The following is a 65,539-nucleotide window of genomic DNA, read 5'->3' on the forward strand; positions in this document are numbered from 1 at the left end:
CACGCATTACACTTGCCAAAAAGGTTTACCCTAAATCTGGTCATATGGCAGTAGGCAGATCCAAGTTATTGAATGTTCTAGAAAACAGCTGGCTGGTTCTTCAAAAGTGTCAATGTCATGAGAGATGGAAAGATCAAAGGCTAGAGGAGGTGAGTGAAGGGAACACTCCAGATTAAGGAACCCCAAAAGACATGATAACTTAGTGCAATGTTATCCTTGACAAGATCCTGGATCAAGGGGAAAAAAATAATAGCTTCAAAGAACAATAATGAGATAACTGGGAAATTTGAATTTGGACTACATTAGATAAAATGATTACATCAATTATTAAACTTTTGAGCATGATAATGGCATTGTGGTTATATAGAAGAATGTCCTCGTTCTTAGGAGGTGCAGGCTGAAGTATTTAGAGGTGAAGGGTCATGTCTGCAATCTGCTTTCCAGTAGTTTGGGGAAAAGTGAAAAATATGGCAAAAATACCAAATGCCAACAACTGGTGAGTCTAAATGAAGGAAGGGTGAGGATGCTTATTATTATAGTCATGAACTCTTTTACCTTTCCTATCGATTTGAAATGTTTCAAAATAAAAGTTGGGGAAAATGATGAATTAGGCATGGAAACCCAATAATAAAAATTACGTGTGGGTAAGGGAGTCCTCTTTCATCAGTAGGTGTGAACGTTGTAAGAATTACAACAGGTGAATTGTGAATGGCTCTGTTGTGAAAAACTGGTTACTCAGCAGTATCAGCGGAAACTGCCCTGTTATTTTGGGGATTGGCTAAGCAGGAAAGAAAACAATTTATAACCAAGTAATGCAGATGAATGAAACTCCAGCTGTCCCTACTCAGACAGAAAGTAAGAAGTAAGATCTTACTGATGTTTGATTTCTGCGGAGCCACTTGGCAGAACTTTTCAAACAAATAACGTCTGTGATTATTTGCACTCACCCTGGTTCTTGACACATACACGGAACACCCAAAACTTGCCAGAGCTGGCCCGGCTGCCAGGTGTGTCTTTAAGCTAAGCTAAAAGACCAAGGCCCATAACAGAGGGCACAGTTTGCTGTCATGTGTATATACAGACACAATTGTGTGCACCCAACATATTTCTGGAAGGAACTAAAACTAGTAACTGTTTTCCTCTAGGTAAAACAACCAAGTTGCTATGGTCTTGGGCTTACTTTTTATCATTTTGTTCCGTTTGAATTTTTCCCATGTGAGCATATTTAGAACTTTTCCAAAAAAATTGCTTATTTAATGGTGAGGAATGGATGGGTGCAGGATGAGTGGATGAGTGGGTGGGTAGGTGGAGGGTGGTGGATGGATGGATGGATGATAGATGGATGATGGATGGGTGGATGGATGGATGGATGATGGATGGGAGGACAGAAAAATGAATTTATGCACAACTCGCATTCCAGACATTTGCTCCACAATTCCTCCCCTCTTCCATGCTCCAGTTACAAGGATGGGCTCCCAGGCTAATCTCTCTGATTTGAGGATTGCTGGCTCTGTGCCATGTTTGGGTCTTTAGCTTATGAGACACACTTCTTTCAGTTCTGCATCTCTCTCCCCACCCCATACAGCCCTGAGACACTTTCTTCTAGCTCACTGCGGTTACATCCCTAGCCAAGAAGACTTCATATGTCAAATTCTAACACTCATCCACCTTATCTTCAAGGACAGAACAGAACTGCAGCAAATCTCATGGATAGGAATTGCTCAACCTCCAGCACAGAGCAGAATTCTGTTCACACCCCCTGAGAAGCCTTCTGATGGGTTGCCAAGTCCCATGCTTCCCTGGGGACTGCCTGGTGACATCCTTTTCTCTGTCTCTGTGGTAATGTGCTTTTTCCAGCAATTTCTCCCACATGAAGCAGTCCCCAGGATCTCACCTCTCTGGCCTCTGCAGGGGCAATGTTTCAGGCTGCTTTCATTTCCAGTGAAGGGAAGGAAGGACTGTGCAAAGGGCTGAGATGCCTTCTAATACTGCTGCCTGGTACTGCCAGGGCTGTAGAAACGAAGCCAAATCAATTCCAGGTAGAGCATACCACCCGGAGGGCTGAGTTGATCAGTACATGCCCATCACACAAGAATTTGCACAGAAACAGCAAGGACCACCATGCCTCAACCTTTTAGGAATGAAGAAGAGGTATAGAGGGGCCTGCTGATGTCCCCCTAGATCCCCTTACCAGGTGTGCACCCATCCTTTATGCACAAGTAAGCACTGGCTTCTAATAGTTCCTAGCTGCCCACTTCCCAGCGAACTGTCCTCTTCCACAAGGGAGCCCCACCTTCCCATCAGGAGGCAGCCTGGGGACAACAACTGCCTGACACAGGGTCACTAAAGCCACCCCCTTGCTTCAAGGTGGGACCACCCCTGTGCAAGTCACAGGTGCAATTCACAAAGACCCCACGGACCCACCTGCCAGGGGGATCAAGCTGAAGCTCAGTTCCAGCTGACCACAGCCTTGCTCCATCTACCCCCTAGTAAGAGACAGCATTCTGGTCGCCCCCAACACCATTGCTGTTTGTTGAGCTCCCACTATGTAGCTGACACCCTGCAAAAGCTGAGGAACTTTATCACAGCTGTCCTATGAGGCAGGGATAATTATTAACCACATCTCACAGATGATGGCACAAAATGTGAGACAGGTGTACTCACTGGCCCACAGGCATACAGCTCCACGGTGGCAGAACCCGCACAGCTGTAAGGGCTGGAAAGGGGATGGAGAGGCCTGGCTGCTCCTTTCGCATTTAGGGAAACTGAGAAGAGTAGAACAGACATCTGGCAGCCCCAGACTTGATGTGCAGACTCCCATTACAGCACGTCATCGGGTCATGCCTCTTAGCTTCTAGTCAAAATTACATCTTTAAGCATTCAGCAAAACACAAATCTTATGTTAACACACACACAACAAGTTGGATCTTTCATTTCAAACAACCCAAGACAAATACAAACCTATAGTCTATAATTCCTTTAATTTCCAAACAGATTCCATGAACCGGGATCCTGGGCCATGCCACACATGTTAATAACCCGATGACCATCCATTAACATTGCCTCATGTGGAGAGCAGGTCAACAGCCCTCCGGTTTTTAAGGGGGCCCAAGGGCTGGTGTTCCTGGGAGGAGGCCCAGCCTTTCAGGGAAGCAGAGTGAGACCCATAGGTGCAATGTCAGGGGCTAAGGGACCTCACCCTATCCCATTCCCCCTACTACCCTGCACCCCAACACCAACATCAATATTTTGCTGAAATTTTTAGATTGCTTCATGTATGCCAGGTCCTCTGCCATGTGTTTTACTTGCACCATCCCTTGTAATGCACCTGTGTGGTAGTTACAACCATTTGACAGGTCAGAAAATGGAGGCTCAGAAAAGTCAAGTCACCTGCCCAGGTTTGCACAGCTAGAGGACAGCAGAGCCAGTGCTGGCACCCTCAGCAGTCGGAATCCACAGCCCCCACCCTTGCATCCTAATTCGGGTGCCTGGGCCTTTCCTAGGCTGGCAGAGCCCCTCTCCAGGAAGCCAGCAAGATGGGGAGAGCAGATGGGACACCACAGGGTCCACACAGAAACGTGGAACTGAACTAAGGCTCCCAGCCTGCAAAGCGTGTGCCTTTGCATCCCCGTGGCAGAAACACAGAGAAGTAAACAGAGCTGAGCTGTTCACAAACCTGTCAGCTATTTCCATGTGAAGAGATGAGACTGAAGGGAACAAGCAATTTTTATCATTTTTTTCCTTTTTCTGGAAGGCCATTGGTGGATGCTTCTGCCCTTGCTGGCAATTAAGTGTTCCTTTAATTATCCATTTGGAGCTGAGACCAGAAAGCTCTGTTCTTCCACTATTGTCATAAGGAAATGAAAGGTGTCAGCCTCCCACGTGGCTCTCATGTGGGGCCACAGGTGGTCGCAGATGTGCTGTGTGTGCAGGAATGGGGCTGTGTGTTGTGATGGAGCCCGCTGCCGCGGCTGTCCACACCCAGAGAAGGTTACTCTCGTGTCTGTTACTATCCCGGAACATGGGGCCAGCCCCTTGGGTCGACTTTGTGCTTCCCCTTGCCTCCTCTGGACACTCATACCTCTTCAGAAAACCATGATAGGAAACAGACCAATGGGGGATTCATTTTTCACCTCTGATCTTCAGCTCAACTCCTGCATAATCCAGATGCCCCTGCCCCCTAAACTAGCCATCGCTGGCTGGAATCTAGACATTCCACTCAGGAAGACGTGGTCTTTCCCTCCCCTGCATCACCCCCAGAAACCTTCAGTGGCTTCCCATTGCCTTCTTGAAAGGGGCCACACTCCGCCACCAGACATTTAAGGCGACTGTGATCTAGGCTCTAGAGACACACAAGCGGTGATGAAGAGAGCTAAGCTGAGGACTGGAATCCTAGCTGTGTGACCTTGAATAAGTCTGTTCATGAGCCTCTCTGTTTCTGTATTAGTTGTATTGCTGCATTTAGAAATTACCCCAAAAGTTAACACACCTTTGTTTTCTCACAGCTTCTGGGTGAGGAGTCCCAGCATGGCTCCACTGGGTCCTCCCTTGGGGTCTCTCAACAGGCTGAAGTCAAGGTGTCCTCGCGGGCTGCAGTCTTACCTGAAGGTTCCGCTGGGGAAGGATCCACATCAAAGCTCAGTCCTGTGGTGCTGGCAGGATGCAGGTCCACAGGGGCCATTGGACTGAGGGCCTCACTTCCTTGCTGACAGCAGTCAGGAAGTACCCTCCATCCCTTGCCACGTGGGTCTCTCCTGCTTGCCTCATCCACAGGAGAGAAAGTGCCAGAAGAGTGCCATTTGCATGATTAGGTTATACGAAGAAATGTGTCTTTACAACCTGATCACGGGAGTGACCTCATGCCTTCTTCCGTATTCTATTTGCTATAAGCAAGGCTGGGCTCAGCCCACATCAAAGGGAGAGGCACGAACACCAGTGGGCAGGGAGCACCAGGGAGCACGCGACGAGGAATTGAAGGTGGGCTCAGTCCCACAGCCCACGAAGAACTGAGTCCTGCCCACAGCCACATGAGCGAGAGCAGAAGCAGATCCTTCCCCAAGGACACCCAGCTAAGCCCTGATTTCTGACCCACAGAAACCGTAAGGTAACAAACGTTTGCTGTTTTAAGCCATTACATTTCATCATTTGTTGTTACACAGCAACAGGTAATTAATAAAATCAGCTCCTTTAGAATATTTCCTGACACTACCAATTATCCACAGTTGCACACACAGGCAAGCACACACTCATTTAAGCACACATACATACACATACATGTATATCTACTCACATTTTCACACACATTCACATACTCTCTTATAACCATGAGTGCCTATGTCCCCACACACTTTCTAACATACACACACACTCACAAACACACACACCCGCGAGCCTGGGGCATCCTTTCTCTGTAACGACTTGATGAGTTGTATCACACTTTCCTGTCACTGTGTTTGTACTTCTCAGTCTTCCCCCACTGTGAGCCTTTGAAGTCAGGACCATGTCTTTGCCTGCCTATTTTTAGAGTCTGATTCTATAGGTATCAGCACATTTGCAGTAAGTTAGTGTTAATCATCCATCACTTCCCCTTGGAAGTGTTGTTGAGTTGGTTGTATCTCCTTTCCTCTTTCACACAAAGAGAAGGACTGTCTTTATAAGATTCTTTTTTCATAGCCCGTCCACTGATGACAGGAAACCACCTACCCTCTTTCCTGGAAAACAGCCTGCAGATCTGCTCACAGACAGTAGTGAGACAAAGACAGGAAACACTCACCTGCTGTGTGCCTGGAACACGAGGAAAGGAAAAGACACAGCATTCCTGAGCAGGGCACCAAGCTCGCTGTGCGCCAGAGACAGTGCCAGGTGGTTTATGCTGATGCAACAAAGGGAAGAGTTCAGACAGCCACGTGGTAAGAGCAGGAGACACAATGGTGCGAGTTTTGAGGTTCTGAAGTCTGACCGCTCAAGCTGTTCTGCTACTGGACAGCGTGGTCACTTGCGGCAAGTCCCTTCACCTCTCTGCCTGTTCCTTCCTCTGTAAAATGTAAGTTACCATAGTGTATGCCTTGCAGGGCTTTTGTAAGGATTGAAAAAAGGTAGTATATGTATGGCAACTGACAGAGGACTCAATCAATCGTAATTATTACTATCATTGTTAAATTCAGAAAAGGGAGAGATAAGAATGGTTGGGAGTAAGCAGGGGAGGCTTCCTGGAAGAAGTAGAACCAAAGTAGGAATAGCTGAATGAATGGGATCAACTGAGCAGAAACTGAAGGTAGAGGAAACAGCACAAGCTGAGTGGAAGGATGCCCATCAGGTTGCTAGATTCATGACTCAAGGAGGAGACTTTGCAAGAGGCATGGGTGATGGGGTTTGAGTGTTACTCTTGCAACACAGCCTTGGGACAGGCAAAGAAAGCTGAACCCCGCCCTTGGGGGCTGCATTTGTGCCTCTGGGCAGGTGGAAGTGGGAAGTGGTTCTGCCTGTGCCACCGGGAGTCACTGGGTGCAGCTAAAGCAATGGAAGACTAAGATCATGGGTGATCATAGACTTGGCAAATGAGACAAAACCCCGATCCAGTGACGTTAATCATATTAACCAAGACTCTCCTCAACTCGGCAGCCTCAGTTTGGTCAGTGTTTACCTTATAAACAGTCCCATGGGCGCACAGAGACCCGTTCAAAGACACTCACCGCAGCACTGCTTGTGAGACCTAACGGGGTGGAAGACAACAGAGCAGGATAAGAAGAACGTGGTGAGGAAAACAGTACGGAGAGCTCGTGACAAATTAAACACAGAACTGCCATATGACGCAGCGACCCCACTTCTAGGGGCATATCCCCAAAGAATTGAAAGCAGAAACTCAAAGAGATACTTGTACACCTGTGTTCATAGCAGCGGCATTCGCGGCTGCCAAAAGGTAAACGCAACCCGTGTCCATCAACAGATGAATGGATAAACAAAATGTGATATATGCACATGATAGAATATTATTCAGCCTTTGAAAAGAAGGAAATTCTGACACATGCTACCATATGGAGGAATCCTGAAGGCATTGTGCTAAGGAAATAAGCCAAGCACAAAAGGACAAATACTATATGACTCCCCTTGCATGAGGTCCCTTGAGCAGTTGACTCACAGAGACAGAGTGGTGGGTGCCAGGGGTCAGCAGGGGGCAGGGAGAGGAATGGGGGGCTATTGTTTAATATGTACGGGATTTCGGGGTGGGGAGGTAAAGAAGTTCTGGAGATGGATGGTGATGCAACAATAGGAATTTAATGTCACTGAACTGTACACTTAAGAGTGGCTAAAATGGCAAATTTTATGTAATATATCTTTTGCCTCCATAACAACAAAAAAAATGAAGTGGGTCTGTATGTATTAACACATAAACTTATGTTAGAGAAGCTAGAGGGGACTAGGTAGGATGTGAGGCCGTCTGGGTTATATATTGTAACTCACACACACACTTGTACATACAGCTAAAGGACCTGGGAACAAATACCCTTATCTGACAGCAGTTACCAGCTGGGGGGGCAGGGACTGTGCTGATGGGCAAGGTGGGGGAGGTGGACCAGTGAGCTGCACAGGCTTCCGTCCGGATGCAGATGCTGCCGAGGGACTTTCAGCCCTCTGTGTCTCTTGTCTCTTCATCTATAAAAAGGGAATATAGTAGACTTACCTCATGAGTTGCTAGGACTGTTAAATGAATTAAAATATATAAAGCCACAATGAGATACCACCTCACACCAGTTAGAATGGCCACTATCCAAAAGACAAGAAACAACAGATGCTGGTGAGGAGGCGGAGAAATAGGAACCCTGCTACACTATTGGTGGGAATGTAAATTGGTGCAGCCACTGTGGAAAGCAGTATGGAGGGTCCTCAAACCTGAAAAAAGAAATACCATTTGACCCAGAAATTCGACTCCTAGGGATTTACCCAAAGAAAACAAAATCCCTGATTTGAAAAGATATATACACTCCTATGTTTATCACTATTTGCAATAGCCAAGATATGGAAGCAACCAAAGTGTGCATCAATAGATGAATGGATAAAGTAGATGTGGTACATATACACAATGGAATATTACTCAGCCATAAAAAGAAAAGAAATCCTGCCCTTTGCAACAACATGGATGGATCTACAGGGTATTATGCTCAGTGAAATAAGCCAGCAGAGAAAGACAAATACCATATGATTGCACTTATTTGTGGAGTATAAATACAAAGCAGAACAGAAGGAACAAAACCGAAGTAGGCTCATAGACACTGAGAAGTGACTAGTGGTTACCAAGGGGAGGGGTTGGGGAAGGTGTGGCGGGGAGGGGGAGGGGGATAAAGGGGCACAATAATTCGCAGTCACAATGTAAGTTGATCACAGGGACTATCGAACCACTATGTTGTACATTTGAAACTCATAAGATTGTATATTAATGATACTTTAATTAAAAAATAAATACTGTAACAAACTAAACAATAGAAACATAAATAATGCTAAAAAAACATAAAAAGCCCTTAAAATAGTGTCAGGCACATAAGCCCTTAATAAATATTAGCTATCATTATTATTATTATTAGTCTTGAGTTCTGGGTAGTTGGAAGAACAGAGAGATGATTCAGGAGATGGGCTTTGCTAGGAACAGAGGCAGGTAACGCAGGTCCCCGATGCTGGGACTGCACAGTGATGCATGCAGGAAGCCCAGGTGGGTGCTGACTTGTGACTCACCTTGCAGACCAGTCCCACGGTGGGTGGTCTTCCTCTCCAGCCTCGTTATTTGTTCTCATCTCGCTGTCACGTCACCCCCCTCAAGGCCTCTAACAGTGCTTAGCTGTGTTTGCCTTGCTCCCCAGCCATTTGTCTGCAAGGCCCCTTGTCTCCATGAACATTTAAACAAACCCCAGGAGTCCAGATGCACTAAGCCAGTCTCTGAAGCTTGGGACCCAGAAAGAGAGCCCCCAGTGGGGCTAAATCAACACAATCACAGAGGCTGGTGGAGCAAAGAGCGCTTTGTGGCCTCCCCCTACCCAGAGGTGCCATCTGGGGTAGGACTCGGCATGCCTCCCGGCTCAGTCTCAGGAACCTGTCACTAACCCTGCGTACTCTATAGAATCGTCCCGCTGTTAGGACAAGTCTGTGAATGTGGCCTGGAAAGAGCCAGGAAAGTGGCACATAACCTCACAGGCTGACCCTGTGTGGTGGCAAAGATGCTTGGCTCTAGCTCAGACCCGAGGTTCAAGCCCTGACTGGGCCCCATGCAAACCACGTCTGTCACCTTGTTGGGTCACCTCACCCCTGCAGGCTGCCACCTTGCCCTCAAGGACCTAGAACCAGGCCCAGCCAGAGTGAGCACTCCACAAACCACAGCTGCCACTGTCGCTAAACTCAGTCACGTCAGTAAACCAGATACATAGGTGGGGTGTCGCGACCCTTCAGGGACCAAAGCAACACGCCCAAGGTCTTGATTCATCTCTAGGCTTTATTGTCTAATCTCTCACGGCGGTTACAGCAGTTGTCGGGAAGCTTTTTCTCCCTCCTGGCAGGGTCCCTTATATTCAGTCACCCAACCAATCCGGGACAGTATCATACGTGACCTTTAAGCGGATAGGTGTCACGCACCACTCTAAGCGGGCAGCACGAGCTGTGCACGGGTACGGAAGTCTGCTGGGCCAATCCCCAACAGGGAAGCAGGCGCCATCTTTAGGGCATTGTCCAGCTGGAGTGGGGCTCAGCCTCGGCCGTAGGCCGGGCCCCCACATCTCCCCCTTTATTGTTTTATAACCAAAGGGCTGTCGGGATCATGCCTGTCTTAGGTCGTCTTACCCGTCCTTGACTACTGATCCAGCATAAGCCATACTCTAGGGGAGATGCCTTCCTCTAGCGCTGCCATGGTCTGCGCTGGGGAGGGCTGCTTTTCATTTCTAAGCTATTCAATATAGAGTTGCTTACTCAGTAATGTACCTTGGGGTGGGCATCAGGCCAGGATGTCAACAGTGTCAAACTAGGGGCCACGTGCTGAATGTGGCCCTTCCATGAGGTTTCACAGAAACACTCCAGGTTTCCGGCTTCTCTTGGAAAAATGAGGCTCTGGCAACACTGGGCTGTATTCTCTTGTGTCAACACCCGGCTAAGCCCCTTCTCCCCACCAGGGCCACACCCTCTGTAGCTAACCATAGCTCTCTATTGTATCTCAGCCAGACCCTTGCCCACTAACATGGCTGGTCTTTTCTCTGTTGTCATTCTGATTCAACACCCCTGTAATCACGCAAGATACCCAGAAATGAATCACAAGTGCTTCCTGAGCCCAAGAAGCTTGGGACTAGCTGGAGAGACACTCAGAGGTACGCAAATGATAACAGCACAGTGTAGCAGGTGACGAGATTGATCAAAAGCAGTAAACAGACAAGGAGTCCCGGGGTCTTCCTGTAGGAGGTGCCTATTAAGTTCATGCTGGAAGGACGCAGATAACATCGATAGAGGAGTGTCTGAGAGGAAGGAATGACAAAAACAAAGGCTAAAAACAGAAAATGAGGCTGTGTGCAGAGAATAGCATGCATGTTCAATCAGCAGCCAGATGCAAAAGAGAGGAGGGGTCAAGGTTAGGGATGTAGGGTTAGAATATCATAGGGAACCTGGAATGCTAAACTGAGTTCAGACTGTTTTCAAAAGGAAATACAGAGCAGCCGAGCTGAGAGGCAGTTCAGGGAGAAGGATCTGCCTGCATCGCGGGGAATGCATGTGCGTCAGGATGGAGGCGGCATCAGGGAAGCAATTGCAATCACCCAGGAACAGGTTCAGGGTGTCTGAACGTTGGGGGAGCCATACTAACAAAGAGATAAACCCCGCAATCCCATGGATGTCTTTTCTACCCAGGCGGTGTGCCAAAACTCAGCCAACAATGCACAGGGAACCCAAGTGTTCATCCTTGTTCTCTGAAGGAGACGTTGCCCCCTGGCCCTGACTTCACCGGGGAATGACCTTTCGAAGGTTAAAGCATTCTGAAATCCAACTTTGTAGCTATCTCCGCCTTGAAGAAACAGCTGCCCCACTGCTGGAGGACTGCTCCCGCGCAGCTCTGGCCTAGACAGCTCTGGGCTCCCGCGCAGCTCTGGCCTAGACAGCTCTGGGCTCCCGCGTAGCTCTGGCCTAGACAGCTCTGGGCTCCTCCACAGCTCTGGCCTAGACAGCTCTGGGTTCCCGCGCAGCTCTGGCCTAGACAGCTCTGGGCGTGAACTCTTCCCACAGAACTTCCCCAGGCTCCCGTTGAGCAGAGGGAAGATTCTTTCCCTCATAGTAACCAACACGTTTCTACTAAATAACCATGAAGCAAAGTCATATTTTCTGCTATGTTCAAGGTGCGCTGGCCCTAAGCTGCTACCTGCCCATACTGGCTGGGAGTTCAAGGCCCCCCTCCACATTCTTTTTTTTTTTATTGTGGTAAAATACACATAACATAAAATTCACCTTCTTAGCTGTTTTTAGGGACACAGTTAAGGAGCATTAAGGATGTTTGCCTTGCTATCAGGCCGTCTCCTGGCCTCTTCTCATTTTGGAACTTGGAAACTCTGTGCCCATTCAACCAGTCCCCATTCCTCCCTTCTGCAGCCCTGGAAACCACCACTCCATTTTCCATCCTTACGAATTTGACTACTGGAGGGAACTCCTACAGGTGGAATCTACAGTATTTAGCTTTTTATGATTGGCTTATTTCACTTAGTATAATGCCTTCAGGGTTTGTCCATGTTGTAGCATATGTTAGAATTTCTTTCCTTTTTAAGGCTGAATAATAGTCCATTATGTAGATAAACAACATCCATCATTTAATGAGGTTTTTTGTTGTTACATTATAAAGGTTACTTATATATTCTGGCTATTAACCCCTTATGAGATATATGATTTGCAAATATCTTCTCCCATTCCATAGGGTGCCTGGCCCCACTACCCCCAAGTGGTTTATATCAATCCTTAAATCCCACCTATCTCCAAAGCTGCTCTTTCCCTGAATATTCATCAGAGATTCAGCTCACGACCTCATTTCTCAGCTCTCCTCCTAGGACAATGACAGTGTCTATTCCCTTCCAAAAATCATACTACTGCCCACCATGGCTTCAACTGAGAATCACAAAATAATCCAAAGTCAAGATACTTCCTGAAAGCTGAGTGACTCAGGTTGAGATTTATTCAAGGGCAACTCATTATACCTACATTCTGGAAATGCTAGTGTGTGTGTTGGACAGTGGGAGGTGAATTTTTTGTCAATAATTGGAAAAGCATTGAAATTTTGTACTAAATTTTGCAGGATATGGCAGCGTTAAGAGTTTTCCAGAACAAGAAAGAGAAAACAGTTTATAATTCTGGACATAAATAGGCTGGTTCAGTAACACTGATTTTTCAGAAGGATTCATAACCTGCAAAAGTTAAGTAAATGTGAATGCTGAATGCAGAGTAAATTATTGTTGAAAGGTATTATTGGATTCCTACAATCATGGTGAAATATCTGGGGGATTATGACAGAGAAATGTTTCATAAACTTAATAAGGGGAAAACATTGTTAACCAGAAAACCACACTATATTTCACAGTAATTTTCCTCCAAGTATGATGAACGGCTGAGGAATAATGAGGTATAATAATCATATTATTTTTGTCTAACTTCTATGTCAAGATCCACTGCAGCATTTATGAATCTTGGGCGGTTTTAAACTTAAAAATTTTTTTACTAAGTATGATTATTCTCTTCAGTGTTTGGCTAAGTGCAGTCTAGGTACAACTGTGGTGTGCAAGATGATTTTAGGTAACACACAAATGAATACTCTGTTTTAAATCAGTAAAATAGAGAGTTTTTTATTGCATTTATATTTTGGCTTTTTTTAATGCCAAGTGATGCTGGTTTTCCATTTACCATAATGATATAAAGGTTTTTTAAAAAATAAATCTATTTAACCAAAAAGAGTAAATTAGTTTAAAGAAAAATTTGGGGTCAATAATAGTACAGGTAATGTATTATTGTGAAGAAAACTAAAGTTTGAAAAATACTGCTCTTCATATAAGGGAATCTGATGGGATCTAACAGATAACTTCTTGGGTATTATTTCCCTCTAATCATATTCTTTTTAAATAATTTTTTATGATTTTCAATATCTTAGCTTGGCAGGCTTTAATATGTATTTGTTAGTTAATTGAGTGAACACTAAATCAATACAAAAAACTGTAAGACCCTGAATATCATCCCTGATTAATTTGATTCATAGGAACAGTCATAAAAACATCTATAATACATTGAATATTTACTATATGCCAGGCACTTAGCAAAAGGCCTGGAGGTGGGTTCATTCAGTGGCTCACAAAGATCAGGCAACTCTGTGATTGTCCTGACTTACCTCATGGTCATAAAATGGCTGTCACAGCCCCCCACATCACATCCTTAGATGTGTTCTCCAAGCAGGGAAGCTATAGGGACTGACACCAGTCAACTCTCCATTCCAGGACACCTCTCCCAGTAATTTCTTTTCCAAAAGTCCCCAGGACCTTTCCCCTTACATCTCATTGGCCAGAACTGTGTCACATGGCAATCTCTAGCTGCAAGGGAAGCTGGGACAGCCAGTATCTAGCATGGGGGTGTGGGCATGACTGGGTTAGACCAGTCACAGTTCATCTCTGTGGCTTTTGAAAGACTAAGCTTTTTGAAGGCTGAGGTACCTTAGAAGATAATGAGAATGGGGAGAGAAGCTACATCCAGAACAACATGAAGGGAAAAGCAAAGAGGTCCCCAGACTCTAAAGTTGTCAGAGGTCAGAAGACTGGGAAGATAGAGACTTGTGTATCTCTAAAGGCAGCATCTCTCAGTCCCAGCCCTATTGATATTTAAGGCAGGATAATTCTCTGTTTAGGGCTGGGGCTGCCCTGGGCACTGCAGGAAATTCAGCAGCAAGCACCTCACCACCCCCAGGTGAGGACCACTGCCCTGGGATGATGCAGTGGGATGCCCACCCTCAGTGAAGATACCTGTGCCCCAAATATGGGACAGAAACAAGGGCATTCCCACTGCCTTGACCCTGCCAGGACCTTGGCATGCTCCTGGCATTTGTGCAGGAAGACAGAGGGCCCATTAATGATTGAAATTGGATTTACTACCAGCCTGAAGTGAAGGAAAATAAAAAAATGTGTACTCCTTTTTTCCTGGCATACCCAATTATTATGGATGAAGATTTATACCTGCTACAAAGAGACCCCTGGGTAGTAAAGTGAGACATACACTGAATTCACTGGCCAGAAGGGGGCCCTACAATGTCCCATCAAATGACTCAAAGTTCCCCAACCAGGCTCCTGTTTGAGAAGCTGGTGAATCAATGCCTGGTGGGTCTGCCTGCCTGTGAGATTGGCCAGAGCAGGGCTTCTAGCTCAGATAACATGGACCAATGTCTGGGACCCAACGTATGAATCCAAGGGCAAGCAGCATGGTGGCACACAGGCCTGTGGGAGGACAGTCCCCTGTCACACAACAGCATCACATTTATAATAAGATAACTAATGTTGTGGGTGGCTGTTGGATGGGGGATGAAAGGGTGTTCTTCCTTTTTGTCAACGATTTCAAAAGCATTAGGATTTTGCAGAACAAGAAAGAAACAGTTTATAATTTTGGAATTAACAGGTAGGTTCAGTAACATCCATTTTTCAGGGAGTCTATAACCTGTAAAAGTTAAGTAAGTGTGAAAGTTGAATATAGAGTAGATTATTGTCAAAGGCGTTATTATCATTATTGCTCTAACTAATAATTAATGTAATCATTATTGCAGTTTCTCATGATGTTATGATGCCAGAGAAAGGAATGTGAGGCTCGTGACTGTGGAGTGTTGCCTGATCTCACCTGGGCACATTGGGGTTCTTGGCCTTGGGACCATTTTATGCAGATGTGGCTTTTTTTTTGTGGAGCTAAGTGCAGCCAGGAAGATTTTCAGGGTTCACATTAGGGTCACTCAGCAGATCTCAGAGTTTCCTTTGGATCTTTGAAGAAGTTAGGAGGCTGGCAAGGTGTTCAGAGGGAGCCTGGGAGCAAACAAGGTGCACCCAGCCATGCCTGAGTCTGCTGAGAGGCACAGACCAGTCAAGACCATCAAGCTGGGGCATGAATGCACAGCCAGTGGGTACCTGGTCAGAAGGGCTCTGCTCTTGGTTGAATACCCTGCTGTCACCATCTTAAAATTCTTAATATTTTCTGAACAAGGTCTCCACATTTTCATCTTGCACTGGATCCTGCAAACTATAGAGCCAGCCCAGAAGACCATCTACAATGGGGAGCAAGTCTCTGAGTGGCCAGGTCTGGGTCCCCAGCCTCCGGGTGAGGCCCGGAGTGCAATCTGCAGAGTTAGCTGCAGACAACCAGGCAGGTAAACATTTTGGCTTGGAAGGTAATTTGGCTGGGTTCATCTTGTCGCCTCTGCCCCTCGGTAGTTCTGAGCTGTAGGCCATTGCCTAACCTCTGTCCCTCAGTTTCCTCATCTGAGGAAGAACAATGATAATGGTATCACGTCATAGGGTTACTGTGAGGAATGCATGAGATGATGTGTAAAACCCAAAGCACCAGACCTAGCTTATACTAGGTATGCAATAATTGATAACACTTACTGGTATAACCAAGCTGCCAGATAGCATGTACTTCGTAAGTATAATTTTACCCTTTTGTATTATAAAAAAGACACAATTAATTGCTGAAGACATGATTCATCTTATTTTCCATGAAGCAGCTGAGACACAGAGCAGATCAAATGACTCAGAACTAAGTAAGTGGCAGAGCCCGGATTCAAACTTGGCACCACCAGGCTCCAAGGCAGGCAGCCTTCCTCATGGTGCGTGCCCTTGGGGCCCCTCTCAGCCCTCCCCACAACTCCCACTCCCCAAAACAACTGCAAAGAGCTGGGTCAGGCTGGGGTTGGAAACCAGCTGTGAGAATGAAAGGCAGCGGGCACAGTAACCGCCAGCAGGTCCAGCCAGATGTGGGCAGGTCCCTGGGAGGCCATGGCTGCCACAGATAAGCCATGGCCGTGTCTGTCCCAACCTTCAGGGGCTGCTCTGCATCCCAACTGTAACAACACACAGCACAACTCCGCGTATCGGTTTTCCAAATGCTCACACGCATATGTCTGCTTGCAGTTTCCTTTATTGAAGGTATATGTTATCAGATTCAACTTTCCAGCAAGAGAAAATTAATGTTTTCCAAGGACCAGTGAGGCACCCAGTGTGGTGCTGGGCATCTAACTGAGCAGTAATGGCTGGGAAACAAGGAAATAGGAAATTTGTAGTCCTGCCTCAAATTGCTCATCTTCTTCCTGGAAATTCTGATACATTCACTCATCCATTCATTCAACACAAATGTTACTGAACAATTCACAAAAAAGAAACACAAGTGTCTGTTAACCATACAAAAAATGCTCAACCTCACTCCTAATAAAAAAAATGTGAGTTAAAACAACACTGGTAAACCACTTTTCCCCTATCAAATTGGCTAAAATCCAAAGATTTGAGAACAAATGCTTTTGACAAGGTTTGGGGGAAACCAGCTCTCTCATGTACTGTAGGTGGTGATGCAAAATGGTCTAACCCCTGTAAAGGATACTGGCAATATCTACAAAATATAATGCATTTACCCTGTGATTCAGCAATTCCACTTTTAGGAATCTACCTCAAAGATGTACAGGCAAGAATATGAGAAGACATGCCATATAGCAGTATTTGTATTTGCAAAAGACTAGAAACAACCCAATGTTTGTCAAAAGGAGAAAGATAAATAAAATAATGGCACTTCCACACAGTGGAATTCTATACAGCTATAAAAAGGAATGGGGACTATTTCAGTATACTGCTGTGGAGTGATCCCTAGAATATATGGTCAAATGAAAAAAGCATGAAAGAGAAGAGCATATATAGAACACTGTTAATCTAAGAAGGGGATACATATATATATGCATTTGGTAACATTTGTGTAGCTGATTATATATATGTGTGTGTGTGTGTATATATATACATACACATACATATGTATATTTGATTATATTTTTAAAAGATGGAGGGATAAGCCACAAATACACCTGAAAGTTTATAAGGGAAGAATGGAATAGGGTAGAGGTGTCAGGGCTAAACATAGACCTGATTTTTGGAACTGTATGAGTTTCCTAGTGCTGCTGTAACAAATTACTAAGAGTTTAGTGGCTTGAAACAACACAAATGTGTTCTTTACAGTTCTGGAGGTGAGAACTCCAAAACGGGCCTCACTGGGCTAAAATCAAGGAGTTAGCAGGGCTGTGTTCCTTCTGGCAGCTGTAGGGGAGCTGTGTTCCCAGACTTCACCAGCTTCTAGAGGCACCTGCATATCTTGGCTTGTGGCTCTTATTTCCATCCTCAAACCCAGCAACATCACATCTTCACACCTCCCTGACCTCTGCTTCACACCTCCCTGACCTCTCCTTCCCAGATCTGATACTCCTGCCTCCTTCTTACAGGATTTCTAGGATTACTTGGGGCCCACCTGTATTATCAAAGATAATCTGCCCATTTCAAGATCCTTAATCACACCTTGCAAAGTCACTTTTGCCATGTAAAGTACGATATTCCTAGGCTCCGGGGTTTAGAATGTGGACATCTTTGGGGGCAGGGGTGGGGTTCAGGCACTCTTTAATCTGCCACAGGAACCATAGCAACATTTTACATGTTTATAAACAGTCTCTTACAAAGCAAACTTTGATAAATGAAAACAAACTGAACTGAAAGGCCTTGCATAACCAGTTGGTGGCATAACTGTGTAAAGAGGAGCTACACCAAGTGACTTTCAACATCAATGTTTTGAATTATATTATTCTAAGGACAAAAGGACTGCAGGTAAATCTTAAACTGTTTTTAGCAGCCACACTGTTAACAGTAATGTTGACCTTGCTCTTCTGACACAGTTGTGTGTGCAATGGCATAAAGAAGGTGAGCAATTATGTTTTGTTGAAAGGAGGAGATTTGGGGCATAAAGGAAAGAAACTGTGTAAAATTTTAATGAAGTCAAGTAAAAACCCTGTAGCTCTGAATTTTAAGTATGTAATCATGATTTATCATATATATATTTTTTAAAGTAATATTTCCTAACTCCATATTCTGAAAAGACCTAGCAACAGTGACCAACTTAGTAGCAACAAGCACCTGAGGGTGTGGGTTAAGGTCTCTGGATGTCATTCCTCAATAAAGGAACCAGAGATCCTTGGGGAAATGACTGATTCTAGGGCTGGGGCAGGGAACAGATGAGGTGAGTCTGGGATATCTTGTCATAACAGAAATCAAAGAAGCTATCAGAGATGACCAGTGGTCACCTGCCACGAAAGGCCTCTGAGGGGAGGTGACTTCAGAGCTGAGACATGAAGAATAGAGAAGAGGCAGCCATGGAAAGATCTGGGGGAACACAAAGGGCAAAAGCCATTCAGGATGAAGAGAGAAGCCCAGCGTGCTATCCTGGACAAGCAGAGAGTCATATGACATAAAGTGGGGAAGGGCGGCAGGGGCCCTGCCCGACACCCAGGAAGGAATCTGGATTTTTTTTTTAGCAGTGCAATGGGAAGGCACTGAGGAATTTAACCAGACAGAGATGTGATCTGAATTAGGTTTTCACAAGATCCCTCCAGCTTCCGGGAGGAGAATCAAGCAGATAACCTGTAAGAGGGCTGGAATGGCAGCAGGAAGCCCCCTGAAAGGACATCATGGTGACCTGGATGGGGAGGGGACGGTGGAGGGAGAAGCTGGATTCAGGATTTATTTTGAAGGGAAAGCCAGTATGACTGGTTGATGGACTGGATATGGGATGGCGGGGAGGGGAGAAATGAAGGATGACCCCAAGACTTTAGGCTGATAACATTCGGATGAGGCAGAGATGAAGACAACAGGACAGCATGACCTGGGGAAGGAGCAGGGATCGGTGGCACCTGGTGATACACAAGTGGAGTGTTGGAATAGTGGGTCAGGTAAATGAGTCTGGAAACCAAAAGAGAATCAATGCTGTAGACAAAAATTCAGGCTCCACCCAAACATAGGCAGTATTCTAAGACAGGCTCGAATATGAACACTAAGGGGAGAAGACATATAGATAGGGGAGAAGGTAGGGACAGAAGCTAAGCTGTGGTTTACTCCAATCTTCAGAAGCGAGAAGGTAGAAGAGGAGCAGTGAGGGAACCAGGTGGAAATCCCGGGGCATCCGAGGTCCCCAAAGCCAAGAAGGACATAATTTGAGGACAAGATCAACTGTGACAAATGCCGCTGAGAGTTGAAGAGGAGACCTGAGAATGGACCATGGGATTCAGCAAGACAGAGGCTGCTTGTGATTCTTTTGGGCAGACTGGGTGGAGTGTCCTAAAGACGATGGGCAGGGACAGAACTGGAAACATAGGCATGTACAACTCAAGGGGTGCCCCTGTCAAGAAAAGCATGAGACTGGGATGGCAATGAGAGGGGGAGGGGAGCAGGCAGAGGCTTTCCCTTCACTGGGGATGGGAGGCAGTGCAGGAGATGGGGAGGACCTCACCCTTCACCCAGGGGTGGGTGAGGGAGATGGAGACGGGAGGCCAGGGTGGGTGCCTGGCCGTAGGGGCGGCTGCGCTGATGGTCGGCAGAGCATCTCTTCTGGCTTCGGTCCTCTCAGGGAAATAAGCCACATCATCAGCTGAGAGCAAAGAGGGTGAGAATGTGTTGAAGACTGAGGAAGGCAGAGAGAATGCAGGTAGTGACCCGGAGCAGCAGCAAGATGAGCAGACTGAGGGAGGGGAGAGGGGCTGCCAGGCGGTGCTCCCGGTCCCCTGAAGGTCTGTGTGCATAAATTTAAAAAGACACCCTAGAAAGAGCTGTTTGCTTTTCTCCACGCATCGGCATCGTCCGGCTTGGGCACAGCGGGGGACAGCTGAGTTTAACCAGGGCTGGTGTTTTGCTGGAAAACTGCAGCAGAGGGACAGGAGAATGCGGGTGGCCACAACCATGGGGCCAGAATTGAAAATGCACCTGCTTTTCCCGGGGCTGTTATATCAGAAACCGCGCTTGATTCTCCATGGCTCATTTCAAAAACTCGCAGGGCCACACGCTTGATGTCAGTGCCCCCTGGTTAATCAACCTTGATCTTCATACTGGGTTGAATTGTGTTGTCCAGAAATATGTATCAAACCCTAATCCCTGGTACTGTGCATGTGACATGATCTGGAAACAGGGTCTTTACAGTTGTAAAGAAGTTAAGCTGAGGTTAGGGTTGGTGTCTTTGTAAGACGAAGGAGGGGGAAATGTGGGCAGAGATATGGACACAAGAGGGAAGAAGGCTGAGGATGGAGGCAGGCATCAGAGTGGTGTTGCCAGAGCCAAAGGATGCCCGAAGCAGCAGGAGCTGCAGAAAGGAGGAAGGATTCTCCCCTAGAGCCTTCGGCGGGAGCACAGCCCTGCTGACACCCTGGTTTCGGATTCCCAGCCTCCAGAACGACTAGAGAATTACACTTCTGTTGTTTGATGCCACCTGTTTTGCGGGACTTTGTTACTGCAGCCACGGGAAACTGAGCCACGAGAGCCTTCTAATAAAATTATTTGTTTCGCAAATGTAACAAAGGTTAGGAATCCAAAGGATTTTTTTTCCTGTATAGCATCTGTTCTGAAGTCAAGAAAAAAAAATCTCTCTAGTCATGTCTCTGGATATATTACTTAATACTTGTTACATTAACTTTCAAAATTGTTAAATAGGAAAATAAATTAGCCAGCATGAAGCATGCCATCATATCACCTTTTTAAAGAAGATATTTGGAAATGCCTTACCACTTATGTGATTAGGTGAAGATTGTCTCCCCTGCCCCGAGGCCCATCTGGAATATGGACTTTGTATGGGCAGAGACAGGTCTGGTCAATTTTATGTTCACAGTATCTGGCACACAGTAGATGACCAACATGTAATATGTAGACATTTATATATAAATAACCAATAATGACAGTGATTAACCCTCCAGAGTAATACACAGGGGAAGTATTTTCCACAACCTGCAAAACCTTCAGCCTACACCCTAAATCAGTAGTTCTCAACTAGGCACCATTTTGCTCTCTAGTAAATTTTTGTCATTATTTTTTATTGGAGCCCATTTTTGTTTGTCTTAACTCTTGGGGCAGGTGCTACTGGCATCTAGTGGGTAGAGGTCAGGGATGCTGGCAAACACCCTACAGTGAGCAGGACACTCCACAACTAGGAATGATCTTGACCCAATGTCAATAGTGCCCAGGTTGAGAAACTCCACCTAGAAACACAAAGTATTCACACGGGGAGAAATATGTCCAGTGGAAGTCCCTTATTTTACTAATGAGCAGACTGAGGCCCAGTAAAGGGAGCAATGTCTCCAAAGACCAGAATAAGGGAACAGCAGAGCGGGGACTAACACCCAGGTTTCTTTTGCCCAGGCTACAGTTCAGGCTGCTGCACCATGAGACCCCATGACTGGAAATAAGAATGGAGACGAGCTACCAAACAGAAAAAGAGGGCCTCTTCCCCCACTGCCAATAACAAACATGATTCTTGACTCATTATCAAGGCCAGAGACTGGCAGCAGGTAGTGGCTGCTGGCTGAGATCCGCCTCTAACCCTGGAGCTTGGTATGATGCATGGTACTCGGTGCTGAATGCCAAATCACGGCGATTAGCTGCGCTGTGCCCACCAGCTGATTGCATGCTGGGCTGGTGGCCCAGATTGCTAAAGAGACGTGCCCTGTGCAGCTAAGTGCCTTGGCAACCACAGGCAATGTTCTCTGCCTTCCCTGGGGCCACAGGGTGTCTCCTACCTGCTACCAAATGGCACATGAGTCCCCGAACAAAGAAAGGAGGGGTTAGAGTTTTTGCCTCACCCCTTCTACAGCTTTGCAGGATGCACGCAGCCTTGCCCACCACCCTGCCATCCTCCCTCACCCCCAGAGATGCTCCCTGCAGCTGGAGTGAGGGAAGAACAAGGGATGAGAACCAATCACTGCTTGAAGCATTTATGAAGCCAGAATCAAGACCTTGTCTATAGGCTCCCAGCAAAACCTGGGTATCTTGCATACTCATGGGTACCAGAATTTGTCACCTGCACCTGGAATCCTAAGAATTTTGTGGATTGTTCCACCAGAAACCAGTTTAAGTGAATCCGCTGGGCTGAAAACATCTATCATTTCCAGACGCTCCTGGTGACCAGTAACCCATTTTGCCCTGAAACTTGAAATTTCTGAGTCAACAATAGAAACTTGCTGGCGGCTGAGATTAAAACAACCAACTTTGTCCAAGACTCTGCCGTTCGCAAAGCACTTGCACATCCTGAGCCTCACGAAACCTTCACCACCATCCAGAGAGGGACACGCAGCAGGGATTTCTAGCTGCATTTGACAGATGCGTATCTGGGCTCAGACGGCACAGGGACTTCTGTCCAGTCACACACCCGGTGCGTGGGAGATCTGAAGTTCAAATTCAGGCCTTCTCACTCTCTGCCTTCTCTCTACCCCACGTGTACTAGGGGAGATATTGGTGGCCTAATGTCTAGCCCACTGGGTCATGTCTTGCTCACCGTGATGGCCCCAAAAATCCTTAGTAAAGCCCCAGGACTCCCAACAAGAGTATGAAGTCCACTCTCCTCCAGGTCACTTTCTCCACCCTTTACTTTGCCCTTGAAAGCTGGCATGTCCCTGCCCCCGTCTTCTGATTGGGCCTGGCCAATGGGGAGCCTCAGCAAGATCCGAGGGAGGGAGGGAAGTGGGTTGGCATCAGGCCACCCAGGTCCCTCCACTGAAGCTCACTGGTCCCTTCGGGACAGCTCCCTGTCTCCACAGTGTTCTCTGGATTCCAGTAGCTGCTCCCTCCCCTCACCCCTTCTGACCTAAGGGTAATAGTGACTTAAGAAAAATACACAGCATGTCAAATGAGGAGAAAAGGCTAAGAAGAAAAAGAAACTAGGATGGAGGGTGGAGCGGTAGAGCGCTGGGTGGGGTTGTCACCATTTTAAACAGTGACCAGGGAAGGCTTCACAGGAAGGTGACACGTGAGGCAGCTATCGTGGGGAGGAACTTTCCAGATGCTTGGTGTGTTGGAGCAAAGGCAAAGGCAGCTGGAGCAGATGCATGAGAACACGGATGACGGGGTGATGGGCTGGATTGTAGGGTGCAGGTGGGGCTACAAAGGCAGCAGTGCGAGCATGCCGATGGCTCAGAACTGCAAATCCCTTACTCGGGAAAAAGAACTCAAGGGACCCACGCCTTGCTTTCCCTCTCTTACTGATCGGTGTCTCACTGCAGGGGTCTTTGTCCGTTGCCTCTGTCCCTGGTGCTTAGAGGGAATAGAGACAGAGACCTTACCTGTCATGGCCAAAGCCTCATCCCCAAGATCCAGTAGAAGGCTTGGCATTCAGCAGGTGCTCAGTGTTTGTTTAAAGATGAATGAAGGACTGGATCAATGAACACACAAACTACGCCTGCTGCTAGCTCATTTCTTCTTAGCTCCAAAAGATTTGTCACCCCAGGCCAGTCTCGCCCCTGCAAAGAAAGCACTCAGAGTCCAAGAGCCAACAAAGAACTTGGCACACAGTAGGTACTTATAAATATTTACTGACGTGACCAGGGACATAATCTCAGTGCTGAGGAAAGCATTAGCCTGGGAGCCCCAACTCTGCCCCAAACCTGTCCCAGAGTTTCCAAAAGCCACAGTGAACTGTGAATTGATGCTTGTGGTGCCTTCTCCGCCCATCCTTCCCTACAAGACTCTGCCCTGGTAAGTCAGAGGGGTCCACAGTGTGTGGAAGTGAACTGAAATTGTTTCAGCAGAAATGAAAGGAGACATTGGTAAAGTTCCTTTTTTTTCCTTCAAAAGGAAGCTCTTGAAAATAAATGGGAGGCCCCAAGGGAAACAAGGCCATATATGTATGTCATCATACTGGTATGAAAAGAGAACAGAGAAATTGCCAGAGACCCCCATGCCCTGGGGTGGCTGGCGGAGACTCTTCTAGACAGGGACACTGTCCAGATACCTCATAGAAGTGGCTTCATACAGTATTTGTCTTTTGTGCTGGCTTATTTCACTTGGTATAATGTCTTCAAGGTTCAGGCACACTGTAGCATGTCAGAATTTCCTGCCTTTTTAAATCTGAATAATATTTGGAAACCCGAATCTTTTATAATGGACAGTAAATATGCCTGCCCTTTTCTGTAGAGAGACACTGTCTCTATCTTCCAAAGCCATTCACTACACAATCATCCTCTAAAATGCAGTCTAGAAGTTAGTGCCTCTGTTTGAAGACACAAATGCAACACACCTATGGAGAGCCATCTCCCAACAACTATCAATGCAAAAACACTTCACCCCTCCCCCACTCATCGATGATGGGTATGGAGAGGCTCTGAACACAGTGCTTCAGATAATAACTGGCTGTGCCCTCACACAGTTCACACTAGTCTTCACTCACACCTACAGGCAGACAATTTCAGCCCAGAGGGGTAGGATTATCATTGTAATTAAGGACATGGAGTTTTTCAGCCAGATTCAGCAAGTTCACTCCTTATAATTTGCCAAAAACGAGTGCCCATGTCCACAAAAAGACTTGTACAAGAATGCTCATAGCAGCTTTATTCATGCCACCCACAACTGGAAACAACCCCAGTGCCCATCAGCAGATGAACAGAGAAACACAACGTGCTGTGTGCATTCTCTGGAGCACTACTCAGCAATAAAAAAGGGAATGATGCACTGACACTTGCAACAATGTGGATGCTCAACAAGGAGCTTTATGCTGAGCAAAGGAAGGCAGACACAAAAGAGTGTACTCCGTATGATTCCACAGCCATGAAAGTCCAGAAGACGCAAAGCTCACCTATGGGGCAGGAAACTGGAACAGAAGCTGCCCTAGGATGGCAGAGCTGGGGAAGGAGGGCCTGCCTGGAAGGGGCACAAGGGAGCTTTCTCGGGTAATGGAAATGCCCTATATCTTGACAGCTGTATGAGTTACACAGGTGCGTGCATTTGTCAAAAATGATCAGACCATACACTTAAGATCTGTGCATTTCACTGTATGTAAATTATACAATAATTTTTAAGTAGCAGTTGAAGAACATGGACTTTGAAGTCAGGCAGACCAACTCCTAGATTTTTCAGCCAGGTGAAGCAGTGGACCCTCTTTTGTGTTTAAGCCAGTTTGAGAAGACTTCTGGCTAACCCCGGCTTCTTGTCTCTGCAGGTCCAGCACCTCGCACAGGTGTGACGCAGACCCAGAGCTTGGCAAATGGTGTCAAATGCACCAATAAAAGTGGGACTAAATGTATGGGCTTGAAGCATTTTTAGGAGTGGACTTTGTTTTCACAAATAGAATCTTATCTAAAGCAAATGAAAGTGATTCCACAGACATTTAAATTTTCATTGCTTACTGAAAACTGTTTCCTTGTTGAAGGATTATTTGAAGTTCCTGAAATCTACCTACTTGAAATCTAGGTTTATTCCTTCACTCCATATTTAGTTATGGAGCAGCAGCTGTGTGCCAGGTACTTGAGAGAGAGCATGAATAAAACAGGAACCCTGCCCCTGGGGAGCTTGCATTCTGGTGAGAGAGACAATAAAAATGTAAATTAAACTCTGATAGAGATCATATCAGAGCTCTGAGGACAGAAAATGGAGGATGAGAGAGAAGGCTGGAGGGAGGCAGCAGGGTAAGCCTCTCTGAGCTGAGATGGGAGGGGGGAGGAGCAGCCCCTCAAGGCCTGGAGGAAGAACTTTCCAGGTGGCTGATGCTAGGGAGGGGCTCCCTGGAGACTTGGCCTTTTGAGATTCCAAAGAGGCAGGCTGGTAAAGAGTACAACAGCTGAGACTGGACGCTGTCGGTTTCTCTGTGCCATTTATTTGCTGGGCAATCCCCACAGGTCTCTTGCCCTCTCTGGGCTTTGTTTCATTGAGTACTGAAAGGTCTGGCAGCACAATCTCTAGGAACTGTTCCAATAATGAAGATCCAGGGGCATTTGACAGACAGGACACGTGTAAAGCACAGACCACACTCTCTCAAGAGTTTGAGTCCAGAAGGACAGAGGACTGACAGGCAGAGTCAAGGCTGTGCTCTGTGGGGCAAAGGGGATAAAGCCGAGGTTCTAAGGTTCCAACAGCTTTGTCGCTGCAAAATGAAGATATTCCTCCATCTTCCTGTCTCCCATCCCTGTCTGCAGGAATAAAAACAAGGTGGCAAAAACCCAGAGTACTCCGCTTAGCTGTCAGCAGCCCTCCGACTGGCTGCAGTCTTGGAAATAAATGATCCCGTCAGCTGCCGAGGAGGGTGAGCTCAGGATTTCAGATGAAAATGAAATAAGAGGGAACGCAGCCCAGAAGCAATGCAAAGTAACGACAAGGGTACTAAAATCTTCCACTGCAGCAAGACAGATGCTCAGAGTGGTGCAGCAGGGTGCTGACCTCAAACGTGGGGACAGCGGGGATGAGCTCATGCCCAGGGGCTGGCTGGTGGGCCCTGCACTTCTGGGATCCACATCAGAGGGGACCAGCTGGGGGGCCCATGGGGCCACTGCTTCCTGGCTCCACTCCCACCCTGTCCTCCTCCTGCTAAAGCCTTATATTCCTGCATGTCTCCACAACAAATGGCTTACAGTGACAAGTCTGTGGGGCCACCCAACTTCAACTCTGTGCCAGGGAAGGAAAGCCTCCAACCTGTCGGACTCCCAGCAGGAGGGAGATAGGTTACAATCCCAGGAAATTAGATGACGCAGAAATGGTAACAAAAACCGTCTACAGGGGCCTCTAGTCCTGCCAAAATCAGTTCCAGGGGCATTCTGTCTGTGTCACAATCACCGCTTCTTATTTTCTGGCTGTGTAATCCTGAGCAATGTACTTCCCTGCGCCTCAGTTCCCTGGCCAGGGAAATAAGTGTCCTGACCACGTGGGCTGAGAATTAAACATAAAAATCTGAGAATGGTATCTGGCATCTGGCCCATGGTAAGTGCTCTCGATAAGTTAATTTTAATTTTTTTAATTTATTGTTTTATATTCATTTAAAATACATCTTCGTAAGTACCAGTAAAGCAAAATAGCACCAGCTGAGTTAAAACACCCATCTGAGCTCATTGGTACTAAGAGTCTTCAAACTGGATTCATAGAAAGCGCTCTCCTGACTTTCCCCTCCAGCATCTCTCAACAACCTTCAGCAATCATCTCAGCCTCCCTTTGAACCTTGCTAAGCATTTACCAGGGCGTAGCACTGGTGAGCTGTCTCTGCTCCTAAAGAAACAAAGTTGAAAGCAGGGGTTAAAATCTCAGATGCCTATGGAACCAGAAAGGTAAAATAAATGTGTAAAGGGAACCTGGTGTGAGACACTAAGGAGTAGTGGGGACTGTGGCAAATTGGAGAACCCATGTTCTAGCTAAAAGGAAAAGCTGCTACCAGCTCTAGCCAGTTTTTGCCAGGGAGGAATGCAGGGCCAGGGTTGGCACATCTTCTAAGTTTTCAAGGGAAGCAAAAAAATCCAGATTCTTATGTGAGATCTGTTAAGTTTCAAATATTGGTACATAATTCATTATTTTTAAAACACATAAGTTCTAGCAAGATATATCTATTTGCATCCTCTAAGTTGAGGGGACAGAGCCCTCCCAACTCTTAGTAACTACCAGGCTTGAGACCTCTCCCTGCAAAACCCAGAATATCCTGGCAAGGCTGGAGCAACAAGGGACTCTAGACTTAATTAAGCTCCAGGCAGAGCACCTACTAGTTGATAAAGGCTTTGAAGAAGAGTGAGAGAAAGAGTTCCCTGAGAGCTGGAGCAGTGGAGGAAAATGGAAAGAAGGAGATGGGCTTTGACATGGGCTCAGAGGGCTGTCAGGACTAGGAACAGGGAAGGGACGACCCACAACTGGGTGTTAGAAGGAGCTGAAAACTCTGATTCAGCGCTGCGCCCTAGCAAGTGTGAATCTAGAAGGCACACTGCAGCACTCTCTTGAGGGGATTCTACTTGGTAGGTGATCGTACACTGCTCTGGGCTGATGGCAGTTGGAGGCAGCACGGAGGACGCAGGATCCTCCTGGGAGAAAGCACAGCGCACCACTCTCTCCATGTGCCTTAACTTAGCTTGGAAGTCCTCTACCCCATGCAAACTTCTCTCAGTGCATGATATGCTCATGTGCAGCCTCCCTCACTAGACAGTGAGCTCTTCTAGGGCTGGAAATGTGTCATTTATATCCTGAGTGCTTGCTCAGTGGTTGGCACCTAGAAGGTCCTTACTGAATGTGTGCACATGATCAGTGAATGAAACTAGAGAAGAAGAAGCAACGTTATCAAAGAATACACTACATGAAACACTTGCAAAACAGAAAACTCCTCCAGAACAGGACAAGTGAGTGAAGGCATCAATGCTCACTGCATGCGGCAGCCATGGAGATTTGGTGTTTGCAGAGAAGGACACCTCACCTGGGGGTGGGGGGGGGTCAGGAAAAGGACAGTAACATCCCATTATAACCAGAGTCAGCAAGGTCTAAGACAACCCCACAGCTCCCAGGAGATGGACACAGTGAACAGCCTAGCAGACCTCTAGTGGGTGTTTTGAATCATTCCAGAACTAGAGTCAGATATAACCCCTTCCCTAGATAGATGGTGCAGCTGAGAGGCTCGGGGCTTGTGTCCAGTCACGTGGGTCATCTAGTGGCACAGTCTGGAGCAGAACCCAGGTCTCCTGACTCCGAGTCCAGTGCACCTTGGACAGAGGCAGGTAAGGCACTAGCCAGGAGGTTCAACATTTAAGGAGGTGCCAAATAGCTCAGTAATCAAGGTAAATAACATTTGATTCAATATTTTTTAAAAAAACATTAGTACAAAATAAATCCATGATGAGCAAAATACTTTTAAAATAAAGACTTAAATCAAGTTGTGCCCTTGCATGCCTCAACGTCACCGCTGCATCCTGATCCTGGCCCAGACAGACTAGGGTCCCCAGGTGGCAACTGACTGAGATCTGCAGGAACTGGTCATGTGGAAATCTACAGGAACATCGCTCCAGGCTGAAAAGACAGAGCTTGTTCAGGGCGTCTGAGGCATAGAAAGGAGGCCTGGGCAACAGTGACAGCAGGAGAGATGGCAGGTAGATGCCGCTCATCCTCAGCCCTACCCCAACTCACAAAGCAGCACTTTCCTACAACAAGATCCCCTGTCTGGAGAGCTAAGAGTGAAAATCCACCCCCACCCCCCCCACCAACCCACACACACACACACCCGACCCAGGCTTCCCTCCTAAATCTAACCACTTGTCTTGGAAATCTAAGCCTTTCATCTCCAGCGGGAAGATGGATTAAAAAAAGTTGGAGCAGCTCTGGATAACCCTTCATGCCAGAGAAAAACAACCCAGAACTTTATGGCTTACTGACAGCTGGTTATGAATGGAAGGAAAGCAAGTTCTTATGCCGCTGACAGTTAACTCCCTTTTAAGGTATTTCCTCAGGGCTGGGGACTGCCACATCCTCCTCCTGCCCCCAACACTAATTGCAGCTTGCTTTTAAGTGACAAATGTGGGCTTTTAGGTCACACAGGCCTCGGTTCAGATCCATCCTTGCCATTTACAGACCCTAGACAATTTGCCAAGAGGAGAGGTCAGCCACTCATGCTTCCAGGGACCAGGGCAGGTGGGGAGTAACTTAAATGACATGATGAGGGCTGGGGAGCAAACCACAGAATCTGGCACCAGCATACTGCTGGTATGAGGGGTTGTCAGCCAGACCTCCCAGTGTTTCAAATGGAAAAATTTCATGTGAAATCCCCAAATTTTAAAGGTTGACTAATTCAAACTTTTTTAAAATGCTGAACCCATTAGGACCACATAAAACAGGTCTGAGGGGCCAGAGCTCACCTACTGGCCCAGTTTGTGCCTCCAATGCCTACAAATCACCCAGCAATCCACCCAGCACTTAGTAGGTGCTCAGAAAGCATTGATCAAGCCCATCTTTTCAGAAACCTTCACAGGCATCATCAACATCCATTTCCACACAACAGCTTGAGCAAGAATGCTTCACAGGAGAGAAATGAAGATATGAAGAGAAGAGCTGAAAATCTGGAAGGCTCCAAATGGAGGGAGGAGCTGCAAAGAGGGAATTCCTTAAAAGGATTTAAAAGAATTTTATTGGACATAGTTTAGCACAAGTCAGGAATAAGATCAGGCAGTAATTTAACTCTTGGGCACAGTAAGTGAGTAGTAAGTCTGCGTCTGTGAGGTGGGGGGAGGACAGGACTATCCTTACTGATGGTCCCCACCTAGTGTTTGAGGGTCTTCTGTCCACAGGTCACCCCAACATTTGACTCAGGAGCACAGTGTTCTCATATGCCTGGTCCCCAGGGACAGCCCCTCTCCAGAGGTGCTCATACGGTGCAGCTGACTGGCCACAGTAGGAAGCAAGGCTTGAGTTCTCCAGTGGATCTGGTAGCTCATGTGGGCTTTAAGTCAGACCCAGCTGGGCTGAGGTTCAAGTCTTCAACATTAGCAGTTCTCAAAGTGTGATCCCCAGGCCAGAGCCTGGAGAGTGACGGCAGGAGGCATCCATCTGGGTTCTAACAAGCCTTCCAGAGGATTCTGATAACAATGAAGTTTGAGAACTGCTCTACATCTTCAACCTGTGGTCTTCGGCAAGTCCTGGGTGTCACTGGGAGCATCAAGTCTCTCCCGTGATATCGTCCTGAGTGTTACACCCACAATTATTTCAGAAGCTTGGTCTCTCTGCGCCTGGTATGTGGAAGATACCGGGGGATAGCAAGCAGTCCCGACCCTGATGGAGCTTGATGTCTAGTGGTGAGACAGACAACAGGCAAAGAAAAATGATAGAAAGGCCGATTTCCAGATGGGAGAGGAAGGCGGGGACCTGCCCCACTACATGGAGCTGTTTCTCAAAGTGCACTGCGCGGACCGCCTGACCCCCAAACCCGCACAGCCGGCTGGACCTCCTCCCCAGTGCCCCTCTCTGGCGTCCCTGAGGGTCCTCAGTCACACCTCCCTCTCCCTCCCATAGAAGGGCCATGGGCTTTGCCATTCCATCCACCTGCAAAGCTCTCTTCCCAGATCTTGCAAAGATGAGCTCCTCCTTGTTCAGGGCTCAGTGTCAACGTCACCTCCTCAGAGATCCCCCTGAAGTGGTCTTTCCCTTTGCTCTGTTCCCTGACCCTGCTGGACTTCCTTGCCCCTCTCACAGACTGCAGTCCTGCACAGTAGTGGTTTTCCTGGGTCTGCGGCTTCCCCAGCAGAAGGGGAGCTCTTGCGGCAGGTCCTTGACTGCGGCGGTCGCCTCCGTGTCACCAGTGAGCAACGTTTGCTGAAAGACTACGCAACGGTATTTCTCTTCATTAAGTCCCAGGAAGAGCGGCACTCACAACTCCAGAACCTGCTCCCCACCGGTAAGGAGAGGCCACAGGCCCGGCCGACTGCAGGGTTTCTTCAGGCCTTTCTTTATTTTCTGATGGTGGGAAAAGGTGGTAGAGCCTGGAAGGAAAAGAGGAAAGGAGGGCGCGAGGCAAGGGGCCCTAAGAGGCCAGTTCTGCTGACGCGGCCTCTGGGGATGAGCGCTCCAACCCAACCCCCAGCAAAAGCGCAACTCCTACCAATTGCGAGGCGACCCGTCGCTCCGGGCCGGCGGCCTGGGCAGCAGGTGCTGGAACCCGGACCCCAGGACCCGGTCCGAGTACCCGGCGCCGGCGGGGTGTGCGGGGCGGCTGGGCCACGCGGACTCCGGGCGGTGGCGTTCGCAGACCTGGAAGGAAAGGCACTTGGCGCGGCAAGTGTTGTCCCAACAGACTGACGCTGGAAAGTGCGTGCATGCCCTGGCCCGCACTGGCAGGAGCTGCCCAAGGGCAGCGCTGCACTTGGACTTCCCGGGAAAAGCACAAGACAAGGCGCGTGCGGCTTCCAGAACGTGGAAACGCGTGGGGCGCGCGGCCCCGGCGCAGCGCAGCGTGGGGACCTTACGTAGCACGTGTAGACCCTGGGGCAGTGGCGCGAGGGGTCCAGGAGCCGCGGGGCCCTGGGACCGCCAGGGAAGGGCAGTGGCTGGCGCGCGACCCCAGGAGGTTGGCTCGCGGCGGAGCGCGGGGGCCGAGACGGCCGGGGCGTGCGGGCGCAGGGGCAGCGGGGCGCCGGGGGAAAGGAAGAGAAGGCGGCGGCGGCGGGCGCTTCGCGCGTGCAGCCCGGGGCCAGAGCGCGGGGAGGTGTCACGCGGGGCGCTGGCCCTCCGAGGACCTGGGTCAGGAGCCGGGCCGCCGGGGAGCGCGGTCCCGCACGGCGCGGCCGGAGTTCGGCTGCGGGGGCGCCGCCCGCCCCTCTCCCCGCCCCGCGCTCAGCCCCTCCCTCCGGCCCGCCTCCTGCCCGGCTCCCTCCCTCCGCGGCTGCGGCGCGGCGCTCCCGGCGCACTCGGAGCCCGGCGGGGACCGGGAGGCAGAGGCGGGGCGGCCCTGGGTCCGAGTGCGGGAGCTGAGCCAGGCCCGGGGGCCGAAGTTTGCCCGCGCCTCCGGGGGACGGCGTGGGCGCCCAGGTCGTTCCCAGCCCGTTCTCGCGTCCTCGCCCGGGTCCTGCTGGCATCCCGGGGGACGGAAGCCGCGGCCCGGCCAACTCCGAGGCAGGGACGCCGTGCCGGGAACTTAAGGTGGGAACTTTGCGCGGGGCAGCCTGGCCGGGCGCCTGGGAACTCGGGCTCCGGGAGAGCTGCACGTGGCCGTGGCCCTGAGCTCCCCTGCGGGGACCCGGACCGCCGAGGCGGGGGCGACAGAGAACCCGGGAGCCGCTGTGGGGTCCGGCTTCAGTTCCTCAACGGGGTCTCGGGGTGCCAAGTGCTGGGGGTTCGCCCCCGAGGTGACGGGGCGGGAGGCGCATCCTGGCTGTGGCGGCCGCTTCTCGCGGGATCCGAGGAGGAGGAGGGAGTGTTGGGGAAGGTAGAACGGGGTGTCTGTCACCTGCTCGTTCACTCTACCTTTAAGCCCAGAATGGAGCATTCCCGGCAGTGGGCTTGAGTCATTCATTAACTAAATGAGCCTTTGTGGAGCGCCTGCTGTGTGCTAGGCGCTGGGGAGTCCCAAGACGGCTCTGTTCACTGGAGGCTCCTGCGTTCGGTAGGGAAAGTGGGTGGTCGCCTCCTCAATCTAAGGGGCTCCTGGGAGAGGCTCAGCCTGGATGGATTGGAGCTTTGGGTGAGGAAGGAAAAGAGGGAAGTTTATTCATTTGTGGATTGGACGAAGGTTAGTTGAGCACCTACTAGGTGCAGCTTACCTTGCCAAGTGCCCAACATTCATTATTTCCTCATTTAACGGTTATTGAGGCAGTTATGGGGAGAGAACACTGAAGGACAGGGGCAGGATGGGAACAGGATTGGAAGGAAGCAGCCTTGCAGTTTGGAGACAGAAGTACGGATTTAGACCCAGCCCCTCCCTTAAAGAGGCCCCAGCCTGCCGAATGCAGTACTGTAGCCCCTGTGTGTATCTGGACAGGTTGCAGAAAGGCCTTTCTTTGATTCATCTTCTGCATTCCTTCTCAAGGGTAGAGGGCGCCTAGGATAGGGTCTTGAATAGGAAGGGAAGGATGGTCAAGGGGAACCGATTGAGAAACACTGATAGCTTTAGTGATGAATGCAGGCTTCCACCATTATCAGGGGTTGCTTAGTTAAGTTGTCCATTCAGCAGGCATTTTCTTAAGCACCTGCTATGCTTAAGCCCTTAAAGGGTCTAAGCACCAAAGTCACCCAGTGAATGAGAGACCCAAAGACCCCCTTTGCCGACACCTTGAGAGAAGTGCAGGAGGAGGTGCAGGAAGGATCGAGAGCTGCTCTGATGAAGGGGAGGAGTTGCCCTGCTTCTGTGAATCTGAGCAGGGGTTTGCTCACCAGGGTGGGTTTGATACCCACACATGACCACAGTCTAAGTCCCTATGGGGAGCGTCATGGGAGCACATCTCCAAGGCGGGTTTGGCACTGCTGGAGACCCTTCTGGGGCAGGGGAGGGGCACGTGGCCAGAACATGCCCTCTCTCTCAAGTGGACTTGTCAGGCTCTGCCAGACCTGAGCTTGACCCCCGTGCCTTCTGTCTTGAAGCTCCTCAGATGCACCTGCTAAGTGGGGAGGGAAGGAAGGTATGTTTTAAAGACAGGTCGGAGATGGCCCCTGGGGCCTGACCTCATCAGTCGATCCCTAAAGCAGCCCATTCCAGTGGAAAGATGTCTGTCACGGGACACAGTCCAAGCCCATGGGGAACCGTAAGTGTGCTGGAAATAAGACAGTCTCCATCACTGTCCTGAGGCCTGAAAGCACAGGCTGGGGAGCCCTGGGAGCCAAGCTCCAGGCCCACTGCCACTTGGAATTCTCTGCACCAGACACACAGCCGAGCTCTGGCAAGAGTGAGGGAGATGCCCCAGGGAACAGAAGAGCAGAGAGCTCTGTCCTCAATGCATGGCTTAGATACTCAAACTGGGACTAAAGAATTAACCCCCTGGACCCCTAAAGGATGTCTTGACTGGGCCCGCCTTCCTCCACATCCCCTTTCCTAATATGTTGAAGAGTCAGCATTTCCAACTGCCAAAAATATAGAGGTCTGGAAATCCACTCTTGGTTGACTCATTAAACCCAGGAATGGGGCCCCTGGGTGGAAAATGGCAGCTGGAAAAGCCACTCTAAATAGAATTAATAAAAAGCAAGAGGCAAGAAAGTCTAGCTGCAAGCACTCAGTCACCCTTGGCCATCGTTACTATGTAGCAGACAGTATTCGATTAACACAATCAGAACATAAAGTGAATGCCCTACAGATAGGGTTGGAGTCGCCTCTCATCTCCCCCTGCTCTGGGGTGACTTTGCCTCACATCTGTGCCTCCCCAGGCAGGCAGGCAGGCACAGCCATGCCCTCCCTCTTTCCTCCCTCACTTCCCCGCCACAGCTCCCACAGACACTGCAGCCTGCACACTTACTCAGGGCAAACAACTGAGGGGCTGTGTCAGCAGGATCCCCTGCCCCTGCCCCAACATACCGCTCCCCTGAGCCTGCTCCTCTGCTACGTCTGTGTTCCCAGATTTCAGACTGCAAGGAGCAAATAGAAAAGGACCTTCTGGCTCTCGCCCTAGAACACCTCCTGGCAGAAGGCAAATGTGCATTTGGTGTTATTTTGCCAAAAGCAGAGTAAGGAGGCTCCAGAGCCCACCCTGTCTTTTTTATAAGGAGAGAGAGTGACATGCTTTCTCGTTCGGGGGCAGGTGGGGGATGGAAGGAAGAACCCAGCTCCCAGCAAATACCTACCCCACCCCATGACTTGGGCTCCAGGAAGCAGAACTGAGGTCCGGCATGGCTGGAGGGTGAAGGCAGATTCTCCTTAGGGGCGCAGCATCTCGAGGAGATCTAGCTTGCCGGGACCCGGGCCAGCCTAATGCTGGATCCATTTTGATTAACGTTTTAATTGGGGATTAATGCAACACGACCCGCCTCTGAGTCAGCCCAGCGAGCAGCGCCAGCCCTGACAGATGAAGCCGCATGGACAGGGGAAGGGCAGCGTGGAGAGATGGATGGGCTCCCTCTGCCCCTGCTCAGAGTGAGGGAGCGACACAGGTTGGGAGGCTGTGGTGTGAGAGGAAGAACCCAAAGCCGGAGGAGCTCAGGAAAGAGATGCTTGTCTCTTACAAAGTTGCCTTGGAGGTTGTGTCAGTTTCCTGCCGCCCCGTATGATCACCGATTTAATGGCTTAAAGCAACACAAATTTATTGCCTCACAGTTTTGGGGATCATAAGTCCAAAATAGGTCTCTTTGGGCTAAAATCAAGGGGTTAGCAGGGCTGTGTTCCTTCTGGGGGAGAATCCATTTCCTTGCCTTTTCCAGCTTCTAGATGCTGCCCACTTTCTGGGCTTGTGGCCCACATCCCCACAGCCTCTGCTTCTGTCACATTTCCTTCTCTGCCTCTGACCCTCCTGCCTCCCTCTCGTAAGGGCCCGGGATGACATGGGGCTGACCCAGACAACCCAGGATCATCTTCCTGTCCCAAAATCTTCAGTTTAAACAACCAGCAAAATGCCTTTGCCACATGAAGTAACATAGTCCCAGGTTCCAGGGATTAGGACATAGACGTCTCTGGGGGACCATTACTCTGCCTACCACGGGGGTGTGCCTCATCAGTTTATGTTACAGATAGGGAAACTGAGGCCTGGCCAAGGAGGTGACTTTGACTTCAGTACCAAATGAGAGGGAAAACCCATCCTGTGCTTCACATTCCTCCTCTAAGAAAGGAGATTCGAGGGTAGCAGGGGGAAGGTTACCAAGCTTGTTGCACAAAAGCCATTCTAGCAAACGCGGAGCCCTTACGCTACGCCAGCACAGTTTCAACGCTTGCGAGGCACATTGGGTGATTACCCCAGTTTAAGCTGGGGAGCCGCAGGCACAGAGAGGTGAAGTCATTTGTGTAAAGGTGAACAGCTAATAAATGGTGAGCCAGGCAGCCTGGCCCAGAGGCCACCCCCCTCGCCCGTGCCTGTCTCCACCATAGGAGAGCTCTTCTGTCCAGAGGTCAGAATGGCAATCCAGAATTTGACAAAACCAGGGGGTGTGTTTGATTTCTTACTCCACTCTTGTGCAAATATACAATAGGAATAATGATGTTTCCCCCAGCCATGGGCAATTGCATGCTTCTCCCTATCCCCAGAGACTTCCCAGAAGCTTGTACATAGAAAATGGAGACAAAAGACCCAGTCCCTCACTTGCTGCAGGTGGCAGAGACCCCCTAAACCCACATGCCAGGAACCAAGAATCCAAGGAGGCAGTAAAACACAGAGGTCAGAGAGTCTCACACACCTAGTTTGATACTGGCTTCATCACTTACCACAGTGTCATGAGTTTACACTTCTCCAGGCCTCAGTTTCCTCACCTGTAATATGGGGGTGATAATAGTAATGCCCTCCTCTTAGGGGAGATTGTGGGCTCACACAGTTAAGGCTCTGGTGCAGGCCCTAGCGCTTAGTGTGCTATCAGGGGAGGCTGGGACTGTGGCCCCTACGGCACTGTGCGTACTCAGCCCTCTCCGCATCCCCCCACCCCAGGAGAGGGACGGAGAGCTCCTTCCTTAGGTATGGGCATAGAGCTGGAAGGGCCGAGTCCCGAGAGGCCAGGGGTTTGTTGAAACCCTGGAAAGAAACGCAGATGGTAGGTAGCTCAGCAGCTGGCATCAACCCGCAGTCGTTTATGGGACCCTTTCCTGTCCTTGATGGGATGTGGCCCTGGGGGCTAGAGATCAGGTGACCCTGGTAATTCCTGCAGCGAACCTCCTTTCACAAGATCCTCCTAACAGCCCTGTGAGGCGGGCAGGGCAGTCTTACCCCCACCTCACAGGGAGGAAATAGGCTCAGAGAGGCGGGGGTCTCCGTGGCGCAGGGCGCTGTCTCAGGCCAAAGGCTGGTTAGCAGGAGCAGCATGAAAGTCCTGACTTGGACCTTCATTCCACCCCGCTCCCCACTCCAGCCCCCAGCAGGCCCTGCACCCCCACCCACAGTCAGACTCTCACCACAGAGTGGCCTCGTGCTGAGGCTGCCTCTCAGAACTTCTCAATTTTAATAACCACTCATTTATCTTTGGAAATGTGTACTCAGCCCTCAGACATACCTTGTGAACATCATCTTTCTCTCAAGAGGGAAGAAAAATTTGTATAGAGAATGTCGGCAGACCTTGGACTCACCGAGGGGAATTTAACTGAGGCGGCCTCTGTGCAGGTTTTGCTCTCAGACCTCAAGGGTTTCCACGTCTCCAGTGAAGCTCCCCAAAAGCAGGGCCCACAGAGCCTTCCAGAACCCCACAGAGAGTGGGAAGTTGGGCAGGGGGCTCCCTGTCAAAGCCCAGAGCAGCTCTTGTGCCCCAGCTGTTGGGAGTCTCCAGGCGTGTAGGGCACCTCCCCTTTTCCCTCTCTGGAACTTGAGTGAGAATCCCTAAGGGAGCCTGTCAGAATGCCAGTCCCCAGGCCTCCCCCTCAGGGGCTCTGACGGAAGATCTGGGGATGGTCCCAGGAGTCTGTGTCTCCGCTGAGCCCCCAGGGCACTTCGGAGCCTGGTGGCTTGGTCGTTCTTATGCTCTTCCGTTTTCTTTACATAGATTAAACCCAGAGCTGTGTTGACTGTTCTTTACTCCGCACCTCTCTTCATCGCAGGCCTCATTGTTCCCTTCATTTCAGCCCCCCGCTTTTCCCCCTTCCCCTGCCCTGCCAGGCCTTCTCCCCGAAGCTGAGATAGATCCTTACATGTGCTTGCGTCTTTGTTAAATATGTAACGTTGTGTGTGTCTTCATTTACATAAATAGCATAGTGCTATAAACTTCTGTTTCTTTTTCCACTCAACACCGTGTTTTTAAGATCTAAATGTGTTGCTAAACCTACATCTAGCTCATTGCCTCTGCTTCCTGTGCAGTCTCCAGGGGCCCACCATCTGCACCCACCGTGACTTATCGTCCACATCCCATGGCCAGGACAGGGGTAGGGAACTTCCTAGCCCCACAAGCCAACATGGACACACGGTATTGTACCTTGTTCCTCTCTCAGGTCTGACTTTCCAGAAGCAAATCCTGAGACGAGGATTTGAATGCAAGTGATTTATTACTGACAGTGCTGCCCACGACCCCTGTGTACCAGGTCTGGGAACTATAACCAGGAGTGGGATTCCTGGGTCATAGCCAACCAGCCTCTTCATTTCCCTCAGCATCCCTTATGGGTTTGCCGGAGGCCTGGCAGACCACACTCTCCCCAGCAGTGGGCTCTGGGGGTGAGACAGCGTGAGTTCAACTCCCACTGGTTCAGGTCCAGAAAGGAGTCACCCTTGGCCAGCAGAGGGGAGATGACAGAATCCCCCCTCATAGCTAGCAATAATACAGCGAGCATCCACTGTGTCAGGCACTGGTCCAAGTGCATCACCCATGCCCTCTGCTTTAGTCCTCACCATAACTCGAGGAGGTAGGAGCTATTCACATTCCCATTTTATGGATGAGGACACTGAGTCTCAGAGGTAGGACATGACCTGCCCAAAGTCACAGAGTGACTGGCCTTAAACCCAGGTCACCGATTTCCCAGCTAGTGGGCTCTCCTGTTTCCCCAGCTTGGCAGAGTCAGCAGTTGTCCTGCAGCTGGAGCAGGACCAGCTTTTCTCAACATCCCCTATATTAGTTTCCTATTGCTGTTGTCACCGATTAGCACAAACCAGGTGGCTTGAAACAACAAATTTACTGCCTCACATTTCTGGTGGGCAGTAGTCTCACATGGGCCTTACAGGCCGCATTCCTTTCTGGAGGATCTAAGGGAAAGTCGGTTTTTTGCCCTTTCCAGCTTCAAAGGCAGCTGACTAGCAACCTGAATTCCTCCTTGCCGTATAATCTAACATAGTCACAAGGCCCAGGGATTAGGATTAGACATCTCTGAGGGGAGGGCCTTGGTCTGACTCTCTTAGGAACATCCCCTGAGTGGTATCTACCTGCACTAACCACCCAGGCCTGGTGTGGAGAGCAGCTTCAACAGGGAAGCGGGTGCTGGCCGCTCTAGCCTCTGGGCTTCCCCGTATCTCCACTAGCCTGACCCTCTCTGCCCTCTTCACCCCAGCCAGGTCAAAACTGCCAGCTGAAACCACCCCTCCCACACACACCCAGTCATCAGGTCTGCTTTAGTGACCATTTGGTGGTCTGACACCCTCCATCCACCATGTGGGACCAGCTCATCCCCGCTGTCTGGGTGATTTGCCCATGTCCACTCCTGTCCATCATCCCATAGCCAGGAAATGCTGCGTTTAACACAGAGCTCGTTATAGCGCCACCTATCAGTCTCCTCCGTGAATGGCACCCCTGGAATCCTATGTTCTCTTCCCACCTCACCACACTCCCCAAACTCAGCAAGTCCCCGAGCTCTTCATCCAAAGGCCATCCTGAATCCATGCAACTCTCCAGTCCCCTCCACTGGTCCAAGCTTTTGTTGTCTATTTCCAGAATGACTAGAGAGGTTTCCAGCCTGGTTTCCCCAGCCCACGCACAGTCTACCCCTGAGGACTCCCCCTCCTACACAGAGTAAGCCTCAGCCCCTTGTCATGGCCAGCCTACTGACCTCCGCACACTCACCTTCTCCCACCTCCCTTCACTAACTCTGCCTGGCTCCTCGGCTTTCCCTGGTCTTGGACCATCCAAGCCCACCCCCAAGGGGGGAAGCAAGGTCTTCCCATTCCTTCCACCTGAGACACCCTCCACCAGGTCCTCAGACTTGGGCTCACTCCCAAGGTTGCCACCTCTGAGAAGCCCTCCCAGACTCCCTCAGCTGATGTTGCCCACTGCAGTTATTTTCTTGCTAGTTTTGCTGAAATGATCTGTGTACTTTATTTAGAGACTACCTCTCCCACTAGAACATCAACTCCATGACGACAGGAGCCGGGTCTGTCTTGTCCTGGGCAGTCTCTCTGGATCTGCCATACTCCCAGCACACAGTGTGTGTTGAATGAATGAATGACAGCTCCCTCAGGACACTTCATCACCATTCCCACTATTGCAGCCCCTGCCTCAAACAGCTTCCTCTTCCCAAGCATCCACAGACCCTCCGAGGCAAAAACATTGAAATCCATAATGCTCTAGGACTGGCAGACCTAACACTGTAAGGAAATTTTAAAAGACTAAACTTTTTGTGAAGGTATCACGCTTGGGGAAAAGCAACATTATTTCCCAGACACAGGACTTTGGGGCCTGTCTGATTTATGACCTTCACTTGAGGCTCTAGAATCTAGTATGCAGAGCTGTCCCCCCACCCACTTCAGACTGGGTATCGCCAAGACCAAAGGCCAAGGAGAGTGTGCCCATACATCAGTTAACAAATCCCAGCATCTCGTCCTCCCCAGGAACCCTGGCTGAAGCATGCATTTTCCCTCTTCTCCGTCCTGACCAGTCTGCTGAGACAGGATAACTTTCCACACAGGATGCAGAGGTTTTAAGTCACCACTGACACAGGCATGAGGGCAAGCCACAAGGAGTCACTAATGGAGGGAGCTTTCAACTCTAGGGAAAGCAGGCAGGGCTGAAAGAGGAAATTCTACAGAAGAGGTGATGACAGCTACAGGGGGTTCACAAGAGCTCTCGGGGCTTATAGGATAAGAGGAATGTTCCTTTGTCTCCATCACCATTCTCGCCGAACAGAATATCATTTTCCCCCTTGTCTTTGGTGGCCAAGATGAAACAGCAGAGCTGAAAAGCTGTATCACTAATGTGCAGGGCCTAAAAGGGATTCTTCTTACTCCTCCAAGGGATTCTGGCAGGCTTTGCCTGAGGAGATGGGTTCCAATTTTAGGGGAACTTAAAAACATTCTCCACACTCCAAAATGAAATCATTTTTATTTCAAATACAGGTGTATCCTAGTTTTCCAAAACCCAATCTGTGAGACGGTAGCCTTCCCCACCGAGAAATGAGTGGAGTGATTGCTTTTGTAAAAGAATTCCTGTTAGAAAGGATTCTCTTTCAACCATGGAAACTCTTGCTTCTATTCGACACTGTTTCTCCTCCATACAGGGGTGTGTGTGTGTTTTCCCTGAACAAATCTGTAGCAGACGGACCCTTATGTATTGGAAATGGCTTTCCATTTGGAATTGAGAGACTTCGCTGATACCACTTGCTTCAGTGGGGTTTGGGCTGCAGGGAGGGATGGTGATTTTAAAAACCAAAGTAGTAGACTCTTACTACTTTTCCGTGGATCAGCTTAATTCTAGAGAGCTCTGTTATTATAATCTAGGGATCTCAAATTCAAATGCCTACAGGGACCAGGAAGAAGACACATGTATGTGAAGCAGAGCGGGTGCTGGGAAGACAACAGGGAAGGGTGGGGACTGTGGTAGATTACAGCATACAAGCCCTGCCTAAAGAAGGCAGTCATTTCTTGGCTGGAATTTGGGCCAAATGTTGCCAGGTAGTCTGATATTTCAAGACAAACCAGAAATATGAATTTTTACATGAACTTTCTCAATTTTCAAAATTTCCAAGCCAGGCAAAGTATTTGTGAACCAAATCAAGCCCATGAGCTATATGAATAAATAAGCAGTCTCACTCTGGTAGCACAAACCCTTAGTTTTGAGGGTTGGGAGGGAAGGAGCCTATGAACGCTGGTATTTTGACCTCAGAGTGCCTTCGTGATGGTGGCCTCACCAACAGGAAATGGACCCATCCCACAAGCACTTCTCTGAGCTCTTATGGATGCTGAACACAGGGATGAGTGAAGCACAGAGCAAGCAATCTAATAAAGGAGCCAGGCTTGCACACAGATAATTCTAAAATGGTTGGTAAGTGCACTGAAGATTAATGCACCAGGTATAGGGGTGGGAGAACTCATTTTAGCTGGAAGAGCCAAGGAAGGCTTCCTGGAGGAGCAAGCATGCCTGGCCAGCTCACCTCTGTATCCTCAAGATGAGGTTTGCTGATATGTGAGCAAACATGACCCTATTGTGATATTTGTACGTTTCTTTGGACATTGCCTCTTATTTAGGGCAAATGATATAGATTTTTCCTTATGGAAGCAATACAGGGTATCCTTTTAAGATAATGTGAATAGTAATAATAGCAATTGTTGAGTACCTACTATGTACCAGGCACTGTATTAAGTGCTCTCATGTACATAATTCTTTGAGTCCTTTTGATACTACTATAAAGTAGGCCATATCATTATACCCATTTTACAGATGAGGAAATTGAAACACATCAAGATTGAGTAACTTGCCCAGACCATGAGGCTTCAAAGTCTATGCTTATTACCACAACACCAGGGCTTCTCTACTTCAGCACTATGGACATTGGAAGCCAGATAATTCTCTGTTGTGGGATCTGGACTGTGTGTTACGGCTGTTTAGCAGCATCCTTGACCCCTATCGAGTAGATAACCAGTAGCATCCCACAGTCATGACAATCAAAAGATGCCTCCAGACATTGCCACATGTCCACAAGGGGACAAAATTGGCCCTGATTGAGAACCACTGATCTATACTAAACTACCTTTGCAAGCTAAATAAATACCAAAAAAATGGGGCTAATCTAAAAGTGCTGAGTAAATAATAGTGCACATGTCACATGACAATCCACTAGGGTGTCAGCTGTGTGGGGCTAGGGACCATATCTGAATCTACATGTCTATGAACCCCCAGTGCTTAAAACAGTGCCTAGCACACAGTAGCCGTCAGTAAGTTTTTATAACATAAATAAGATGGATATGCATTGCAAGTTGAGGAAATTCTGAATGATAGTGTTGCTATTTTCACTCTTAAGTGAGTGTCTTAGCTTGGAATGCTATACCTAAAATATCTAGACTGGGAGACTTAAGCAGCAGACCTGTATTGCTTGCAGTTCTGGAGTTTGGAGGTCAGAGAGATCAAGGGCCCAGCATGGTGGGCCTCTGGTGAGGACTTTCTTCCTGGCTTATAGAAGGCTGCCTCCTGTGTCCTCCCATGGTGGAGAGGGAGGGAGGGGGTTCTCGTGTCTCTTCCCCCTCCTCTAAGGGCACTAATCCCATCCTAGGGGCTCCACCCTCCTGACCTCCTCTAGACCAACATCTCCCAAAGGCTCCCCCCACATACTGTCCACTGGAGGGGACACTAGGGCAACCCCCTGTGAATCTGCAGGGACATGGTTCAGTCCATAACGCACATCTGCAGGACCAGCATTGTCAGGCGAGACCCAGGAGTCACTGAGGCTCTTTCCTCCCTCCGCCCTCCAGGCCCGAGAGGGATGTGAAGGCCCAAAATGACCCTCTTACCGGGAGACAATTCTGATTACGACTACAGCGCCCTGAGCTGCGCCTCCGACGCCTCCTTCCACCCCGCCTTCTTCCCCCAGAGTCAGTCCCTCAAGGGCGTCTTCTATCGCCGGGCCCAGCGGCTGCGGCCGCAGGACGAGCCCTTCCAGGGCGGCCAGCCCGAGGACCGCCGCCGGCGGATCATCATCAACGTGGGCGGCATCAAGTACTCGCTGCCCTGGACCACGCTCGAGGAGTTCCCGCTGACGCGGCTGGGCCAGCTCAAGGCCTGCACCAACTTCGACGACATCCTCAACGTGTGTGATGACTACGACGTCACGTGCAACGAGTTCTTCTTCGACCGCAACCCGGGCGCCTTCGGCACCATCCTGACCTTCCTGCGCGCGGGCAAGCTGCGCCTGCTGCGGGAGATGTGCGCACTGTCCTTCCAGGAGGAGCTGCTCTACTGGGGCATCGCCGAGGACCGCCTGGACGGCTGCTGCAAGCGCCGCTACCTGCAGAAGATCGAGGAGTTCGCCGAGATGGTGGAGCGCGAGGACGTGGACGACGTGCCGGACAGCGAGGGCCCCGACAGCGAGGGCGCGGCCGAGGGCGAGGGCCGCCTGGGCCGCTGCATGCGGAGACTGCGCGACATGGTGGAGAGGCCGCACTCGGGCCTGCCCGGCAAGGTGTTCGCCTGCCTCTCAGTGCTCTTTGTCACGGTCACCGCCGTCAACCTCTCCATCAGCACCTTGCCCAGCCTGAGGGAGGAGGAGGAGCAGGTAAGAGCCCACAGCCTCGCGCGGGGTGGGAAGGTCCGGGGACAGGAGAGAAGCAGCTTGCAAAAGCACTCTGCTCCCAGAAGTCCGCGTCTTCTTACCAGCGCTGTCACCTCCTCCAGGAGGCCTTTCCTGACTACGCTGGCTACATAGCACCCCCAGGCTCTCTTGCCACGGTGTTTGTACCTGTATTGACCACCTCCATGTCCAAGCGCAAGTTCCCTGCCTGTCCCGGTGTGCGCTATGCCCCCAGCGTCTAGAACAGAGTCTAGTGTGGCTGAAGCACTCAACCACTCTCTTGAAAAATGAAGGAATGAACAAATGGATAATATGATTTATGACGTGCCTGACCCCAAGCTAAGCACATGACATATATCATCAAAATTTATTTCACCTACTCCAGCCCTTTCCAGACGTTCCCAATTCCCATGTATAAAAATATCCCAGACACATTTTCTGGGTTCTGAACATAGTTTTTACTCATGGGATGTGTGCACTTTCCTCAATAACGAGCCCTTTTTTGTGTTCAATAAGAGAATATGTCCAAAGTGTTTGCTCCAGGGCCTGACTAGGGTATATGCTCAACTCTCAAGGCTACCACTTAGCAGACAGTCATGGGGGCCAGGGCCTGGGCTGCAGCTCTGCTCTGTGTTCTCAGTGAATCTTCCAGCAACTCTGTAGAGGAGCTGTTCTCATACCCACTAGATAGATGAGAGCGCTAAGGCAGAGCAGCTTACCCAGATCTAGATCCAAATTCTGTGTTCTTAAAGGTGGATGGATGGGTCCCATATGACAGTGTGGGACTTCCTACAGCCCCAGGTAAGTGTGTGATTAGCCCACAAATTTGGGGCTCCCCCAAATTTTGACTTGGTTGCCGAGATTTAAAAGTAAGGTGCTTTTCATTTAAAAATTCAAACTCCCAAGTTCTCTTAAAAAGTCGGGCCCCCCTGGCCTGTAGTACGACATAGCAGCTCTTGGTAGGCGCTGAATCCACAGGATATTGCTCTTCAGTACAGCCTCCTAATTGAGTCAGGACCCCTTCCCCATACTTGGGGGTTCTGGAAGCAAGTTTCAAGACAGATCAAAAGATTTAGACAGCTGCAAACAGTATAGACATTGGAGAAATGAGTATGTGGCATGAAGTCAATGTAAATATCACACCAACCAGCATTTATTGAGAACCTGTGTGGGCTAAGCGCTTTACGTGTACTCTCTGAACATTAGAACTACTCACCACATGAGGGTTTTTCCACATACATATATTATGGAGGAAGTAGCAATAGCTATTACATTTGTAACTCACAGGGTATTTCTATTTCTGGCACTTTTCTTATACCTTAAATCTTTAAAACAAGTGTTAAGAAAACAGCACTCAACCAGTAAAATGAACTTTTGATGGACATAAGGAGTAGTGATAAAGAGAGCAGGGCCAGAGCCAGATGGCCTGAATTTCAATTCCCTTGCATCCACTCTGGCTGTGTATCAATAGGCAAGTTACTTAACCTCTCTGTGCCTCAGTTTCCTCACATGTCCAAGGGGGCTGTGTCATGAGGACTCAGTGAGTGAACCAGAAGTGATGGGAACAACGCCTGGCGCATGAGTGTGCAGGAAGTGTTGACTGTAGGAATTATACAGATCCACCGAAAAAGAAAATGCTCATCATTTGAGACCTGTCTGGAAGTACCTGTGTTTAGTATAGATTTCTTCTTACTTCCAACATATGCACTCCTGATTTTATCAGGAAAATACAAATCAAGTTACTGCTTTATTCAACATCTGATACTTTCTTTTCTAAAAAACAAATAATACCTGGCCTTTTTCATGATTCACCGAAAATGCCATTCTTTGATTTCATTTTGGGGGCTAGTGGGATTCACTGTTTCACTTGCTCCTTGAGTACGCATATATGAGTGCCTACTGTATTCAGGCCCACAGGGCAGGCAGGGTGACCAAAACAAGTATTCCAGCTTTAAGGAACTTCAAGTCTAGTGGTGGGGGGACAATGACACCCCTTACGACCATAGGTGTGAGACCCAAACTGATGGGGCTCTTGTGAGGAGCCCACCAACCATGCTGGGCGTACTTGGAGGGGGTGCCCTCTAGGAAGGCTTCCCAGAGGAGGGGGCTTCCTGTCCCAGAGGTCTGAGACTTCAAAGCCCCACCACGTATTAGTTCATCAGTCCAGCCTGCAGCATATTCCTAGTGAGAGCTCTTAGAGCAGGACTCAGAAACCCAGCTGTGCCCAGGAGCCAAGCAAGGTGGCCCAGGTGCCTCACTGCTCAGCCAAAGGCCGCTTTGAGGTTGAAGTGCAAAGCCACCACGGATGGTCTGCCATTCAGTTAAATGGCAAACCAGAGAGAGAAGCTGGCAGCCCACATGACAAATGTGTTTGGCCTATAGAATGTTTTCTTTGTATTGAATTATCACAACATTTAAAACCCGGGTTTCATGAACAACTACAGATTTCCAGCTTCTCTAAAAATGTCAGTGAGGCTGCCTCAAGCCAGGATTCACCCAGGACAGCAATCGGGACACTGAGCAGGACAGCCACCCTCTCTAGCAGGCCTCCACCCACCTGGCCCACCTCCCACATTTCTCCTTCCACTCACCTAACCTTGAGTTGGCAGCCTGTCTAAGCACCAGTCCAGTGCTCTTCCATCCATCCCAGTAACAAATATGAATGGATCACCTGCCACACGCACTGGGGTCCTGAGAGTGAACAATATACAAACTCCCAACAGGGCCGTGATCTCCTGGGGCAGAGGGCAGGTGAAGTGAGGGTGGGAACAGACAATAAACATGGTAAATAGGTAGTCTATAGAGCATATTGAAAGATGATGAACAACAAAGCAGGATAAGGGGAATTGAGGAGCAGGACAAAGGGAGGGAGGTATTTTAAACAGGGGTGTCACAAAAGGCCTCCCTGAGAAGGTGATACTGAAGCAAAGAGCTGGAGGAAGGGAGGGCAGAGCAAAGTGGGTGTCTGGGGAAGAAGAATCCTGCAGAGGGTAGGGGCTGAGTGGGGCAAAGTCAAGGCCTGGCTGCAGGTGTTGACCTGAGCATCGGGTGTTGGAGGGGCAGGAAGGAGGCCCATGAGGCTGGGGCAGGTGAGCAAGGTGGGCAGGGGGCTAGGAAGTGGGGGAGAGCTCAGCCACGTGTGCCCCAGGAGGACCTGAGCTATCCCTCTGAGCCACAGAGGGTGCAGAGCAGAGGAAGGGCAGGATCTGATTCACATTCTCAGGACCCCTCTAGTTTTGTGTGCAAAACGGGTTTAGGGAAAGGAGCCCAGGGAGGAGGTGTCTGTAGCTGTCTAAGCCAGAAAGGCTGGTGGCTGGACCAGGGCAGGGGCAGTGCACATATGGTAAGTGGTTTGACCCTGGAATCATTTTAAATGAAGACCCAAAGGACTTCCTGAGTATTATATGGGAGTGTTGGGATGAGGCCAAATGTTCCATCCTGAGTAACTAGAAAAGTGGGATTGCCAGTCGCTAAGAAGGGAAACCAAAGGCAGGTGGGTGTGAGGAAGAAATGAAGAGCCCAAAGAGACAAGCTCTTCATTGTCCCCAGGAGGAAAAAATAAACAATAATTATGTGACATGATAGAGGTATTAGCAAATGCTATGGTGGCAATCATATTGCAATGTGTAGATGTATAAATTAACACCTTATACAGTTTAAACTTATACAGTGTTATATGTCAATTATGTGTTAATAAAAATAATTTTATGAAAAAGAAACCAGGGGCCTGGTTGGGGTCATGAGGAGTTTGAGACGCCTATCAGACACACAGGGTGTTGTCAAAGAGGCAGCCCTTCTGAGATGAGTTCAGAGGCAAAGTCTGGGCTGGAAAGAGAGAGAAGGGGTCAGCATACAGTCGGTTCTTCAATCCCTAGGCCTGGAGGGCGTCACCCGGGAATGAGCACAGCTAGAGAGACCCCAGGGCCACATGGCCTGACAGATGGGCCGTGCCCAGGCCACCTTTCACCAGGTAGGGGAGTGCCCCTCCAGGCAGGGCTCCTTGCTGGCAATGCCACTGACCTCTCCCGCGGCCTCCCCCCTCTTCCAGGGTCAGTGCTCCCAGATGTGCCACAACATCTTCCTTGTGGAATCAGTGTGCGTGGGCTGGTTCTCCCTCGAGTTCCTCCTGCGGTTCATCCAGGCGCCCAGCAAGTTCACCTTCCTGCGGAGCCCGCTGACGCTCATCGACATGGTGGCCATCCTGCCCTACTACATCACCCTGCTGGTGGACGGCGCCGCCGCAGGCCGACGCAAACCCGGCGCGAGCAACAACTACCTGGACAAGGTGGGGCTGGTGCTGCGGGTCCTGCGGGCTCTGCGCATCCTGTACGTCATGCGCCTGGCCCGCCACTCCCTGGGGCTGCAGACGCTGGGGCTCACCGCCCGCCGCTGCACGCGCGAGTTCGGCCTTCTGCTGCTCTTCCTGTGCGTGGCCATCGCCCTCTTTGCTCCCCTCCTCTACGTCATTGAGAACGAGATGGCCGATAGCCCCGAGTTCACCAGCATCCCCGCCTGCTATTGGTGGGCCGTCATCACCATGACGACTGTGGGCTACGGGGACATGGTGCCCAGGAGCACGCCGGGCCAGGTGGTGGCGCTCAGCAGCATCCTCAGCGGCATCCTCCTCATGGCCTTCCCGGTGACCTCCATCTTCCACACCTTCTCCCGCTCCTACCTGGAGCTTAAGCAGGAGCAGGAGAGGGTGACCTTTCGAAGGGCCCAGTTCCTCATCAAAACCAAGTCGCAGCTGAGCAGCATGTCCCACGACAGTGACATCTTATTTGGGAGTGCCTCCTCAGACACCAGAGACAACAACTGAGCCCAGGGGACACATCCCGCCGCCGCCACCACCAAGACATCCCCAGCCCTGCCTGCCTTCGTGGCCTGAAGCTACTGCCATCCCTACACAAGCCCTCAAAGGCACATGCTGCTTATAAGTGCGGCCCTGGCGTGGGACGGATACGGGCCACACCCTGGGGAGGACATCCGCACATCCGCAGGAGGGTCCCTGGCCCTCTCCGTCAGGAGGTGAAGTGGAAGCTGGTCAGGAGCCCGGCACACAGCCGGGAGGGTCCCCCCACGCCCCAGCCCCCATGCCTGTTTCCCTCCATGCAGAGATGGCTTGTCCTTTCCACCATGTACATCACATGCCCAGCAAAGACTTGCTTTGTGGGTCTTCCTGGAGAAAAAAATACAAACCAGCAGCAACATGTCTGTCTTTAGTGTGGTTCACATGTAATTAAAGAAAACTGATGAAAAAGAAGGAAAATGCCTTCTGCGGGCCCTGTTAAGAAACACAACTAACTGTGTTTTCCAGCAGAGCAGGCCAGGGTGGGGCCTGGAAGTAAAAGGGCCTGATTGTTGGGTTGTTCAGGCCTGGTAGGGGGCGGTTCAGTGCAGGGGGGAAAAGGGCGACAACAGATATGTCAGGGGCATTGCCAGAGAACGCTGCATTCCCTCTCCTGTTTCTCTTTGATTCCTCCCACCGCAGGCCTCTCTTGGTCCCTTTTTCATTCTCTCCCTTCCTCTAATCTCCTCTTTTGCACCTTGAAGCTCTCAAACTTTCCCCCCCACCAAGGAACCCCTAACAGTTAAATGGACACCAAGGGCCTATCACCTCTGCTAACTACAAAGGTTAAATCACTTCATTTTATCTTTAAAACTTAGTGTGGATTTTTTCTCTACTCCACGTTTATTTTACTATTTGGAAAAAAAAAATGCTTTAAATCATTTAGCTGAATCTAAAGCTAAGCCTACAGAGGGGCTGGTGCTGTGGAAAAGTGGGCCATGGTTGCCCGGGCAACCTGAGAAGCACAGTCTGAAGCCCCCAAAGGCCTCCCTAGGCCTCCCAAAGATGGACAGAGCACCCACCTGACCAGGAGCTATACCAGATTCACATTGCATAGGTGACCCACAAAGGAAGGACCCCCCCGGCCTGTGCAGCAGGTTTGCTCAGCCCTCAGGGATCAGAGCCCCTCAGTGCCAGCATGGGGAGGGGCCTTCACCCCAAGGTTGCATCACAAGCACGCCCTCACCCTCACCGTCCGGAGCCCCTGCTGCTTTGGCCACACTCACCCACTCTGATAAACAGAAGGCACACCCTAAACCAAATCCGTGCTCACTATTTCCTGCCTCAGCCCACCAGGGGCTGTCAGTACATGGAGAATGAAACCCACACGCCCTGCATGGCCTGGGCCCTGCCCTCCTGTGCAGCTGCATCTCGCCCCTATTCTGCTCACTCCGTCCAGCCACACTGGCCTCTGTACTGCCCTGCTGACAAGCCCATTCCCGCCCTCACATCTGCAGGTCCCTCTGCCAGGAATGCCCTTCCCACAGAGCATGCTGCGGCTGCTCCTTCCCATCACCTCCTTGACCGCCTCTCCAGGGAGTCCAGCCGACAGGTCCCCCACTGCTCACTCTCCGGCCCTGCTTGATCTTCAGCCATGTGCTGACCTCTGACATTGCCTCACTTATTTCTTGCTGCTCCGTTGTGGGCTGTCTCCTGCATAGGGAGGTTAGTGCCATGCTGGCCCTGTGAGGCCCTACTCAGTAATCCTGGCTCACCCCTGCCTCCCAGTACCTAGTAGGTGCTCAGTAAGCATTTGTGGAATGAATGAATGAGGGGAAACAGGAGAAAGGGCCAGAAAGTAGAAAGGCGTTTGCTTTTCACCTTGGGTGCTGAGGCCCCTGAGCATCTCTCCCTCCCTCTCTGGTGGGGAGGCATGGCTATCTCAGCATGGTTTGCATGCAGGGATGCAGAGCGGAAATATCATTTGGAGTCCCAACGGCCTTGTTAAAGGTTCCCCTGACACCTGCTTCCAGTGACTCACACCTGAAAAGTAAGTTTTCTAACTAATCAGCTCTACGTTCATCTGCCCGGTGGATGTCACAGTGATCAGGTACTGCCGTCGTGGTAATCACACCTTCGATTGATGGAGTGACCTTTTTCCCCTCCAAAGTGGCTGCAAGAGACAGCAGACAACTGAAAATGCTGAACACACTGAGGCATGACACCGAAAGAGGTATCAACAGAGTGCTTTAAAACCCAAGGGAGTGGAAGGCCAGTAGCATTTGGTATGGAGGAGGGAGCCCCAAATGGGGCAGCACTGGGAGGGAAGCTGTGTTCCCACAGAGGACACAGGCTGAGCTTGTGCAGAGGAGGAGTTGGGGTCACTGAAGGGTCAAGATTTCTGGCATCTTCCTGCACAGACTCTGACCAGTGCTGTTGGCCCAGGCAGAGGCCCTAACAGACTCAGGTACCTCTGAGACCTCCCCTGAAAGCCAAAGAGGCTGTAGATACTGACCTGCACACCCAGAGGGGGCCTTATGGGCCCTTGGCCCTAACCAAGAGCTAGGGAGCCTCAGAACACCGAATTAGCTGCTTCTAGGTCTGTGATCAACTTTATGGTTATGTCTTTTCCTCTTTTTTTTTTTTAGCAATGTGAAGCTGATGCAGACAGCCCAGCTATAAATCAGACTAAGAGCTGTTCTGATGGACATGCGGTGGCTCAGTTCCTGCCCTTTCCCGAATGGGGCCTCCCTCTTGACCCCAGTATAGTCAGTTAGCTCCTTACAACCCAGATGCATGTGAAAATCACTGCTCTGGGGGAAATAGCAAAACTGACCTTGCAAAATTTGTTTTATTTTTCTAAGTTACATGGTTATCTCGCATTGCTGATCTAACTCAGCATTTCTGTAAGTGGGGGGTTTGGGAAGGCTGATTTAACACTACAGGTTCTAAGGTCCCATCTCTGAACAGGGTCAGGACTTCTTGCCTTGAGCATAGAACGTAAGGGGGAACCAAAAATAACTCAATTATCAACGTAATTCATATTTTAATGCATTGCCTTTTAAAATTGAAATGAATGCCCAAAACCCACAATGAACAAAGTATCAAAATTTTCAATAAAGTCACGATCTGCCTTTGCACTTGTGTGATTCGGCGCCGCTTGCCTCTCCCTAGTTCTGGGCCCGTCCTGTCCCCCCTGCCAGACAGCTCCAGTCAGCCAAGGGCAGGTCTCCCAACAAGGGCAGGTGGGAGCCTTTCACACCTGGCACCCCATCCCACCAAAGGGGCTCAGGGAAGCCACCACCACCCCCCCTTACAGCCGTGAGTGTTGTTCCAGAACGAGACCCTGCCCTCACAGGACCCACGGTGACAGGGTCACCTGGCAGAAAGTAACTGGGGTCAGGGGAGGTGGAGAGCAACCACTCGAGAGAGTCAGGGAAGGACTGAAGAGGTGGCATTTCAGTGGGGACCTCGGGGGGTGGGCAGCCGTCCAAGCAGAGGAGACAGCCAGTGCAAAGACCCGAAGTAGGAAACACGTGGACATTCTACCAGCTGCCAAAGGAGCATATGACACAGAAACAGGTCCCTGCTGGGAACAGCCTTCCTCCCGGGGAGAAAGCTCAGATCTGCAAAACAGACGGTCTTTGAACAAACATTTCCAGAGACCTTATTCAGAAAGAGGCACCATCACAGCAGCAGGGACCAAACAAACAGAACAACAGAACTAGATTCAGTCGCTGCCCCAGAGGTGCTGATAATCTGATGGAGTAAATGACATGGTGAGTAAAATATTTCCAAACATGTGGGGTGATGGGGTGCAGGCACAGGAGGCTGTAGGAGTGTGCAGAGACGTGCCAGCAAAGAGAATACAATGTTCACTCAGCATTCCATTTGCCAAAATGGCCCCACTTATGTTTTCCTCCAGAAAACCAGTAACTAGTCTTCCTCCCAACATAGGCTGTGCTACGTCTCCCTCTCTTCCTCAAACCCATCCCATCCAGTCCTGTTAGCTTTTATGGGGAATCGGACCACTTGCAGCTCCAGTGGTCCAGCCCCGTCCTCTCCCTCCTAGCCTGTAGCTGGAGCCTCCTGCCTGGCTTCCCTGCTCTCCCCACTGCCTGCCCCACCTGTCCTCTGCACAGCAACGAGGGACCCTGTTAGAACCCAAGTCAGATGATGCTCATCTTCAGCTCAAGGCAGCACCATCCCTAACCTGGTGACATTCCACCCCATTCAGGGTCAAAGCCAGGGTCTTTCTCTCGGCCCCACATCCTTGGCCTGGTCTTGCATCCCCTCACCTCTCTTGTCAGTCACACCAAGTTATTTATTGAACAGACCAAATACACTCCCACCTCAGGGCCTTTGCACCTGCTCTTTCCTCCTTAGCCTGAAAGGCTCTTCCCTTAAGTACATCCACTTTCTCTCCCTCTTTATTTGGGTCTCTGCTCAAATGTCACTTAAAACAGAGGCTTTATCTGACCTCCTCCCTACCTCCCTATATAAAGATCATGCTCCCAGGGTACTGACCATGGCTTTTATTTTCTGTCTTGTGATGTTTTGATATCTGGGGCCTTGCAGACTCTGAAAAAGGACTACCACTCCCAGACATAGCCAATTCCTAGAGATGGGAAACAACTTGCCCACAAGTGTTCTTTTCAAATACAAACCAACCCACCCAGAATCCATACGCCAACCCCCTCCTTTTTCAGGCTCTCAGACACCAGACACTGTCCACCGGCCCTAAGCACCCCAGAGCCAGTCAGTACCAGATAAGCAGGGAGAGCCCCATGCCCCAGAGCCCATTGAGCTTTTTAAAACTAGTCAATCCTAAGCCTGCTTACCCTGCCTCACCATTCCTTTCCTCCAAAACCACAATAAAGGCTCTTGCTCACAGCTCCCCCCACCCCTGCCTCTGACCCACCCTGGTGCTTCCCCGCGTGGCCCCCCACGATGTGGCGTGCCCCCTCCTCTTGTGAACTGTAAGCATAACAAACTGGCTTCTCAGTAGCAGTTGTCTCCTCATCTGTTGGCCTCGCCATACCTGAATAATAATAAAATCTAAATTTTAAAACACCCAGACCCCTTTTTCTGCTTCATCCTTCTCTAGAACCCTTGTTATCACCCAGTACATTATACATATATGCTTGTGGTCTCTCTCCCCACTGGGCGGTCAGCTCCACGTGGGCAGGGACCTTTACAGCTGTATCCCCAGTCTAGGGCAGCCCCTGGCACATAGTAGGTGCTCAACAAATATTTGCTGACTAAATGAATCTGTGAATCCCTTATTTCTATGGCCTACAAAATGCATGCACTTATCGACCATATTTATTCATATATATGGTGGCATGAATCTCATGAAGATCTATTCCTGTAAAATGACACCACAGTTATAGCAGGCAAATACCTCATTTCTGCTTAGAAACAACCTCTACTATGTGAGCTTCATCCTCCATCAACATCTTTGTATTCTGCATTAAATGTATGAAAAGATACTGTGGGACTTGTTTGCAACTGTAAAGCAGAGCCTGAAAGATTTTTACGTTTTTCTTTCCTGAAAAGAACGTGCTGCTTACCCAATGACCTGTAAAAGTCCAAACAAATAAATTTGCTGAAATAAACTGAAAGCCCCTAGCTGGCCTTGGTTTCAGAAACAGGGGGTAAAAAAGAACCTGATAGGATTATATCCTAAGTCTGGGTTACTTGGTACTGTAGGAATTCTACCATGTTTATGATTATATATACATGGGGCCCAAAAAATAAATTCTCAGAATCATTCTCTAAATGCCATGTCCATTTAATAGGTGGCCAGAATCACTGCCAAATGGACAGACGCTGTTTCTCCATAAAGCCAATTAAACGGGAAATGCCTCCTCACATTAGAAACTCAGAGGTCTTTTGCAATTGGCACAGAAATAACTCAGCAGTGAGAGTCAGCCCAGGCACCTGGAGACGATGGAGGGAAGGAGGGAAGGAGGGACGTCTGAGGAAAAGGAGCAATACCTTTATTGCGTTGCCCTCAGCAATCACATCCCGTCCTGGGCTGCTGGGCTTTGCCTCACTTTCGGAGGAGAGTAAGGTGGGAAGCCCAGCTGAAATCACAACCCCACATACTACAGTAAACGGTCCGCTAACAGAGACTTGGAACGGCCCACCAGCCTCTTGAAGAGCCTGCATTTGCCCAGAATTTCAGGGCAGGGTCTGGGAGTTAGCAGGTGGCCTCATCTCTTTAAGGAGGTCTAATATATTTGCCTACAGAGACCAGGGAAAGCTCTAGAAGGAAGCAAGTGCCGATGACGTGTGTGTGTGCAGTGTCATGATCGGTGCTCAGACTTCACCCTCCCCCAGTGCTGGGGGGTCGGATGCTACAGGTGGCCTATGCGAAAGCTCTTCCCCCAACTTGCCTGCCAAGAGGTCCCCCACTTGCCCAGACCCAGGGTTTACACCAACCATGGTAATCCCACCACTGTTTGCCAGTGAGTCATGGTGGGGGGCGTGGGGGTGATGCGATCCAGTCCTGGCTAATGAAACCCCAGAGGAAGTCCACCTGGTTGCTCGGGACATTTTCCCTCTGATAAGAGAAAGCCCTTTTCTCCCCTTTTCTTCATTTTGCCCTGGATGCTGCTGAGTGAACACATGGGCAGAATATTCTGTGGGGGCCCAGCCCCCAGAGTCCTTGTGTTGTCAAAACTCATAGCAGCCCCCTCTCCCAGGAATCACCGTATGCGGAGCATACCCCTCTGCCCCCAAGGCAGGCCACAGCCAGTGACCAGCTGACACGGCAGCGCAAGTTCTCAGCCCCTGGCCTCAAGGGGGCATTTGTGTGATGCTGCTCATGCCTCACTGCTGCCCATGGGACTCCGGCCAAAACCATTCTGTGCTGAGCTTTGTCCCAATCGTGCTCTCCTCCCTAGAAGTTTCTCCTAGAGCATGCCTCAATAAATCACATGCAATCCGATCCCCATCTGACCTTTGCTTCTAGGGAGCCCGACCTAAGACAATGGGTGCCAGGGTTGGTGGCCATGCTCGTGACCAGGGGATGGCAAGTCGGAGGAAGGAAACCTAACCTGTGAAGGAGGGTGGATCTGAACAATGCAAAGTCTGCACGGGTCCATGCAGGGATCATTAAGCAGCTGAACCCACCCAGGAACACCCACCTCTAAGCAACAAATGTCTTTATGATTTAAGTCACTGCTACTTACAGTGCCCAACCATCCTGGCCTGAGGGGGCTCCTGGGATGCTGCATTTAGCATTTAGCATTGAATGTTAAGCCCAGAAAAGCTCCAGGAACACCAAGATAAGTTGGTCACCCTACTGCAAGGCAGACATTCTCTGCTTGCAGGCCAAAGCATACCCAGCTGATGTGATTATTATCCCCATCATGCAGTTCGAGAAACTGAAACTGAGGCAAAATGCTGTGCATGTGACCACACAGCCAGTTAGAGGCAGAGCTGGAATTAGCAATTGAGAACTTTTGAGCTCTAGTCCAGAGCTCCTTCTAAACTTCCCCCAGTTCTGCACAACTTCAGTGTGGGCACATGTAGCTCATCCCCCCAGTGGTTGACAATGGCCACTGGCACAGAAATTCTAGTGATCCATCCAATATCCATGTTCCCCTTCCTCCTTATGGAGCCCCAGTTTTATCCAGGCATGCTGCCACTGAGAATAAAAACCACTTCCCAGCCTCCCTTGCAGCTAAATGTGGCCAAATGAAAAAATTCTTACTAGTAAGATTTAAGTAAGTCTTGTAAGGGACTGAAAAGTCTCCTTAAAGGGAAGGGGACAGATAGTCCTTCTGTTGTTCCTGTTGCTGGAACACACATGTGATTGCTGGATCTCTAACAGCCTGCTCAGACCATGAGGTGACCATAAAGATACAAGTGCTAAGGTTGGGGTAGAACAGGAAAATGGGAATCTGGGCCCCTGGGGACACATTAGAGCTGCCACAGTCCCAGACTCCATCCTCCAAATGGGTGTTAGGATTTTTTAGGCCCTATCAACAAAGATCCTCTCTCTTCCTCACTGGTTATAAATCTGATTGGTATAGGCATGGAAGACTGAGAATGGTTTCAACACAGAGGAAACAAGGAATGATGAGACTGAAACTAGGGTCTAATGTCAAGGATGTGTCCCTGGAACCAGCAGTGCCTGAAGCCATCCTTTCAACAAACATCTCATTCATCCTCTATGAAAAAGAAACAATAATACCCACCATACTGGGGTGACATTAAATGAAATAAAGGATATAAAGCACCAAGAACAGGATCTGGCTCCATAGTAAGTGCTCAATATATAGTAGGTATTGCTATTATTGTTCATTATTCCCCCAAAACTCAACTACCAACAATGAAAAGAGTTTGATAAATTAATAGCATATACAAGATAACAGGGATATGATTAGGCCTGATTTTTTTATCACATTACAAGAGACGTTCACACATTTCCCATTTGCCTGCATGGTGGTGGCTGCTAATTACAAATGCATGTTCATACTTTGTTCCAACAGACTTGGCACAGCCACGATTTGGAGATCTTTTCATTAGCAGTTAGATAATGAACATGGGGGAACCGTGCTGCTGTGTAATTTCAGGGATCTGGATGTCATCCTCCGCCCCCCACCGCATGGCCCATTGCACTCGCTTGGCTGCAGATGCTTGGGTCTCAACCCCTGAGAAGACAGACAACTGGCTTCCACTCTGCTGGGAGGCAGCATAGGGTACAAAGGGCCACATCCCGCTTCTACCATGAACTAGCTGGGTGGCCTTAAGCTAGTTATCTAAACTCTGCTGAGCATTGTTTTCCTCATCTGGAAAACAGGGATAATGATAACCCCTTCCTCCAAGGGCTGTGTGGGATAGGAGAGGATTAAATGAGATAATGCAGTAAAGTGCCTGGCAAAGAAGAAATACTGAGTCATAGTTTTTCCTAAAGTCATTTTGTGAAAATTAAAATGATATTATATCAGGCAGGATGATTATGTTTCCAAATAGTAGAAAACCCAACTAAAACTGGCTTGGTGGGGGTGGGTGGGATGGAGAATGTAGTGGTGGAGGTAGGAGTGTGCAGAGAGGACACTCCTAACTGAAAAGCCCCAAGGTTATGCCAGCTTCAGGTGCAGCTCAAATGTCCATTTCTCACCACCTAGTAATCACCACTTTTTCAGCTTCACTCTCCTGTTTCATCTGGTGGCTCAAGACTCTCCCTTCATGTCACAACAAGGCTGCAGCACCCCAGCCTCTCATCTTCTCAAGTTCGAGTTCTAGAGGAAAGAGAAACTGTCTTTTGGGTAGCTCCTGCCAGAAGTTCTGAGATTCATTCTGACTCAGTAGCTTTAGACCATGAGCCCCTCCCTGACTCAGTCAAGAACCCAGGGCTCTGATTGGCCAGGTCCTGGGCACATGCTCCACCTGGTGGACTGAAAGTAGGTGAAGAATGAAAACAGGAGCTGAGCCGCCAGTGTCCCTCTAGCGTCCTCTACTGGCAAAGCTTAACATTGCACTAAAAGATGCAAAGGAGAGATTCTTCAAAGAACTCTGTCCATTATCACAGAGCAGGTATGGAAGGGTGAATTTGGAGCTGAGAAACAGTAAGCCATCACACATTCCCAGATCTGAAGCTGTAGAGGCATCTTCCTGGCAGGAGCTACGGTCAGAGAGAAATGCACGGCTCGGCCCAGAGAGGGGAAGAATCAGGTAATAAACTCCCCAACATGCCTCCCTTTGCAAACCCAACCAGAAGCCAGAAGGCAGGATCCCTGAGTGATGCAGTCCTTAATGGTCAGCCTCCCAGAGCAGACAATGGGTCTGAGGAGCAAACAGAGAGTGCCTGGCTCAGTAGGCACTATTCCCATTCTACAGATCGAATAAGAAACTTGCCAAGGGCACTCACGACCTAGCCCTGCTGTGCTCAATGGCCCAGCCCTGGAGCATCCGACATAAGCAGCGGCAAGAGGAAGCAGGGGAGGTGGGGGTGCTGTCACAGACTCCTGCTCATCGGAAGAGAACTCCTGGAAGCGCAAATACCAGTATTGTCACTTCAAGCAACTTCAACAAACCTGCCTCTACTTGTTCAGGAGAGAGGAAAAATATATATGTATTTCCATCTATTTCCAGTAAGCAGCCCGGCAAGAATTCTCATCTTCCCCAGGACTGTCTTATTTGCATACTGACCCAGGCTGCTGTGTGGTGAAAATTAAGTGAGTTAAAGGAGGAGAGAGGAGAGGAGAAGACGCAGCCACACTGCACCCAAGCAGGAGGGACCAAATAACTGGAAAGCAAGCCAAATAAACAGCCTGTGATGGGTGCTACCTGTGAGCAGTGTGCATAGATTTCAAACAAAAATATATTCAGCAGATGAGTTGCACTGCAGACCTGGGGCCTGGACAGTCCAGTGGGAAAGGGCCCGGATGTGTTTGCCGCAGGAAACACAGGTGTGCTCTCTGGGTGACGGGAGCCTCTCTCTCCTAGTGGTGGTCAAAGTAGTTGGTTTACACAGAGCCTGAGTGTGCTTTCAACCCTTGCGACTCAAACTGTGGTCTGTGCCCCAGTGGCACCCATTGCCCCCCAGAGTGAGCCCTGAGAAATGCGGCCTCTCAGGCCCCATCCCAGACCTGTGGAGTCAGGGCCTGTGTTTCCACAGGAGTCCATGGGATTTGTGTACATGGTGACGTTTGAGAGACACTGGTCTAAACCCACTCTGGTGGGACCAGGAGTAGGCAGGGAGGAAGATGAGGAGATAGTTAGCTTCTCCTGGGGTGACTGACTCTCCCAGTTTGCCTGGGACTTTCCTGGTTTAGCACCCAAGGTCCTGTGCAAACTGAAACTGTCAATCACCTTGGCTGCTGTTCCAACCACCTTTACCAGCTTCCAGGGCATAAATGCTTTTCAGAAACCCAAAGAAAACACCCCATCTCCCCAGTGCCCTCAGGCTGAAGTCTAAGAGGTATAGAGCCATCTCATGGCCTGCAGGGCCTGGCCCATCTCCCCTCCCCAGGCCCTCCCTTCTCTGCTTCTCCTTCCCCTCTTTGAAGCTCCAGAAACATAGGGCTCTGCAACCAGTGGAGGGCGGGCAGGAGGCCCAGGTGCAGGCAAGCTGCAGCTGATGGCATAAGGGTTCATCCCAGACCTTCCAGGGTCTCTGAGTACCAGCTCAGAATAATGGTTTTCAGGGCATAAAATAAAATGTGAGATGAGATTAAAGATGGTGGCATGAGAGGAGACACAGAGGCTTCCTCCTAAAACTGGATACAATTAGAAAATTTAATTGGTGCAACTATCCTGAGAGAGCAACAGGAAAGAGGATGGCATCAGACTGCACACACCTGGAGAAAAGAGCTGACCGCACGGGGCACCAGTACCTCTCCGCTGCAACCCCCAACATTGCTTCAGGGGCTGAGCAGCTCCAGAATAGAGCTTCTGGACACTAGAGGGCGCCATATACAAATATGAAACGCCAAAGGAACCTTGTCCAGAGTAAAATTGTTAATACAACTCCCAAGAAAGATTTAAATGATATGGACCTCATGACTCTTCCTGAAAGGGAGTTCAAAATAAAAATCATCAACATTCTAATTGAGGTACAGAAAGACATCCAGGAACTCAGGAATGAATTCAGGTCAGAGATCCAATCGTTGAAGAACATGATGGAGGGTATTACTAGCAGGTTGGATACAGTGGAGGAGACAATAAATGAAATAGAAACTAGAGAAGAGGAATACAAAGAAGCTGAGGCACAGAGAGAAAAATCAATCAATCAATCAATAAAATGTATGGGATTGCAGTAGAAACCTATCATACCAAAATACAGTTATTGAGATATTTTTTAAAACAAATAGGTGGTTCAATAATAAATGAACTTCTTTACTGATCCATTAACTAACAAGATGCAGCCATGGTCCTAATACTTACCATAATTTGGAGATATTGCAGGACATAAAAAATATTTTAAGATAACTGCAGCAAGTGTAGTGTAGTATGAAAATATCTGGGATTTTTATCAGTGACAGGTGGAGGGGAGGAAAAAAAATTTTCTTTCTACCCTTCTAGGCTCTCAGCTGGGCTCTGTAACAAGAGATAGATTAACAAGAGAAAAGTATAAGAATGTATTTAATAGAACTTTTGTGTGACATGGGAGCCCTCCTAAGGAAATGAAGACTCAGAGAAGTACATAGGCCTAAGTGGTTGAACAAAGAGTAGCAATTATGCAAAAGTAATTACAGTATGTGGGGAAAACTAAGAGACGATGAGTTATTTTAACAAGGTCCGTTTGGAAAGATTTTTCTCAGCCTCAACTCACCATCTGGTGATAAGAATGTTTCTTTCCTGCTGATCACAGGGAGGGTGTCTTTCACCTGAGAGCTGATCTGCTTTCAAGAGACAAAGGAAGGTCAGAGGGCCCTTCTTGTATCAGCTCTTTCTCAAGCACCTTTAGCTCACAATAATCAATGTGCCAAAGCAGCATGTTTGGAGTTGCGTGTACTAATTCCTTTGTGTGCCCTGAACCCCTTCACAGGCCACAGACACTGCTAATGCTATGGCAATTTGTTGCTGTATCCATGGTGGAAGAAAATATTAAATTTCATACAGAGATTAGTGAAATACAGATGGATATTTTTCCCTGTCCAAGTCCAAGCACCATCTGAATTCTAGCTCTGAATCCCCAGTTAAAAACAACAAAGGGCCCTTCTTGTATCTGCACTTTCTTAAGCACTTTCAGCTCAAAATAACCAATTGGCCCAACACTAAGTAACACTTAACAATTAACTAACCTCTCCACCTGCCCTGATGTGTAGTTGACTTGAGTGAACTTAAAGGTGTTGGCTTGGCCACTTAATGAGGTGTAGGACTTGGGCAAGCTCTTAAGTACTCTGCCTATTGCACTCCTTCCTAATATACCCTCAGTGCTCAAACTGGGGTCCAAGGACCTGCAGTAACTGCCTCACCTGGGAAACTGCAGAAATGCAAACTCTCAGGCCTCACCCAGACCAACTGCATCAGAAACTGCATTTTAATAATTCTTCCCAGCCCAGAGCGGTGACTGATGTGCACAGTAAACTTTGAGATGCACCATCAACACTTCATGGATGTGCAATCAGGATGAAACAAGCTCATGCCTGGAGAAAACATAGAAACAAGCCTGGCACAGAGGCAGTCTCAATACCAACAGTGTGAGGGGTGGGCCACAGACCTATTTCTCCCACCCCTAATGGCTTCTTTTATTCTGTTATTATTATTATTGTAACATACCATTAGCAACATTTAGTACAGTCACACTGTTGTACAGCCATCATTTCTAGCTAGTTTCAGAACATTTTTATCACCCCAAACAGAAGCCCTCTTATCTGTTAAATAATCACTCCCCATTTCCCCTCCTCCCAGCCCTGCAATCACTTATCTATTTTCTGTCTTTATGGATTTGTCCACTCTGGACATTTCATATAAGTGCAGTCATTTAATAAGTCATCTTTTGTGTCTGGCTTCTTTAACTTGACATATGTTTTCAAGCCTCACCCTTGCAGCATGTGTCAACACTTTGTTCCTTTTTATGAATAAGTCGTATCCCACTATGTGGATAGACCTCATTTTTTGCTTATCCATTCATCAGGTCATGGACATTTAGGTTGTTTCCACCCTTCTGCTATTGTGAATAATGCTGCAATGACACAGATCGATGCCGAGGGAGTGATTTCCAGATTTCCTGGTCACTGACTTCCAAAGGAGAGACAGTGTGGTCTGGCTTCGAGCCCAGCTTTGCCTCTGATTAACCAAGCAACCCCATGGCAGTGGTCTGAGCACCCCAGCTTCCTCAGAATGGCTGCTTCATAGAGTGGATAAAACGGTGACATGAGGTGACATGAGGCTCCCAGATGCCTGACAACGCACACGAGGGCTCCCTTCTTCCCCCCATCGAGAGACTACTAGCAACTCTTTCCAGAGATGGAAAACTAGTAGCATGAAGGCTGTATCCAGCCACAGAGGCATATTTACTTGGACCACATGTTGTACCGTGAATCACTAACACTTTAAAACCTGGAGCTCTTACATAAAAATCTAGATTTCTGGCTTCTGGGCAAAATCTGAACCTCTGGCAGCACCAGGCCTGTATTCCCACCAAGAAGCCACTGGTGCAGCTGAGTAACAACCATCACGTTAGATGGGCATGTCCTGTCCCTTGGCTGAGTCCCCACCAACAGCAGGTGGATTGGTCACGGCCTGACCTCCAGCCAGAGGGTCTGCTTTTATTTTTTAGGGTTGTAATGCTTCTTACAATAGAAAAACATTTCTCTTGTGTTTATAATGCATACCCAAAGTAGGGATATGAAAAACATCACAAAAGGACACGTGTTTCTCACACCCCATGCCTTCTTCTGCATGAGCCCTGGTTTACTTAGGTAGGAAGGAGGAGGGATTGGGGGGGGCGGGGTTGCATGCAAATAAGCTTGAGTTTCCTTGGCCCATAACAGGAGCCACCTAAATGTTCGCTAATTTCCCTCCTGTGGAGCTCAAATGTAGTCAGACATATCAATGTCCTGGCAGCTGGCATTCACATACACTCTGGCTAGATGCAGGAGTGATTCACTTAGCATGAATCCTCAAAGTCTGGATGCTGTTAAGCGTTGTCTGTTCCTTGTCCTTCACCCCCACCTACTGGTCTTTCTAAGAACTACAACCTGGGGTCAACAGCTCTTCCCACTGACCCTGCTCGTTAAATATCCAGATTTTAAGGCTCCAGAAAGGAGGTAAGAATCCGAGAATATCTATGCATCTGGCAGAAGTTCTCTCCAAGGCCCCCCTTTATTCCCCACAGTCTTCTGTACCCTTTCATATTGGCAGGGAGAAATCATTCTGGCTGTCTCTAACATCTGTTTCCTGTCCCATGTAAGCACTTAGAGATACCTACATCCCTTCACAATAGTTTTATGGTTTCCACCACAGATTAGAAGTCAGTCCCCAAACTTGGACAATCTGAGCACGAGATCTTTTCTGAGATCTTCACAAACCTGGCTACTTCTCACTCTTGAGTGCTCAAACTCAGACGTCATCTCCCCATGGCTTCACCCTGGCCATCCTTTTTTCAGAAGCCACCACCCACCTGCCCACCCACTTCCTCTCATCACATCACCGGGACTGACTTCTTTCATAGCTAAAAGGAGCTATTTATCTATGTATTTCCCACCTGTTTTTCCCCTGTTGATCCCAATAGAAAGTAAGCATCTTTCTAGTTTGTTCTATTTGGTCTGACTCTCACTACCATTCTTGTGGACTAGTCCTACTTTTTTAAACACCCTTTTCTTATATTAAGTCATTGACTTCTCATGGTAGAAAACTGAGATGTTTACCCCAGTAATTCCATGTTTAGGAAGTTACCCTACATAAATAACTAAGGATATGTACCAGGATGTACACTGAAGCAGTTTGCAGTAGAAAATAGACTAGAAACCAATGAGGGGCCCTTACATCAGCGTCCACAGACTCCCAAAGTACCCGTGAATAGAGCTGTATTTCCATATGCTGAACAGTTTCCCTGGTATTCCTATGTATTTTATTTTATGCACTTAAAAACATTTTTTTCTGAAAAAAATTTTCATTGGTTTCACCAGACTGCCAAGGGGAATCATGCACAAAACTAAGATGAAGTCTTTTCATCAGAGAGACTGGTTCATTTGATTGGGTACATTTGTACTGTGGAATGGAATTGAGCTGTTAAAAAGAGTGGGGTCCACGTACATGTACTGCTCTAGCACAATCTCAAAAGTACATTGTTAAGTGAAAAAAGCAAGGTGTGGAATGGTGTGTAAAGTATGGTCACATTTATACATAAGGAAAGGATGTTTTTACATCTACGCTTGTGCACGCACATAGCATCTCAGTGGGGGAGACACAAGATGACAATGACCACGGCTACTTTAGGGCAGGGAACTGGGGCCTACGCTGGGGTGGGGAGGGTTCTTACTTTTTACTCTGTATCCTTCGCATTGTTTGGATTTTTTTAACACTGTAAACATTACTTTTTAAAAAGCTCTATTTGAAAAGTTTAAATAAATCTGAAGCTTAATCCTTAAAGCCACCATATTTAATAGTCTCATTACAGTTGTTGGGAAAGATAGATGATTGATAGATAGATAGATAGATAGATAGATAGATAGATAGATAGATAGATAGATAGGTAGATAGATAGATAGATAGACAAATTAAATACAGGATAAAGTCACTACATAGTTACTTTAA

General features: G+C 49.0%; 1 protein-coding gene across 4 annotated transcripts; it reads left to right on the forward strand.

The window, feature by feature from the left end:
- The first annotated feature begins 32,386 nt into the window (after nucleotides 1-32,386).
- Nucleotides 32,387-57,503, forward strand: KCNG1 (potassium voltage-gated channel modifier subfamily G member 1). 4 transcript variants are annotated; one of them, XR_012131263.1, is made up of 5 exons: nucleotides 32,387-32,642; nucleotides 43,712-44,511; nucleotides 48,575-51,548; nucleotides 51,964-53,094; nucleotides 57,361-57,503. XR_012131263.1 is itself a non-coding variant. In XM_017677419.3 (3 exons), the coding sequence occupies exons 2-3, from the start codon at nucleotides 43,738-43,740 to the stop codon at nucleotides 49,343-49,345; spliced, it is 1,545 nt and encodes a 514-aa protein (XP_017532908.3). In that variant the 5' UTR covers nucleotides 32,387-32,642; nucleotides 43,712-43,737; the 3' UTR covers nucleotides 49,346-53,112. The 4 variants fall into 4 exon arrangements, 1 of the variants encoding a protein (XP_017532908.3); XR_012131262.1 differs by having other exon boundaries at nucleotides 48,575-53,094; XR_012131264.1 differs by lacking the exon at nucleotides 32,387-32,642 and adding an exon at nucleotides 42,059-42,287 and having other exon boundaries at nucleotides 48,575-53,094.
- Nucleotides 57,504-65,539: the final 8,036 nt, after the last annotated feature.

This window comes from Manis javanica, chromosome 5 (assembly GCF_040802235.1).
Source record: "Manis javanica isolate MJ-LG chromosome 5, MJ_LKY, whole genome shotgun sequence".
NCBI lineage: Eukaryota > Metazoa > Chordata > Mammalia > Pholidota > Manidae > Manis > Manis javanica.

Bases quoted from the DNA above. Each gene is read 5' to 3' on its own strand.
- KCNG1 (XM_017677419.3), top strand. From the start codon at position 43,738: ATGACCCTCTTACCGGGAGACAATTCTGATTACGACTACAGCGCCCTG. The intron at 44,512-48,574 runs GTAAGAGCCCAC...CCCCTCTTCCAG, and splicing joins TGAGGGAGGAGGAGGAGCAG to GGTCAGTGCTCCCAGATGTG.